Source organism: Vipera ursinii, assembly GCF_947247035.1.
Source record: "Vipera ursinii genome assembly, chromosome: 3".
NCBI lineage: Eukaryota > Metazoa > Chordata > Lepidosauria > Squamata > Viperidae > Vipera > Vipera ursinii.
Window position 1 is genome coordinate 52,434,010 of NC_139516.1, and position 72,089 is coordinate 52,506,098.

Consider the following 72,089-nt stretch of genomic DNA (forward strand, 5'->3'; position numbering starts at 1 on the left):
ATCTACCCTGTCAGACTTTTTTTTTTTTGGTGCCCTCAAGTCAGCTTAGTCTTGATTCCCAGTGACTGCCTGGAAAAATCCCTTTTCTTGGCAAGATTTGGGAAGTAGCTTACCATTGTGTGCTTTTTAGGGCTAAGAAAGAATGACTGGCCCAAAGCCATCCAGCTGAATTTGTGTCTAAGACAGGACTAGAACTCAGGGTCTGAGTTTCTGGCCGGTGTTTTAACCACCACTCCCAACCGGCTCTCACCAGAAGACTACTTACAGGTAGCTCTCGACTTACTACCACAATTGAGCCCAAAATTTCTGTTGCTAAGCGAGACAGTGAATTTTGCCCCATTTTATGACCTTTCTTCCCACAGTTGTTAAGTGAATTACTGCAGTTGTTAAGTTATTAACACGGTTGTGAAGTGAATCTGACTTCCCCATTGACTTTGCTTCTCAGGTCACAAAAGGGTATCACATGACCCCAGGACACTACAACTGTCATAAATGAGTCAGTTCCCAAGTATCTGAATTTTGATCACATGATCATGGGGATGCTGCAATGGTTATTAAGTGTGAAAAACAGTCATAAGTCACTTTTTTCAGTGCCGTTGTATCTTCAAACACTCACTATTAAGTCGAGGACTACTTGTATTATGTAATTTGTACCTAAAGGATTTAGAACAAAGATGAACAGCAAAAAACCTGGTGGATAGTTTAGGAGAATAAAAAAGGCATACCCAATTGGACTTTAAAGTATTTCTAAAAATTCTCTCCAGACTGGGTAAATGGGTAATAAGACGGTAAAAGAAATTCAGAATAATTAAGTGTAAAGCGTATATTTATAATGTGGTATATATTGATAAAATTGGAAATGATAATGACTAGATCTGAATGAAATCTTGGGTTGTGGTAGAATGCTGAATGCAACAACCGAACAAAATCACCTCTACAGTTGAAATGATTAGACAACGGATTTACAGTACAGTACAAGGTCTGTCTCTTATATCTGGTCTTGGAATACAGGGAACAGTCGCTGCATCTCAAAAAGGATTCCTTTATGCTAGAAAAAAAGGTGTCACACAGGACAATAAAAATGACCAGTAAATTGTCATGCTGTATCATGAGGAAAAGATGTACCATATGCTGACCTTGCTTTAGAGGAAAAAGATTGCATTGGTAATAAAATTATAGGAAAGGAAGGAGAGAGTAGTATTCTCTCTCCTTCATATTGTTTCAGTCTCGGATCAGGACAGACGACTGGGCGAAACGTGTTTTTTTCCGCCTGGAGATGGTTACTATCTCGCGATCCTAGCTGTCATAGACCTTAGATCCGAGTCTACTCGTGTGCTTATTTCTTAGAACAAGATTTCTACTGCACGCATGTCATAAACCTAGGAGCTTTTCTTCCCCAAAATGGGAACTGCTTAAAAACTATTGGTCGGGGTAGGGTTCTGGGGTGGACGGACAACCGTGGAAAGGATGAGCGAGCGTATCCCGAGCATATCCCTCTGGTTTCCATCGCTTTCCTTGGCATGCGCAGAGGAAAATCGCCACGAGCTCGGGGACTACATTTCCCGTGGTGCAAGGGGCAGGTTGCACATGCGCAAAATGCCGCCGCTGGCGGGGAGGGCTGCGCGTTCCCGTGCGGTGATGGCGGTGCGTGGACGCGCGGCGGTAGTAGCAGCGGTAGCAATGGCTGCTGTGGATCGGCGGCTGCCGAATCTCGATGACTTCGCGGGGCAGAGCTGGAGTGCTTGGGTGGAGAGAGTTGGGCCGCCTACTACCGAGACAGGTGAGCGCGCCTATCCCGCTCGTTAACCCTTAGGCAGCGAGGAGCGGCGGGGGGAAGTAGGGGACACTTCTCAGTCGCCGTTTCTGCCGCCGCCGCCGCCGACGAGCTTCCTCCCTCCCTCTCTCCCTCCCTCCCTTCGCCCGCCCTAAACAAAGGAGCCGCCGGGTCCTAGCGCCGTGGAAGTTCTTGCTTGATGGATGCTTCTTTTTTTTTTCAAAACCAGGTTTCCCAAGATCTCCCGAATTCCTAGAATGGATTCCTCTGTCGAGCCTGATGTAAATAGGAGAACATACTGTAATCATCTTGGTGTCGATCAGAATCTTTGTTCCCCGTAGTTTCCACACAGAATGTTAGGTGGTTCTGTCCTTTGCTTTGATTCCGTCTGAGATGAGGGTACTGTAGTTAGTTATGCCCTGTTCACACGATTCCCCCTGACTTTTGACCTTTACTGTTTTTGAGTCCACATTTATGTATGAAACAGTCTATGTAAATTCCCACTAGGGTCTTTGAGCCCTGCTTTAATTTTCCCCAGTTTATTTGAATATTCTTTCTTCTGATTCTTTTACAATCACTTTTTCTACTTTCTCCAGAATAGCATTCCATGCTTTGATATGCTCTCGTGGCACTTACAAGCCAAAAAATACCTTGCTGATCTTGAATTCTCTCCTGGATCACTCTAGACATGCTGCTTTTTCTTTCTCTAAATGTTCACATTTGCCCTTTCAATTCAGCCAGCTAATATTTTCCATTGATTTTATTCTTTAAATCCCCTTATAGCCTATTCTCAACCAGCTTTTCTAAAGTGTTTTCAGAAATCTGTGTTGGCTTTACCTCCAGCTGTGCTGCTTCTCTGGATTTCCTTCTCCTCAAGTTATTCCATTTTATTCAGATCTTTGCCTTGGCTGAAACTGGTCCCCGCCCATCCATCTGTTTCACATTCCTTGCACCTTCCTTCTGTCTTCTGGAGCAAGCTTCTTTTGCTCTGTTGACTTGGCCACTAAATTATTACCCACTAAAATTTCCTTGCCTTTGCTTTCCTCTCTTACCAACCTGATCCCTGACATCCTGATTCAGTGTCTCCATGCTCCTCCTCCTTCATTCTGTTGTGTCCTTTGCTCTGTTTGCCCTCCCTTGTGAGAGAGGCAGGTTGAAAGTATATCAACATGGTGGGGGGATGTCTTGGCCTCTGATGATTTTTGTCCTTGGAATCATTTGGGAGCACTGCCTTTAGCCTCTTTGACTTTTTCAAGTGCAACCTGACAGCAGACTCCAGAAGGGGCGGGAGAGTCTGAGGAGCTGTCCCTGGTGATGCTTTTTATATTGTTGAGCTTCCCTCTCCATTATCTTGAGAGAGTTAGTGCCTTCATATAATATCTGATGTACTTCCAGATCCAGCAGAGTTTGTGTAATGGCTCCTGTATTTTCAGGGATTTAGAAGCAAGTTATAAATTTTCCTTGCTCACAGCTCTCTATCAGAGTGTTTTATTTACTTATTTATCATCCATCTTTTGCCCTAATCCTGTGATTTTTTAAAAAATAAATAAATAACTATTTTGAATTTCCTTCTTCTGTTTGATGTTGATGCAATTGATGCATTTTAATAAATACTTTTTACCTTTGTGAATGCAGCAAGTGGTGTGAAATGTATTAGATACAGAGCATTATGCCTTAGTAAATATCAGGAGTCTGGTCCTGATGACCATCTCTGTGACACATTCACACTGTTAATTTGAAGTCACATCACTGAATTTGACCTGCATTGCTAAACACTTGTGGGCATTTCATTACTGTCTCTATAGTGCAAAGAGATTCCCAGGTGGGAAATAGTAGAAGAAAGAGTAGTTCTAAATTCATTTATTTGATTCCTCATGTACATGTGGGGACTGGATAGGAGATCACATACTAGTACAACTACATGCACAGAGTGGTAAGATAATGTTTCCATTGTAATGAAAGCAGAATATTCTGGTTTACAGCATGACACCACTGTAATCCAACATCAGCAAAATTTTGATTCCATGGGCTAAAATCCAGCAACATTTATTTGCCTTGAAATTTGGGAATTCCATTTTGAAGTCCATCTTAAGGCATCTATTTTTGAAGCTTGGTTTGACTGCTAGGAGAATAGAGAGCCTTGGTGGAGCAGTGGGCTAATGCCTCCTTAAGTAACACCAGCTGCCTGCAATTAGCGCAGGTTCGAGTCCCACCAGGCTCAAGGTTGACTCAGCCTTCCATCCTTCCGAGGTAGGTAAAATGAGGACCCAGATTGTTGGGGGCAATTAAGCTGACTTTGTAATAATGCCGCTTGGGGGGTGTATGAAAGCCCTAATAAGCAGGCATATACATAGAATGAAGGCTACTGCTAAGCTTGTAAGCCGCCCTGAGTCTTCGGAGAAGGGCGGGATATAAATGGAATTAAAATAAAAAATAAAAATAAATAAAAATACTTATCCTAAAAAGTGCATAGATTATATACACATACTATTGTTTCATGTGATACAAGCATACCTCTTTCATATTCATATTCATTTTACATATGTGCTTGTTGAATACTGGTGGATGATGACTATTTGAAATGAAAAAGAAAAGAATTTTCAAATGAAGCCTTACCACAGGAGTTGATCAAATCATGTTCTTCCCCTGTGGCCACAATGTTATAATTTGCAAAGCCTTCATGGGTGGAGCTGTATGCTTGTCACTGTCTTCCACACACCTCTTGATTTATATAGATTGGCAGAGCAATTCTGCTGAAACAGCAGGCTGTGAAGTCTGAGATTCAGCAAGTCCACTGCTATAAGCTGGCGGAAGCTGAAGAACATCTGCTGTATTAGCAGAGCTGATTCTTGTGGACCCTTATTTTCTTGGCAACTTTAACAACTACTATGATTATTGCTGTTATTAAATTATCCTTATCTTTGATAAAGCTCAGCCTTACCTTTTGCATAGGGTTGTTACGAAGATAAAAATAAGACAACCTTTGCATAGTCCTCTGCTCAGGTCCATTTGGAGACAAGGTGGCATACAAATGTAATAATTCTCATCAAGAAATCAATTTCATATACTTTTGAAGGGGAGGAGGTTAATTAAAAAAAACTATTCAGTTGCAAATGTAATAGAGATATTGTGTTACCTGCTTGCAGATGGATCTCTTCAGTACAGTACTAGGACACAATGTAATTGCAGAGTGCTACATGACAAGTTTGAGAAGGTGTGATGTGTAAATGAGATGGAAGTTCCTTTTGCTACTTATTTGTCTTGAAATATGTTGTAAGCCTATTCAACCTACTGACATAGCCATACATATTCTATAAGCCTTACTATATATATAGTATGAAGTAATTCTATTTGAGCATTCTTTGAGTTGAACTTTAAGGGGTAGAAAGTGTCCATTCTAATGTATCAGAAAGCCATAGGTTCTTGTTAGCACTGACAGATAATATATCTTCAATAGGTTTAATTTTGGCTGATGGAAACATTTTTTTTAATTTGCCTAGTGTCTGATCTGGAAGAAAACAGTAGGAATGTGAGAAAGAAGATTGATGCAATGACCCTCATTAAAGAAGGTAAGAAGACATCAAAGTCTCTGGTGAAACATGTGCTGTAGACACCTTTGCTCCAAACTCCAAACTTGTGGATTTGTAAATGCTCTGCAAAAAAAAGGATGAATATAGCTATACTCCACTGTCTGGAATGGCAATTACTGCATTTTTACACAGCAGGTGATCCTTAATTTAGCCTATACAGTTTTTTTTCAATTCTGCAAACAGAACACTGTGGTTTTGCTTGCCCATGAAGCAGTAATATGTCCATAATGACTTTGAGTGAGGGCCACAATAGGGTTTGCTGCATTATGACAACCAACTCTTACTTTCTCTTTGTGGAGAAGGGAAGAGTTAGAATGCATAGAACAAATCCTGGGCAAATGCTTTGATACTGGCATTTTCTGCTTTGCTGCATCATGGATGGCAGCAGTGGTAAAAATGTCCTATTCCATGATTATATTCTTGTATTTCAGGGAGAGCTGATGTTCTACCTATTTTAAAAACGATGGATTTTTCCTAATTATGGCATGAGCCTTGCCATATCTTAGGATAAAAAGGAGGAATGCTCCTACAATTTATTAGGAAATCAATATAGGGGAAGCTTAGTCTTGAAGATATATCTTCCTTGATATCTAAATCGGTTTGTAGATTTTTGTCTTGAATCTTCCCATCTTGCCTCTATAGCTCTTCTATTGATGAAACAGTTAATATGACCTTTCCAGAGATTTGAGATAACCTAAACCAGACATGTCAAACTCGCGACATCACAGGACGTCGCGCAATGTATCAGAGCTTTTTCCCCATTGCTGGCAATGGGATGGGCGCAGTTTCCTGGTGACGTGGCAGTTTGACACCCCTGACCTAAACTATTCAGATTCTATAGCCATGCTTTGTTTAGTTTCAAAGTCTCTTTTGTTATGGTTCCATCTCTGTGGCTTCTAATAAGATGACGTTTCATGAGCCCCAAGCAAAAGCCACTGACTTCCCACCATATTTTGCCTAAAGATCATTTGTCCATAGTTTCCCTTATATTCATATTATACGATCTCAGCCGTTTCTTAAACTGAAGTTAAACAGACTTACAGAGACTCCAGATGACTCATACAAATGAGTCAAACCCACAGGGAAGGGCCCAATATGTTCTCAGACTGTTCTTTTGTGACGTCAAATATCAATCATACTCTGTCCATCAATTCAGTATTTTAACCAGTACATTAAAAAAAAACACACCCCGTCGTTAAATGAAAACTACGCTAGAACTCATGCTAGAAGAGATAAAATCAAATCTAGCTCATCCAAATCCAGTCTCTCTTAATATTAATAGTTGGAAAAGCATGCCCTGAGTCACCAAAGGCCTGTACTCTGCCAAGAGATCAGACAGCTTTCTTTTTCTATTTGGTGTGTGTGTGTGTGTACACATGTGTTTCTAAAGAATTTCTGTTCTTTATTAGAGTAGGGAAGGATACAGCTTCAGATTAAAGTCCTGCTAGAAGGTAAGAATGTTGACATCAGCAATGACATCAGCAACTGAAATCATTTTTTCCCGATGAGATTGCTCATACCCCAAACTCTTCATTCAGCCCCTTTTGCTTCTCTAGCAGACCTTTGGATATATGTGAATTATATTGGACAACCCAGCCAGAATGTTCAGATATGAACCTCTGCTGTGCTTTCGCCTGACTTTTGCAATCACTTTGAACCAGCCAAGCCCTTGGATAGTCTGCAATTAGTTGGGCCTTGTCCCTCCCTCCTCTTTGGCAGCTTTCCTCTCTTCCCTGCCCTGGTGCCCTAGGTCTTTTCACTGCTTTCTAGCTTGTCTGTGACTCTTTGTTTTCTATTTCTGCTGCCCCAGCTGTGCTAGGAGGTGGGGCTACTTGCTGCCAACGTTACAGAGCATAGGGCAGCAAGTGAGAACCCCCTTTGCCATATGATAGCCGTTTGTTTTGTTTTTTTAACATGTGTGCCCACATTAGCAAGGAGAGGCAATCTCTGGAATAGATATGGAGGCCACACCACTCAGTGGCAGTTTTCTAAATTGGAACAGCTGCCTGTGAAAATATCAGCCTAAATGTTAGTAGCATATAAAATAATTGCATACAGATTGGAATGCCTAGTTTGATGCTCAAGTATTAGATCTGCCTTTTTTCAACCCAGTATCCTCCACGTACATTTGCTTTCAAGTCCCACGATCATTGGTTGGTATTATCAGCATATCATAAGAATTGTAGTCAACACTGAGAGGTGATGAGTTGGGGAATGTCACTTTAAGTTACTGATCATATGGTCTCTCAACTAGGAATTAGTAAGAGTAAGGGACGCGGTGGCTCAGTGGGTTAGGACGCTGAGCTTGTCGATCAGAAGGTTGGCGTTTGGCGGGTCGAATCCCGAGTGCCGCGTAACAGAGTGAGCGCCTGTTACGCGTCCCAGCTTCTGCCAACCTAGCAGTTCGAAAGCACGTAAAAATGCAAGTAGAAAAATAGGGACCACTCCGGTGGGAAAGTAACAGCGTTCCGTGCGCCTTTGGCGTCTAGTCATGCCGGCCACATGACCACGGAGACATCCTCGGTCAAACGCTGGCTCTTCGGCTTTGAAACAGGGATGAGCACCGGCCCCTAGAGTCGGAAACGACTAGCACGCATGTGTGGGGAAACCTTTACCTTTTTAACAGAGTACAGTATGGGCTCTGCTATCCAGCTCTTGCAACTCCTGTTGTTGTGGGATGTTTAGCCGGTTACAGCCAAGACCATTTGGCTAGCTGGACCAGTGGCCTGACTTGATATAAACAACTACTGATTATAACTGAACAATGTACCTTGCAAGCGTTGGCTGTTCCATCTTGCACCCATACAAAGAATGCCAAGAAATGCTAGTGTATGAAACAAGTGTGACAAAAATACAATTTTTTCTTCTCAGCTCCATGTCTCACTCTCTGTTCTTTTAAGTCAAGAGCGGGGAGGGACTCTGTGGTTGTCCAGGTGTCGCTGAATTACCACTTCTTACAGTTTCCATCAAGGAGTTGAGTGGTGTGGGGTGTTAAATAGCTGTAGCTCAGCTGCATAGGGAGAGTCCCAGGTTCTCCTGACTTAAACCTGCGCTTTCAGGATAGGTTGAGCATCTCATTTTGCTCCTAAGTTTGCTCAAAATTAGGCTGCAAAATTGAGAGGGTGACATGGGCCTCTTCCCTGAGTGTGCTCTCATCGCTCGCATCTCTTGTCCTTTCAGACATGTCTATCTTTGGTCATTGCCCAGCTCATGATGAGTTCTACCTGGTGGTGTGTAACCACTGTGGCCAAGTGGTCAAACCTCAAGCCTTTCAGAAGCACTGCGGTAAGCTAGGCAGCCAACATGCCAATTGAATGTCTGTAGCCTCTCAAGGAGTGCTTGGGAGTAGTGCTGCAGCCTGGGGGTGGAGGTGGTGGTGCCTAGAGTGAAAGGCCCTCTTTTTTGTTTCCTCCCTGCAAATTAGGGAAGTTCCTCTTTCCTAGCATTGCTTCTCATTGAGCAAGGAGATAGTAGTCAGGAAACAAAGGATATGTTCTGCTCATATTAGGGTCATTCCCAAGATGATATTTTGCTACTTATGCCCCAAGGTTGGGAGGCAGCTAAAAAATGGCCAGACTTGCATGTCTTCATCACTTCTGCAATATATGTATGAAAGATATATGAATAATTATCTGCATCTAACAGAACCATCCTTAATGGTAAAAGACATTGTTTTCTAGAGTAGTACTTTACTTGAGTTGTACACCTGATTGACCCTTTTCTGTCTAATGCTTTGCAAGCGGCATTGCAGCTCCTCTCCTTCCCAGCTGGTATTGCTGCCTCCTACCAAATTCTAACTTTTAGAAATAAAATGATGTTTGGCCATTTTTTGGCTGTTTTTCCATTTGTAATCTCAAAATTCAGCCATGGAAATTAAATGTAAGAAATTTCCTTCACCTCAAATTTCTACCTTTATCCAAAGCTGGATTGTTGCCTGAAGGGAGATGAGGGGAAGTAATCATTTCATGAGGATTATCAAAATCTCTTTGCTCACTACCAAAATCTGTTCTGAGTTGGAACAAGCCTAGTGAAGGGTCTAAATTAGAAGCCCTCTGGCGACTTGGCAAGTTGTAATTTAGCCTGTTGGCAAATAAGAGGCAAATGGGGGAAGTGAATGACAGAGGTATCCAGAATGTGAGCAGAAGTCACATGATGGCAGTACCCTTTCGGAAGCAAGATAGGTTGGATCTGCTCAGTGTTTCAATGGACAACCACATATATCAGTTTGAATTACATGATGGAAGAAATATTTCTGTTATGTATTTATCCCCTAGCTATGCTGGCTCAGGAATTCTGGGAGTTGAAGTCCACGAGTCATAAAAGAGCCAAGGTTGCCTACCCCTGCCCTGGGTGAAAGTTCAAATTTAGTAACAACAGGTCTTTCTTAGGGCAGTATTGTATATATAAAATCAAGTTTGCAGGTGGGATGATGAGTAGATTAGAAAAGGAAAGATCCAGAATTTTGCAGTGGAAACTATCTAAATATATAAGTTTAATAAATATAAATATATAAATAATTTTTGATTGGCATGAAATACAGAATGGCATAAGCTCTCTCTGGCTTAGTTGGCCTGTTGTGATCCACAGATTTAGTTTTGACTGGGAAGTGGCTGATCAGGCTAAAGTTATCTATTATAATTTTTTTATGTTGTTTGCATTGTTTTTATCCCTGAGTAGCTTTGGGAGGAGAACTATTTTGTTAATGGCTGATAAAAGAGATTGGGAATCATAACATATTTATAGTAGAGTAACAGGAGTTAATTGTGGAAAACATGCTTTTTAAAGGCCCTGGGTTACTGTTGTACCTATCCCATTTCATACCCAAGGCAGACCTGCAATTTGCAGCCTGGTTGCTGCCTCACAGGCTCCTTCACTGGCTAGCCAAGCTTTCTGGCTAACAGCATTGTTATTCCCACATAGAGAGACGTCATGGACCTCTCAGCAAACTCTGTGGTCGGGTGCAGCCATCATCCAATTTGCAGAAGTGCCATGCAGTCAATGGGCGGTCCATTGTTAGTGGCAGTCATGGATCCACCAAATCATGGAGGGAAAAATCTCAGAGCTTCTTTAATCAAAAACAGCATATGCAAGAGAAGACAGACAAGATGCCGAAGGACAACCTATGGTAAGAGGGTCTGGCTGGGGTTCTTTGTGAGTAATAAATCCAACCATTCTCTTTGAGAAGATCTCAGCTCGGGCATACTTTGAAGAAAGCAGTCCTAGCTATGTGTTGGTTGGTTGAAGTGCAGTAAGAAAGAGCAAACAGTCCCCTTTAGGATAGCTATAGAAATTGAACTACTCAGCTATAGAAAGTGAATGAACAAATGAATATAGAATAAAACTTAAATATTTCATGAGGTAACACAGGACGTTTTCAAGCACTTCTAGGGTTTCATCTATATTGTTGTTCTGTAAGGTTATTTTTATTTTATTTTAATTCCATTTATATCCCGCCCTTCTCCGAAGACTCAGGGCAGCTTACAAGCTTAGCAATAGCCTTCATTCTATGTATATGCCTGCTTATTAGGGCTTTCGGGGGCCCCCCAAGCGGCATTATTACAAAGTCAGCTTATTGCCCCCAACAATCTGGGTTAATATTTCATGCAAATATAAGAGTAAGTTTTTTTCTTTGAAGATATTCTATTCTATTCTATTCTATTCTATTCTATTCTATTCTATTCTATTCTATTCTATTCTATTCTATTCTATTCTATTCTATTCTATTCTATTCTATTCTATTCTATTCTATTCTATTCTATTCTATTCTATTCTATTCCATTCCATTCCATTCCATTCCCTGGGAACTCTTTATGCTTTGAGTGTGAAACACTTCTGAAGTGCTCAAAACAGCTCATTTTACACTTGAGACAGAACTTTCACATGTGATTAGGATGTTCTGAGATTGAAGTAGATCAGACAAAACATTTTACACACTTAATTTTATACACATTTGCCACATATAGTTCCCCAAAAGATGATTTTTTAAACATCAACCTAGTGCAACTCCAAAGGAAATCAGAGCAGTAAATAAACCAATTATTAACGATGCAAAAAAGGAATACTCTGTACTCCCTTCATGCCATTTTGATACTTCTGTTACTTCTTTCTATTAACTAATTAATTTTATTTAACTACAAATGCTAATAGAAATGTAACATATGGAAAAGCTAGCACGCAGCAGTTAAAATGTACAGTCAAAACAATAATCAATCCGTTTTCTATGTTATAAATGGAAGGTTAATGATTACAGTTGAATTCCATTAGCAAGATAACAGTGTTTGGAATTTTTTTTTGAAGTCTAGTGAGAAAATATGATTGCTCCCTTGGGTTCAGATGACCCCATTTTGGTTTCAGAGTGTATTTACTGAAATGGAGCATATTTACTAACAGGTGAGGTGTGATGGCAAATGTTTATTTAGTGTATTTAAAATGGAGCATATTTACTAAAAGGAGAGGTATGATGACAAATGTTTTAAAGTGATTTTCTTGGCTTGGTCATTTGATGGCTGAAAGTGATCTAGAAGACTGTTGCTAGGTGCTGGAATCATGCATGAAGTTATTTTTTATTTTATTTTTTATTTTAATTCCATTTATATCCCCCCCTTCTCCGAAGACTCAGGGCGGCTTACAAGCTTAGCAGTATCAATGTTGGTTATCAATGTTGGTACTTCCCACTTTTCACAGATTCTTGTTTTACCCTCCCTGGAAGATGAGCTTTATTTTCGTGTCTTCGCTTCTTCTACTTTCTCCTGTATCCCTCATGCAGTGATTACATGCTTCTTTTTTATTCATAAATATAATACTAATAAACGAGGAAGGCAGCTTTGTGAATGAAGCTGCTGCAAGAGTCTGCTGTATAGAACATCAACCATCATGAGGGTCTTTACAAGGCCTCCAAATTACTTTCTTTGGGAATTTACATGAAATACAGTTCAGAAGATTGCCTATGACCTCAACCTCAAAACAATGTGTGCTGTTTTGTCCTCCAGCTTGTTCGTGCCTGTAGTAAATCTAGAGAAGATCTCCAGCCTTCCAAAGTCAGATGGAGACGGAATCAAGGCTCCCCCTCTGCTTTTTGACACTGCCATTCCCAAACAGTCTTTGGTTACCTCAAAAGAGGTTCTAGGCAAACCTTCCGTACTGACGTCACCAAAAGAACTTCTGACATCAGCCAAAGCTGGCAGCACCTCCATAATAACTGCTGACACTTTGAACAGGAAACTGGCGAATGCTTCTAGCCTGAGTGAGAAAGAATCGGGTGCTGTAAAATCTCTGAAGAAAATATCTCGTAAGTCTTGCCTTTCTAATTGTGTAATCTTCTGGCTGGAGGCAATGTAATAGATAGTTGAACCATCAGGAATGATTACATAATAGTGTCTTTTTAATGGTTGGCATTGTAAAACAAGAAACTTGGTTTGGTACGGTGGCTGTATTTCCTAAGCAAAACATTTCCCATAAATCCGTTCCTCATTTCATCTGTAAGGAAGAGTGGGTTGCTACCTAGGTCATAGGGCAAAGTTGAAAAAAAGTTCTTTGCAACTTTTTGCTTCCTTAGTAATCCTGAAGGGAGGGAATAAGGCTTCTAAGATGCCATCTTAGAAGCCTCTTTCCATGTATATTTATCACCTTTCTCACTTCATCCTTTGTCAAAAGAAAAAGGGTGTGTATCATAACCACTTTGGAATTTTTGCAAAACTAGTGTATCTACTGTGCAAAACCAGTTCGTCTGGTTTAATTCCATGATGTTGAGCATTTGTCCCAAAAGTACCTAAGTGGATGGGAAGGGAGGGAAATACTACATGTATCAGCTTACTTTTAAGCACTGGGATTATAGGATTAAGTGAAGGATATGTGATGTGAGCTACTTAGCAGCTAGAATAAGTGAGTTTGTGGAGGAAAGAGTATGGTCTTCCCCAACCCTCAAAGGATTTCTCTTTTCAGCTTATGCCATATGATCACAATTCTGGGCCAAGGTAAAAAGGATGTCACACCAATTGTGCCCAAAAGATATGACTCCATGTAGGCTGACCCATAAAATAAAACAAAGATCAGCGGGAAAATAAATATACAAAATACTGTACAAAATGAGACATGCCATTCATTTACATAAAGAATTGTATTTAATGCACCTCTGACAGCAAAAAGTGAACAATGGTTGTTTTGTTTTGTTTTGTTTTGGGAATACAGGTAGTCCTCGACTTACAACAGTTCGTTTAGTGACAATTCACAGTTGCAATGGCACTGAAAAAAGTGACTTACGACTGTTTTTCACACTTACGACTATTGCAGCATCCCCATGTCACGTGATCAAAATTCAGACACTTGGCAACTGACTCCTATTTGTGACGGTTGCAGTGTTCTTGGGGGGGTCATGTGATCAACTTTCGCGACCTCCTGCCAAGCAAAGTCAATGGAGAAGCTAAATTCACTTAACAAGCGTGTTTCTAACTTAACAACTGCAGTGATTCACTTAACAGCTGTGGCAAGAAAGGTCGTAAAATTGGTCAAAACTCACTTAACAACTTTCTCACTTAGCAACAGAAAGCTTGGGCTCAATTGTGGTCGTAAGTTGAGGACTTCTTGTACTGCATTTTCAATAAGGGGGCTGCCTTAACAAATCAAAGGGAAACGGGGTTATTGGGAGGGGAGACTTGTCACTGGACCAGCAGGAATGTGATTCTTTTGACTGCACTTTTGCTTTGGCATCTAACTCCCTATTTGTTCCCACAGGGAAAGAATGTGACTTGAACCGCCAATGTGGCGTGGTGAATCCTGAAACCAATAAAGTTTGTACTCGGTTACTGACCTGCAAGGTAAGACGCTGTGCAATGTAAGGCCTGCTTCCTGCAGGGGTTGGAGAGTTGAGTAGTGCAGTGCCGCAAGTTGCCTTTATGACTGCTGCTCTCATACTTTCTGGCAGGATAGGTTTCTTCTTTTCAAGAGGCTGTCCTCCTTTGTTTTTAATGGCAGTCTGGCCTGGGCATCTTTAGGTGTCTGCATCTCCATGCAGATAATTGCTTTATCTGCCCATTGGAACAGCAGAGATGTCTTATTGGAGTGCCAGCAGAGATGTTCATATGGGAAATAAAAAGAATCAAAATAATAGTCTCAACCATGGAATCAAAGCCCTTCCACTCTGTACGTGTATGCAGTGTTGATTCAGACATGCTTTGATTGTGTGTGGTCACAACCACCATTACTTTTTTAAGCATCTTCCCCTTCAGATATTGCTGGTTCCATCATGTCTAGAGGGCACAAAGGCCGTTTTTAACATAGCCAGTTCTCTACAAATGTGTCAATTTTGAATGACAGTGTTGTCTTGCAACCATATTCAAGTTCTTAGGCTGCCCAATTTTGTATTAAGACAGTTGGGTATAAGTTAGTTTTTGGATGAAAGAATATTCTTATTTGCAAGAAGATTTGGGTGTGCCAAAGTATGACAAAACTTTACAGCATTATCATTGAGTCAGAGGACACTAATGAAGGAAACACAGAGTTGAACTTAACTATTCCAACTCCATGTTGGGTGGAGTATCTAAGCGCAAGACATCCACAACTAACAGATGACAATCTAGTTTTTGTTTTGAAGATTTCCAGCAAAGGTGAGTTTTCAGTCGCTCCCCAGTAATTGGTTCCATTCTTGAACCACTCTTGCTTAAAAAGCTTCTCCCCAAATCTACCCGGCAATAGGCAAACAGCCTGCATTTTATTCATTCATTTATTTATGTATTACATCTACAACCTGTCTTTCCTCCAACAAGTGAATAGATAATGGAGCTCACTCCTGTTTTTATTGTCACGGCAATATGAGTTTGGTTGGGCTGGAAAAAAGGGGAACTGTGGTGGGAGTAGTTTTATTTAGTACTTGTATCCAAACAAGTGGTCCAAAGTCACTCAGTGATCGCCATGATCAAGTGGTAATGTTGATCCACTTCCATTTCCAGTTCAACACTCTACTGCACTAGTCTTCTCACTCTGTTGCATTCAGCAGTTAATAGATTCCAACATCCCCTTGCTCAATAACCACACATTGTGTGTCTATTCAGGGCTTATTAGCAAAGTCAGATTAAAAGAAAAGGAAAAAAGAAATAGTGTCTCTTCTTGACCAGAATTTAGAATTTACTTAATAAAGTACAGGAGGGGTAATATTTTAGTAAAAATGCTGCACACACCTTTATTGCAGTATAACCCTCATTCCATAAAAGCTAGAATCCCCTTCCTAGAACCAGTGCATTTCACTGAAATTCACTGAAGCAGTGTGCTGGCTGAGGAATTCTGGAAATTAAATTGCACGCTTCTTAAAGTTGCTGAAGTTGTGAAACTGATGCTAATTGAAACTCTTTACCTTATAGGGGGGCAATTGAAATGAGAAGAATGAGCAAGTATTGCCATAAGAGAGCCCATTTCTTCAAATGGTCCTTACTCTATAGGCTATGATCATGCAACAAGTAGAGTCCTGTGATATACATATGGCTCTGACAGGAGAAGAGTCTGTTACTATTAGTTCTAATAGCTGCATAGATCAGTTTTTCCACAGCCTAGTAATCTCCAGCTATGTTTACACAAAGTTCAGTGTCTCTGGAAAAAAATCCCTGTGATCTGCCCCTTCTCAAGAAATCTTTGCTGGTATGTGTAAAAGACCTTGGGAGACTGGGCAAAGATGGACTGCCAAGGGAATGGTAGATAAGAAACAGCATAGCCTGTGGCTGGATAGTGGGCAGGGCAAGAGGCTCAGAAGGGATTGTCCCTAATTTCTAAGTTTGTAAAGGAGATGGGAGGAGAAATGTACTTTGAGACTTGAAAGATTCTGTCAATGTAGCTTTACAATAAAGTAGAATTAAGTCATCTAGTTATGATTTTTATCTGATTTATCTCATGAGGAGGCCGACAGATCTTTACAACCTGTAGTTAATTTAGAATCTCTCCAACCTGGTCCTAAAAGATGGCAATATTTACTGTCTGTCACCCACATATTGATGACACCTCAACCCAAATCAATGGATAACTTTCCTTAGCAGTTTCATGTAAAGGTTAAATAATTTAAAGGGAAAAATTAAGGCCTAGAACAGGGGTCGGCAACCTAAAAAAGAAAAAGAGCCACTGGGAACCGGTTCCATCACAAATTAAAAAAAGAGGGAGCCGCGTGCGTGTGTCCATGCACGCGCATGCGCAAAAAGGTTTTTTGCGCATGCGCGGACGCACGCGGCTGCCATTTTTTTTAAAAATGAGATGGAACCGGTTCCCGGTTGCCCGACGGCGACGGCCCGTCTGCAAAGCCCGTGGCAGCTTCCTGAAAGAGCGGCGCCCCTGCCCATTCCGAGAGGTGCGCGCGCACCTCTCCGAACGACCGGAGGTGCGCGCGTACCTCCGCGCGAATGGGCAGCGGTGCCGCTCTTTGAGGAAGCTGCCGCGGCCCGTCTTGTGAAGCTGCCGAAAGCGGCAGCTTCCTGAAAGAGCGGCACCGCTGCCCGTTCGCGCGGAGGTACGCACGCACCTCCCCAAAGGTTTGGGGAGGTGCGCGCGCAACTCCGGTCGTTCGGAGAGGTGCGCGCGCACCTCTCGGAATGGGCAGGGGCGCCGCTCTTTCAGGAAGCTCCGCGGCCCGTCTGCTAAGCTGCCGCTTTCGGCAGCTTCACAAGACGGGCCGCGGCAGCTTCCTGAAAGAGCGGCACCGCTGCCCGTTCGCGCGGAGGTACGCGCGCACCTCCCCAAAGGTTTGGGGAGGTGCGCGCGCAACTCCGGTCGTTCGGAGAGGTGCGCGCGCACCTCTCGGAATGGGCAGGGGCGCCGCTCTTTCAGGAAGCTCCGCGGCCCGTCTGCTAAGCTGCCGCTTTCGGCAGCTTCACAAGACGGGCCGCGGCAGCTTCCTGAAAGAGCGGCACCGCTGCCCGTTCGCGCGGAGGTACGCGCGCACCTCCCCAAAGGTTTGGGGAGGTGCGCGCGCAACTCCGGTCGTTCGGAGAGGTGCGCGCGCACCTCTCGGAATGGGCAGGGGCGCCGCTCTTTCAGGAAGCTGCCGCGGCCCGTCTGCTAAGCTGCCGCTTTCGGCAGCTTCACAAGACGGGCCGCGGCAGCTTCCTGAAAGAGCGGCACCGCTGCCCATTCGCGCGGAGGTACGCGCGCACCTCCCCAAAGGTTTGGGGAGGTGCGCGCGCAACTCCGGTCGTTCGGAGAGGTGCGCGCGCACCTCTCGGAATGGGCAGGGGCGCCGCTCTTTCAGGAAGCTGCCGCGGCCCGTCTGCTAAGCTGCCGCTTTCGGCAGCTTCACAGACGGGCCGCGGCAGCTTCCTGAAAGAGCGGCACCGCTGCCCATTCGCGCGGAGGTACGCGCGCACCTCTCCAAAGGTTTGGGGAGGTGCGCGCGCACCTCCGCCCATTCGGGGAGGTGCGCGTGCACCTCTCCAAACGGGCGGTGCCACTCTCCATTTGGAGAGGTGCGCGCGCACCACTGCCCGTTGGAAGAGGTGCGCGCGCACCGGGCGGCTGGGAGCCGCAAGAGACGGCTCAAAGAGCCGCATGCGGCTCCGGAGCCGCAGGTTGCCGACCTGTGGCCTAGAAAATATATTGGAGTTCTCTAGGGATCAATTGTTATTGCCCTGACTACCAACTAGAACTACCTAGTCAAGGAGAAGTAGAAACACTGAATGATAGTGCCCTCAACTCACAACCATTGCAAGTTGTCAAGGAGGATACAGTGGCTAATAGTCCTGAACACCATCAAGAGGGAGAAGAGAAAGAGTAATGTCCTTCTCCGTCTTGATCTACATGTAGCTTTTCTACCAGAGTAGCCAGTACTGTTTCTGTCCCCTGACTAGACCTGACTCTAAACCAAAAATGGTCCAGGTTATCCATTTTCTTTAGGATCTTCAGTAACAAATTCTCAAACACTTTCTCAACAACCTTCCCCAGAAAGAGGAAGGTTGGAGACTGGGTAGAAGTTATCAAACTAGGTTGGATCTGAGGAGGGCTTCTTCAGGAAAGGGTACACCACTGTTTCCTACAAGGGTAGTAGCACCATACCCTTCTTCTGGGAAATATTGACAGTCTCACTCCATCACTCATGGTCCTGCCTACCATTCCAAAGGAATCAAGGAAGATGTGGTCAGCCTACAAGTAGTGATATTGAGACTTCATTTACTGATTTAGAAAAAATACATGATAAATGTATTGAATGATGACATGCATTGTGAAAACATAGAGCAGAAGATTAATTACTGATGGTGATAAGAGAGTAAGATAGAAACAAAGCACATGTTCAAATAAATATGCTTGGAGAATGATTCGACATTAAGTGGAGGTAAGACAAGGATACAGGACATCTCTAGGTTGCTAGATGTATTTATGGATAAATGTATAAGGAATGCTTGCAATGATGTTGGACGAGTGTTGGTTTGGGCACATGAATATACATGTACTCTTATATGCTGTGTTAACCGAGAATGAAATAATTTGCAGAGAAAATGTTAGAGTGTATGATGCAGGGAGCAGTGTGAGTGGGGCAATTATGTTTGACAAGGAAATGGAGTGAATGATTTTAACTTATACATAAATGGGGAAAAAAACTAGAACAAGTAGATGGGTTTGTGACCTTGGTAGGATGTTTATTAAAGATGGGGAAATGGATTGAGAGATTTTAGGATGTGTAAATACTGATAGAAACATAGTGGGCACTGTGTATTTTGTGGGAGGAATGAACGCTTGTTGGAAGAAGTGAAAATGGCTAGGAATAAATGCATGCTTCTACCTGAATGGTTATATGGAATTGAGTGTTAGATATTTCAGGAGAAAAATATAAAAAAGTTGAATGGGGTGTTTAAGAAGGGCATAGGGTGAAAAAAGAACATAACGGAGTTGAGAATGAATGCACGCTGAGTTTGAAATAAATATGCAAGTCAGTAACTGGTCCAAAAAATATGCTCTTTGGTGGCTTGATCAGATAGAATGAAGGAGGATTGAATTGCAAGTAATACATGAAGGAAGAGCAAATAGATTAAGACAAAGGCAAAAACTAAGAAAGTTCTGGGTGGAAAAGAGCCTCAAACAGAAAAAGGTGAGAAAGTTAAAAGACCAAAATAGTGTATAGATGGTATATGGATATGGTGGAAGCAAGGAAGGATAGTTTGCAAGGATAGAAAGACAGGAAGATGCATTGTGAATGTTGTTGGTATAAACTAGATATGTGTATGAGGGATCCTTGATGCTCTCTGAGCTTGCTTGTTTTCTTGCAGACATTGGGATAATGTCACCAATCCAAGTCCAGAAATGCCAGGGAATTTCTAGAAGCTTGTCACTCTGACAAATCAGTCATCGATAAAGATAAAAGACATTAACAACATCAATAGACTGTGCAAAAGAGACTATCACCCAGCCCAAAAAGGAACAAAAAGACTGCAGCACGCTCCACCAGCAATCAGCACCCAGATCAGCATAGATTAACTCCAAGGTTAACATCAGACTAACAATCAAGTAAAGCCAACAGCAAACAGCCACACTAAGAGAATCTCTAAGACCACCCCCATGAACGTGACAGGGCAAGCCACCAGAATATAAACTGACAGCAAATGACACTCTTTACTAGCACTGATGATGTTACCTAGTTTTGGTAATAAAATGTCTGCAAGAAAACAAGCAAGCTCAAAGAGACTCCTCATGTCAACCCTGAGCTACAAATATTCTCTTTTATTAGATATGTGAATGTTTAGTTATATTTTTCTTAGTTCACACCTTCTTTGTCTTACTGTTGCTTATTCCTAACATAACAACATAAGAAAGCATAACATAACACATAACATAACATAACATAACATAACATAACATAACATAACATAACATAACATAACATAACATACAACAAATATGTAAGAGGTGCAATGGACATATCTCTTTAACATAGGTAAAGGTAAAGGTTCCCCCGCACAAGCGTGCTAGTCGTTTCCGACTCTAGGGGCCGGTGCTCATCTCCGTTTCAAAGCCGAAGAGCCAGTACTTGTCCAAGGACGTCTCCGTTGGTCTTGTGGCCAGCATGACTAGACACCAAAGGCGCACGGAACGCTGTTACCTTCCCACCGTAGTGGTCCCTATTTTTCTACTTGCATTTTTATGTGCTTTCGAACTGCTAGGTTGGCAGAAGCTGGGACAGGTAACAGGCGCTCACTCTGTTACACGGCACTCGGGATTTGACCCGCCAAACTGCCGACCATCTGATCAACAAGCTCAGCCTCCTAACTCACTGAGCCATCTTTGTGAATAATACTACAGTATGTGTAACAGTATATAATTTTTGGACGTGGTGGCTCAGTGGGTTAGGATGCTGAGCTTGTTGATCAGAAGGTCAGCAGTTTGACGGGTCGAATCCCAAGTGCTGCGTAACAGAGTGAGCACCTGTTACTCGTCCCAGCTTCTGCCAACCTAGCAGTTCGAAAGCATGTAAAAAAATAGGGACTACTACGGTGGGAAGGTAACAGTGCTCCGTGCGCCTTTGCCGTCTAGTCATGCTGGCCATATGACTATGGAGACGTCCTCGGACAAGCGCTGGCTCTTCGGCTTTGAAATGGAGATGAGCACCGGCCCCTAGAGTTGGAAACGACTAGCACGCATGTGCGGGGGAACCTTTACATTACCTGTATAATTTTTCTCTGCTTTGTAACAAGCAGAAGGTCAGAAGCCACATGCATTCCCAGCAAGTCTTGGATTCGGGTTAAGAACTCTTCCAAAATTTGCTACTGAACTAATATGACAGAAATGGAAAATTATTAAACATAGGGTGCAGTTGATGTATTAATTGAATCACATTAAATTTGGCTTTGTCTTCGTTTTTATTCCAGTTTCAGCCAATCCCTGGAGTATGGCCTCCTGGGAGCCCATTAAAGGATCAAATGTGGTCATTACCCCAAGAAAAGTTTGTCTACTCCTATATAAATAGTGATTTTCTAACCATAACCTCTGCTTCAGTGCTAGTCTCTCAGAGATGTGTTAAAATGTTCCCCAGACAAATGTCACACGCTTTTTTCTTAAGATTGTACCACTCATGGGTTTTGTGTGGGATGTTATTTATTTGAAAATGGCCTGTCATCACATCCTCTCTCTGAGCTTGCTTTTCCACCAGCCAGCTGATAAATCTAACATCTCTCTCTTGCTTGTGCTCTAGATCCATTCTGTACATCAGCGTCGAGAGGTGCAAGGCCGCACAAAGGACTTTGATGTGTTAGTGGCCGAACTGAAGGCCAGCACCAAGAAAGGCGAATCTCCCAAAGACAAGAGCCCAGTGAGGAAAGACATAACTACTGAACGGCTGTTGCAGGACTTCTCTTCCATGTCACAGACTTCCTTGGTTCTGACCAATGTTTCTACTTCTTGTCGAACGAAGCAACCATATTCCCACTGTGCACTTTCCAGGTATCACACAGTTGAGATGAGGGAGCATATGATGATATCTGCCATACCTTCTGGATATTCTGTTCTCAGAAAGCTCAGCTCTTATCCTCTCTCTGCTGCTTGCAGGTCTGGGGTTTCCTCAGAGAGTGACCCTGAGGACGTGCCTACGTCTTCTAGTGAAATTGACAACCGTCTCTACCGTTTCTCAGCATCAAAGAGCACGGGGCGGGTGACAAGTGAGGAGAGTGAGGATGATGCCACAGATGATTCCCGCAAGTTAGATTGCCATTATGCAACACGACGACCCCATCCCCAGGCAGTAAGTGACAGACCGAGGCCCAGCCTGCTCTTTTTCTTTGTGCTGTGTGGCTTTGATGAGAGATTGTCGAGTATTTGTCAGTGTTAAAAGTGGAGCTATTGGGAATGGAATGTCATACCTGTGAAGCTGTGATATGGGCTTCCAGTGCCTGGGTTCACATATCACTGTCAGTCATAATGTGATGTGTTTGTTTTGTTTGTGTTTTGATCTCTAAATCCAGACATTATACTAGTTCAATAATGCTTAGCACAACTGTGTAAATTAAATCAATGTGTCAAGCCTTTAGTCTATCTAGGCTAAGTGTTTTGAAGGGCAGGAAGTAACTCTCCAAACAAAAGGAACTCCTCTTGGCTTTGCGATTAATAGTTCCTTTAATTCAGTCAACCAGAGCTTGAATATTGGTGTTAACAAATGCAAAGCTTCTGTGCTATACTAATGAAATGTGGGTTGAATCCACACAAAGTTCGTCATTCTTGGAAATTAAGATGATAGACTTAGTCTCTCTTTCTCATTAGCTGAACAAATAGAGGATAGAATAGAGCAGGGGTGTCAAACTCAATTTCATTGAGGGCCGCATCAGCATTGCGGTTGCCCTCAGGGGGCCGGGTGGGCGTGGCCTGGGTGGGCATGGCCTAATGGGTGGGCGTGGCTAAAGTGCGTATGGCCTACTGGGTGGGCGTGGCCAGCTCTACATCGTTCGCATCAAGGGTGCCTATGGGGGCCTGGGCAGGAGTGGGACAGATCTGAGGGTCTCTCGTAGAAGGAGGGTCTCTGGGCCAGGGCCAAGGCAGTGGGGGCCGTTCCCTCACTGTTTCCAGGATGGCTTCATGGGCCACATGAAACCACTTCGCGGGCCAGATCTGGCCCCCGGGCCTTGTGTTTGACATGTCTGGAATAGAGGATAGAATGAATAACTTTCTTCTATATAAACTGGGTCTCCTACTTGTCACTAGAATTTGGGAGTGTGCTCTTTGCATGATTTTGAGTTTCTGACACTTTCATCCTTCCATTAATCCTCCCCCACCACAACAGTTCTGCACTTTTGGAAGCAGATTGGTGAGCCCAGGGTGTTATGTGTTCAGTCGACGGCTGGATCGGTTCTGCTCTGCACTCAGTTCCATGCTGGAGAGACATCTTAGCTCACACATGTGGAAGTAAGTTACCCTAGGACAATGCCAAACAAATTGGGGAAATAATTGGAATGTGCTTCTGCCGTTGTGCAGTCATATACATGAATTTGGGCATGCAGTGGAAGAGAATTGTGATGTCTCATATGTCAGTCCTAAATCTTGCATATTTCCTAAAAGCAGTCCTGATTTATTTATTTACATAGTTTGTATCTCACCTAACAAACTCTGAGGGCTGATATAAAATTGTATTACTAAATTTGTACTCTTAAACAAGATTCCAGCAAGCACAAGAAATGTTTAGAGGTAATGCACAAGAAGAAGAAAAAATGGGAAAACTGCAAAAACAGCACAGACCCTCCTTATTCCTGAAAATTCAATTATATTTATCTGTTCATTTCTTTTTAAAACTACTAAGTTTTCTGTGTAGTTATGGCTCAAAGACATATAATAGTTACAATGAAACAGGTCGGTAAAAAACAGAATAAAAAATCACTAACGATATGTAACAAATGATTTTTTAAAAAAATAATATAGCAATGGTAAAATGTTACAAAGATTAAAAGGCATCCAAAACGGTTGTCAGAAAACTGAGAAATTGCATTTACCTAATGCTATCAAAAAAAGCCCAAGCAGCAACAGAAGCTTGGTGGATTTTCATATAGAATATTGTTCCACAAGCCATTCATCATTCATCCAGGCTGAGAGTTTTACACTCTGTCATCATTGTGAAAACTTGAGAGAAGGTGTCAATTTTGAAGAGAGTTTTACGTTCTTACAGTGGCGTAGCGTGGGGGGTGCAGGGGGCCCCCCGCACCGGGCACAACATCTGGGGGGGCACTCGCACTCGCAGCTCTCTGCCCCTGCCTGGCTCACTCACTCTCACTGCAGTGCTGGTTGTGCGAATCCGATCCGAGCCGCCGGGTCGCCGCCCACTGTGCAGGGGGGGTGCCAGGCGTGCGGTGCGGTGCGGAGAGAGAGCGAGGGACTATCTGGGGGAGGGACAGTGCAGCGGCTGCCCAGCGCAGCGCTGAGCGCGGGAGAGAACCACACCAGACTCAAGTGCTAAAATCCACGGGTTAGGGGGCGCAAATTACTTGCCTTGCCCCGGGTGCTGACAACCCACGCTATGCCACTGCGTTCTTATCCCAAGCAACACTGAAATTGTTGGTTTTTTTTTACAGTTTTGTATCTCTTTGACAGAAATGGCCTCTGAAAATAAAAAGGATACCTGGCTCCTTGGAAACAAATAGGGATCAGTTAAATATTTATTGTTTTCTAGTAGGTAGGCTTACTTTTCCACGTCGTAGATGTGTTTGATGGGAGATAGTCATGTGTTTTTAGCTTTTATTTCTCTGCTTCGTCATCAATCGCTCTAAGTCAGTGCCCGTGATCTCTGCTGTTTGGGAGGGGGGGAGGGGGGATTCTCCAGTAGATGGCACTGGATTACCAGGTTTGAGGATATATCCTGCACAGACAGAAAACCTATCTGAAGAATGAGTGAGCCTAGCAGGGGAAGAGGCTGAGTGACGATGGAGAAGATACATGTATTTGCAGGCATCTGTCCTTGTGAAGACCTTTAGAATTTGAAAGCAAATAGATGGGGGGGGGAAGGTTTTGAATCTGAAGGAGAACAGAGATCCGGTATAATTTGGAAATACTATATGAAAAAACAGAGTATAATGGGGAAAAAAGAAAAAAAGAGAAGGAAGGAAGGAAAAAAGGCAACAAAGAAATTAATAAAGATGTTTTGTTCATCTAGTATAGAATGAAGGTACCTTCCCTGAGTAGGGGATTGGACTAGATGACCACCAAGGTCCCTTCCAGCCAAGCTTTGCTTCTTATCTCTTGTTTTCTTGCTTTGACCCATCTAGAAGGATTCCTCCAGCTGCTGATCATCCAGTTTCCACATCATCTCCAATGGTTTTGGGCTTCTCCACATCCAATACAACCCCAAATTACAATTCTTCCCTGGTTTGCAGCCTTCCCCACAGTATCCCAAGCAGGACCTCTGTATCCTGGGCAACTTCAGTGACAATGGCATCCAGGGACAACCGTAACCACCATAGTGTGAACTATGCAGTTGGTTCGCCCCATGCTGCAGCTGCCTGTAGCCAGTCAGACTGCATGGGTGGAAGCCAATCCATCACGTCCCCACTCCCAGCCAATACCCCATCACCATCATTCAGCAAGTTGCCTTCGAACAAGGCCAGCAAGTCCTCCAAAGCCAAGGAGATGGCTGGTAATGTGGAGCCAGAAGCCTTAGCTCGGAAGCGCAAACTAACTCCCAGTGTCCCTGCTAGTCCACCTTATAAACAAACGTGTTTCCTTGATCTGGGCAAGAACAAAACAGTTGGCTGCCAGGTGTCCCATCCATCTGCCAAGGCCAAGACATCTGTGGTGGCTTCCTCCAACCTTTCCCTGAATGGGACAGTCTCTTCCGGGGCCAGGGTCAAGAGAGTCAACCATCTGGATTGCAGGGCACCTAGCCACATGCCAGTCAAAGCCTCATCACTGGAGAACCAGGGCTCCTCATTGAACGGTCCAAAAACACTGCTGACCAATTGCATCTCAGATGAAGAGGCCAAGAGACGCAAGAATTCAGCCACCTATTGTAAGCCAGCGAAGACCAAGCATTTGCCCTCATCCATGCCTTCTTGTTCCTCATCTGATTTGGGTGGCTCAATCAGAAGGAAGAAGCCAGTTGTCTCCTTTGAGGAAAAGCAGAACACAATGAAGGTAAGCTCCTGTCTTAGACACTGTAGGTGTGTGGCTTAATTTTCTTCCACCTTGGGAGAGCTGTACTGGCTTTCTTTTTGCCTTCATCAACTTTGTTTGCAAAGTCTGCATTCTGCCATTACAAGGCTGACTACTTCATAAATGTAAACAGCTATAACACCCTAAAACAAAATCAATATTGGAATGGATAGATACAATTTAGGTTCTGCTATAGTGCTATTTAAAGTATTCAAATGTGGTATTTTCTCTGATGTGTTTGCACATATTTATTTGTATGCCACCTATCTTCTTGATAGAATGATTCCTGCATTGTTACATATTTGAAAAATAATACACTAAAACTGAACACCAATGGTCACCATTTCAATTCTGTATTTTTTATTAGTATAGTAAGCCTTATTTGGTAAATTAGCCAACTGAACCATGAAAAGATCAATATTTTTGAAAAATAAGGACATGAGGCAGATAAGTGTATGCTTATTTTCTCATGGTAACAATAGGATTTTTAAGCAATGTTATTTTTTTTGGTTATATTTTTTAAATTTCTGTACCACTCAATAGCAAATATTTTTGAATGGCTGTGCTTTTTTAAAATTAAAAAGAAATTCAGCAACATTGTTAGAGTAAGTCAGCTTACAATTACTGAAAACTCAAATGATCATGGAAACTAATTTTATTACTGGGGAAATCTACTTATTAAATTCCCAGAAGCACTATTTATTTTAAAGAATAAATTTATTATTTTATTTCTGCACAACTTTGAAGGAGACATAATGGCTGAAATCACAAATCATATTAAGTTTTAGTGTGCTTTAGTTCTGGTCCGTCCTTGGTTATTTGTAAAACAGTTTATGGCTTGTTGTTGCTCCCACCTTTCTTATTCTGCTGTTCAGTTTTATGCAGACTTTAGCATGTGCTAAAGATCCAGTTCTGTTTCCTAACAGGATTGCTTGACCATAAGAGCTGTATAAGAAACAGCAGTTCACAAACACATTTTTTTCATCATCTGAAATAGAAAAGCAGTTTTTTTCTGCTGAATGTTCTTCCACTTAGTTGCTGCTGTCACGCTGAGGAATGGGTGGAAGCAAAATGGCAGCTAAGAGGTCTTGGAAGGGACAGGAATATATATTTAGTCAAATATACCGGAATAGTTAGGTTTTGAAAAGGACATCAGATTATACATTTTCCTGGAAACATAATTGAAGAAAAGAGACTGCTCAAAACATTAGAAATGAAACTTTAATTTATAGACTACATTTCCGTCTCCAGTATAATTTATATCTCATAACAACTTGTTGAAATCAAACCTCTGGACACACGGATAGATTAGTGCAGTGTTGCAAATTGTTACATTTATCATAAAATGAGCCGAATGGAATGGGGAGTGAAACTCCAGCTGATGAACAGAAGCCCTTTTGATGTTTCTGTTTCTGCCGGGCACACCTCTCTTTTCTGAAACTCAGAGTTGTTAAGTTTCCTTTGGCAAGAAAGCTGAGAATTCAAGACCTCTGAATTAAGCTAGTATTGGTGGTTTTATGGCAGGGTGCAAGCAAAATTGTGTGAACAATTTATGAACAAAAAAAAAATCTGCTTCTAAAACTTTTTATGAAAGGCCAAACAGATATAGGTATTTTGAAATGATACTTGGATTAATCTTACCTTAACTGATTTTAGGAAATGCTGGTATAGTATTGACTTTAAAAGTAAGAAGGATCTGCATATTCCTTATTGCTGAAGTCAGAAATTTGAGGATCATGTAATCCAGCTCTCTGCTTGGTACTCACCAGCCAAATGCTGAATTATGTATTTATTAAAGTATTTATTTATTTAATTCGATTTTTATACCGCCCTTTTCCCGAAGGACTCAGGGCGGTTTACAGGGCAGATTAAAACAATACAATATATACAAGTTAAAATAAAAATTAAATTAGATATCCCAAAAAAATTAAAAATAAAACCTTAAAAACCCTCAGTCCAGGCCGGCAAGCTTGAATAGCCAAGTCTTTAGGTCCCAGCGAAATGACCAAAGGTCGGGGGCCATCCGGAGTTCCACCGGCAGCTGATTCCAAAGGGCAGGTGCGCCCACCGAGAATGCTCTCCCCCTGGGGGCCGCCAGCCAGCACTCCCTGACCAGCGGCACCCTGAGGAGACCCTCCCTGTGGGAGTGCACAGGACGATGGGAAATTGATGCTGGCTGCAGGAGCTCCCAAAGATATAATAATAATAATAATAATGTTGGAAGGGACCTTGGAGGTCATCTAGTCCAACCCCCTGCTAAGGCAGGAAACCCTATACCATTTCAGACAAATGGCTGTCCAGTCTCTTCTTAAAAACTTCCAGTGTTGGAGCATTCACCACTTCTGGAGGCAAGTTGTTCCACTGGTTAGTTGTTCTAACTGTCAGGAAGTTTCTCCTTAGTTCTAGGTTGTTTCTCTCCTTGATTAGTTTCCATCCATTGCTTCTTGTCCTGCTTTCAGGTGCTTTGGAGAATAGCTTGGCTCCCTCTTCTTTGTGGCAGCCCCTGAGATAGTCCAGACCCGTGCAATTTAGGGCTGTATAGGTCATTACCAGCACCTTGAATCTCACCCGGAGGGCAACCGGAAGCCAATGCAGCTCGCAGAGAAGAGGTGTTACATGGGAGTATCGAGAAACCCCATCACAACTCGAGCGGACGCATTCTGCACCAGCTGAAGCCTCCGAGTGGTCCTCAAGGGCAGCCCCATGTAGAGAGCATTGCAGTAGTCTATCCGGGAGGTCACAAGCGCATTCCCAAATATTTGAACTTTTTGACTATTTGTAATTCTATTTTTTCTGATAATTGCTTTTTTGTTTATCTGTAAAAATTTTAACTATCACTTTAGTTTTTTCTCTATTTATCTTTAATCCTGCTATCTCTCCAAATTGTTCTATCTTTTCCAATAGCTTAGGCATCGTCTCTAAAGGTTCCTCTAGAATGAATACCAAATCACCTGCAAATGCTTGCAGTTTGTAGGTTTCACCTTTTATTTTCAATCCTTTAATTTCTGGATCTTGCCTAATGTTTCTATTTAAAACTTCCAAAGTTAAGATAAATAGTAATGGGGATAATGGACATCCCTGTCTTGTGCCTTTTCGTATATCAAATTTCTCAGTATGTTATGCCACTAACTGTAGTTATATTGTGCTATGTTAAAATGGTTCCCAGCCGCCAGCTCAAGAAGAGATAGGGTTTCTTTCCGCTTTGAGTTACTTTATTTCATTTGTCAGGAAAATATAAATTAAATCCAGTAGAGATTTCATTTTAAAACTTTGTCCCTGAAAAATTAAGCTGCAGTTGCTGTGATAGCTCCTGATGTTCTCTGAGTGGGATTCCAGCCACTAGTGACTTGGAGGTTCAGTATATACAAGTCAGAAAAACATCTGCCCAGCTACCCAGACTCACTCCTTTTTGTATTAGTTAAACACATCCCCCTACACTCAGAATTTCATATACTGTATGTTCAACATTTCCTTCCCATTCAGTTTAAGTCTGCTTGGTTAAGCAAGTGGCCAGGAAAAATGTATCATTGTGTGATTCCATCTTTCAAATGTTTTTGCAGTCACATGGAGGATCTATGTGGAAATAACTGGTTGCTTTGCTGGAGTATGATGTGAAGTTTTTGTGTCATTGGATTACTGTGAACCTCTAATGATGGGCAGTAAGGGAGCATTTCCTTATTATACTATAGTCCAATTTATGCACTTGCTGCACAGGGTTTAATGGGGATCATGTTTATTTGAAACCTGATCCAACTTTTTTTAAGCTAGAGATCCTTGTTTACATGGTGGGCTGACAACATATGCAAAGTCCATTACACTTTTATGAAAGGTTATTAATTAATAAATATAGCAGCATGTCCTTTGGTCATTTCAAAGGAGCTCTGGCTACACACTAGCCACAATAGATACATTTTCTTTGGTTGGTATGACATGAACTGCCATATTCTTCATTGACACACTCTTCTTTCTTCTCTTGACAGTCAAAAGCACATTAACAGCAAGTGCCTGCGTACTGCAGAAGCCAGCAGTCTGAGAACTCTGTCCATGGATCCAATTTGAAGCCTCTTTGCTTTTTATAACTTTATAGTATTTTTTTAAAGAAAAAAAACCCCTCTAAAATACCTGAAGACTATGATTGTTCTTTTTTGGTGTTGTGGTGATTTTGGATGGATGGATGGATGATGGATGGATGGATGGATGGATGGATGGATGGATGGATGGATGGATAGACAGAAAGACAGACAGACAGACAGACAGACAACAAAGTAAGTGAAAAGAGAAAAACAAAGAAAAACAAAAACTGGATCAAAGGATACTGACAAAAGTGCAGATTTCCCTTCCCAACCATATAATGACAGGAGGGGTACAGAAGCAGGGACCCCATACAAAAAATAGAATTACAGGCTTTGGCAGGGGATAATAATATTTTGGCATCTTCCTGCATGTGCCAAGAGGTTATTAGTACAACTTGGCTCAGGATTTCTGGGAGTTGAAGTCCACAAGTCATAAAAGAGCCAAGGTTCCCCACCACTGCTCTAGAGTAATGCACATTATTTGCTAAAGGAAAATCAATACTTCTTCTCTTTAGCTTAGCAACAAGAGGGCTGGGCCAAAACATTACAGGAATTTTCCTGTGACAATGGCTTAGCCCAGCAATGAGAGATTTTTCACTCTACAGTACGTCCAATTCTTGAGCTACAGAAAACAGAATTTGAGGAATCGATATCTTATTGAACCTTAACTAATCAGGGGTTTGTGCCTGAGAAACCCAGGGTAAAAGAGCATTCCTTTGCTGCTTAAAGTTCTAGATCCTGAAGACAGCTTAAATGTCAGCAAACATCTGATTAAGAGATGAAGTAACTGGCATTTGTAGAGAAAGATGGGTGAACAGAGATGCTAAATTTCAAAAGCAAGAAATACCTCAGTTTTCCAAAGTTGTGGAAGGTACCAGTTAGTATTGGAAATGTAATTGAAGGAGAACCCAGAAATGCTGGGTATACACACTTACAATGCAGTAGTATATACAACTAGCCATTTAACTGGTAATGTGGCTTCTGTCTTGTTTCACTGAATTTTGGAGTAAAAAGTTAGGTATGTCTCACTTGGTCATTTGTAATGGCGGAACTGATTTTTTCAGACAAATCTATACCCCCGTTTCACTGTTTCTCAGGCACAGAAAAGTGACCTAGTGCAGAGGTCCCCAAACCTTTGGGCACCAGGGACCAGTTCCATGGAGAGAGGTTTTTCCGCAGACTGGAGGGTGTGTGGTTTTGTGTGCTGCCTGCATCCCACAGATGGGGCTTTGCTTGTTTGTGCAGCCTGGTTGCTGGCATGCCACGGCCCAGTATCGGTCCACGGACTGGGGGTTGTGGACAGCACAAAACAGCAGGAAGAATACAGATGGTTGCTTTCCATGTAGCTTTATTCATATCATGAAGTTGAGGGAAGATGTATATGCTCCCTGCTGGTGTGCAAGAAAATATAGGTATACATCTGGAGGTACCCAGGGTAGTTTGACCTCATACCCTGGAAAATTATGAAACTGACATTTAGAAGTATCAGGTAAGAAAATTCCAGAATAATCCCAATTCTTGGAATCTGCAACATCTTCCTTAAACAGTGTATCTTGAAGAGAGGAGGTGTTATAGATTAGATTGGTCACCCTAACTCCAAGCCACGGTAGGTTGGGTTCATGGAATGTCATTGTCCTCTATGGTCTCATCTGATTGACACATTGCCCTCTTCAATGTATTTTACACATCGGGTGTAACCCAAACCAACTCATTCCATTTTAGCCCATGACATGTAATGTGAGAATACCGACCTCAGGAATTACGCTTAACTATGGGCAAGTGGGTCCCGAGAATGTGGGTTGGGCGAGGCGGTAGCAGGCGTTGCGTTCAAACTCCCTCATCGTTGATCCATTTCTCCACGCGTTACGGCCGGAAGATTACTGAGGCCTGGCGATTTCCACGTGAAACTTTTAAAAAGGCTGTCAGAATCCATTTATATCATATTCATAAATGGAATGTTTCAAACATTATTCCATGGATTCTGCCATCTCCCGAAGAGAAGAGAATAGATGTGTATTGAACCGGTATTAGGCATTTCAAAGGAAAGGAGAAGCCTTTTGAACTGGGGAAACAAAAGGAGGGGCTAACATCTGGCTTTTGTCACGGAAGAGAGCAATAAACATGAAGGGTCCTAAGTTCCTTTTTCCCATGAGAGGGATGATACGAGATAAAGGATGGGGGACTGACCAAATGGGGTTAAGGGGGGAGGTTAAACCGGGAACTCTTTATAAGGGTTTACTTCGTGGAATAATATTAAGTCCTGTCTCGCTTCCTACAACCAAGCATGTCATAGTAAAGATTCTTTTTGGAATAGATTTGACTCCAAGAATTTGGTCTTCCTAAGACGTGGTTTGGGGTGGGTCCCGACAAAGGCGGCCAGAAGCCGTGTCGGCCTTCACGTAAGAAGAGACTGGAAGCGGGACGAACGAAAGCCGCCCAGCAGCGTCGCCCACGCCCCGGGTAGCCCTCCTCGCCTTTTCTCCCGGGCTACGTCCCTCCCAACAGGTGCTTTGGGAGTGGCAGCCGGCGGCAAACCACACCCAGCCTTTCCCTTCCTTAGAATAAACGCCGGAGGAGAAGGCGGCGGGGGGCGGTGGGGGGGCGGGAAAGGAAGGTCTCGTCATGTCGGACGCCCCCGCGGGCTGCCGGGTGCTTCTCTGGCTGCGGCGCGGCTGCGGGGCCCTGGCCCACTTGGCGGCTTGGGGGATGGCCGTCTTCCTGCTGCTGCTCTCCAGGCCTGGCACTAGTGAGTGACCCCTCTGCTTCCGGTTACTCCCAGCACAGGGTAATCTCGCCGGGGGGGGGGACTCTTTCCCTGAAGCGGCAGGTCGTCCCTTTCCCCCACAAAGGCTCTCTCTTCTTTCATAGCAAGCCTCTGGCTTGCCCTGGGGTAGTCTCGCCGTGCTCGGGTCCGCTCCTGGGGCAGTGGGTTCAGAAGCTTACCGTAGGGCAGCGGGAGAGCCCGCCTACTTATCGCGGCCGAATGACTTTTATTGATGCACGCGTGAGCTGAAGAATTGCGTTAAGCAGCAAATATCGGGCTGTCCGATCGCCTCCCGACGGTGGCACCGAGCCAGAAATCGGGGGGCGGGGGGGGGGCGGCGGGGAAATGTCCCCAAAGCAGTGGGGGAAGAATTACACGCTAAGCGGGAGAGTTACAAAGGGTAAAGCGTTTGTTATGGTATCTAGGAAGCTTCTAACAATGGAGAAAAGCTGTGAAAAGCTGTCAACGGTCCCCTAACCCAGGGGTAGGCAACCTCGGCTCTTTTAGGACTCGTGGACTTCAACTCCCAGAATTCCTGAGTCAGCATAGCTGACTCAGGAATTCTGGGAGTTGAAGTCCACGAGTCCTAAAAGAGCCGAGGTTGCCTACCCCTGCGTTTGCTGACTCAGGAATTCTGGGAGTTGAAGTCCATGAGTCCTAAAAGAGCCGAGGTTGCCTACCCCTGCCCTAACCCAAGGATCTCCAACCTTGTCAACTTTACAACTTGGGGACTTCAACTCCCAGAATTCCTCGGCCAGCATGCCTGGCTGAGGAATTCTGGGAGTTGAAGTCCACAACCTGTAAAGTTGACAAGGTTGGAGACCCCTGCCCTAACCGAAGCAAGAAGCTTTTTTTTTTGCGAAACATCGCTGCATGTTCACGATTCTTCTTCTTCTTCTTCTTCTTCTTCTTCTTCTTCTTCTTCTTCTTCTTCTTCTTCTTCTTCTTCTTCTTCTTCTTCTTCTTCTTCTTCTTCTTCTTCTTCTTCTTCTTCTTCTTCTTCTTCTTCTTCTTCTCCAGGTCTTGGCTTTTGGTTTTTAGTTCATCTATTATTATTTTTTGCTTTATGCTTTGGTGAGAAAGAGTGGAATATGTTACACTACAGTGTGCAAAAATAGCTGATGAGCAGAGAGAGACTTCTCTATCGCTTAACTTATGAAAATTGGCTTCTCTTGCCCCACTGTATACACAGAGGTGGTGAAGGAAGCCTTTTTAAACATTTGTAGGATGTTGGTATTTTAACATAAAGATAAGAGAAAGGGTAATGAAACAATCTTGGACACGTGCAAACAAGGTAAAAAAAATCTGATTACTCTACAGTTCCACAATATGTATTATTTAGGGGGAAATACTGGTTAAATATACTTTCATTTTTTTAGTTAGTTACCGAGAAGTATGGTACTGTACAGCATTTTTTCAACTACAGGTTAACACTGTTGCTTTGAAGTGTCTTGGACTCTGAACTAGGAAAATAGAGAAGTGAGACTCTTCCTATGACTGGTAGATACTGTTACAATTAGCTAAGTATTATGACATGGAAGGAAAGTGTTGCAGGACAACAGTTCCAATTAAATGATTTTTGATTGCCTACTTGTCTTATAGTAATGAAATCATATGGTGCTTTGGTGACAGCTAGATGATGTTTGGGAATTATGAGCTTTGAAAGACAAGATAGAATCAGGTTGAATTTAATGGATGGTTGACCATTTAGATTACTTACTATTCCAAGAGAGTGAGAGGGAGCACACACACACAAAAGGATCATTTCAGAAGTTCATCCAAAACAAGAAAGCAAAGAACAAAGATGTTAATATGTTAATGATACTGTACAAGTTACTGGTTTATAATTTAGTGTCTTGTGTGGCTGCAACTCTCATTTGTGGCAATTTATCCAAAACAAAGGTATAAATGTTCCAAGTGTTGCATAATTACATCATCTGAACCAAACTTTTAACTTTCTCCAGATTGGAACCATACATTTTTGTGCTGTATAAGTGATTTAAAGAACTGTTAAACCTGTATTTGGAATATGCAATATGAGAATAGATATGTACATCAAAGTTACCTAATGACAGCTTGGACTACTTGAAATGTCATAACTTCCTAGGTGAAAAGCTCCAGGTAAAGTGCAAACTACATTGATTTGCCCATGTGATGTGCCATGTGTCTTTCATGACAAGCTAGATACATGTGCTAAGAAATAAAATATAGAGCCTAAATGAATGTTGTATGCGGGAATTATGTGTAAACTGACTTATGAGGCCATATAATGCTTGTTCCCTTGTGGCCAGCTTATTATAGGTGGTACCACTTAGTCAAGTTTGGCTGATTTTGAAAAACAGGGTTGGATGACTGCCAGGATAATAAGTTAGAGCCATAAGTAAAACTGGAAAGGGACAAAAAGTCTTAAAGGTGACAATCTTAAACTATATACTATTGCTAAGAAAATAAATATCGACTTACCTGTGTAAGTTACTAGTTGCCCAGATCCATGACTAAAGCTTAGTGGCTATTCTTAGTTTCAAAAGCAAACTAAGATAGTTTTTAGACAGGATGAGATGAGCAGTACTTGATTTGTGTTGAGAGTCTGTTTATTATATTACAAAACTGAACTTTGAAACCTAATAAATAACTGGTTTAAGCACATATCTATCAATTTTATTTTGTTTCTGTCTACAATTAGATAATCAAGAAGTAGGCTTTATATTTGTTTTTTAAGTGTGCCAGGCACAGGCTGCGCTCATAATTTTGTATAATGTGCACTATAAATATGTGTCCTTATCTGCAGATCCTTAGAGATTGCTTTTTATGAGTCAAGCTATTCTCCAAAGCGCCTGAAGGCAGGACAAGAAGCAATGGATGGAAACTAGTCAAGGAGAGAAGCAACCTAGAACTAAGGAGAAACTTCCTGACAGTTAGAACAATTAACCAGTGGAACAACCTGCCTCCAGAGGTGGTGAATGCTCCAACACTGGAGGTTTTTAAGAAGAGACTGGACAGCCATTTGCCTGAAATGGTATAGGGTTTCCTGCCTGAGCAGGGGGTTGGACTAAATGACCTCCAAGGTCCCTTCCAACTTCTTCTTCTTCTTCTTCTTCTTCTTCTTCTTCTTCTTCTTCTTCTTCTTCTTCTTCTTCTTCTTCTTCTTCTTCTTCTTCTTCTTCCTCTTCCTCTTCCTCTTCCTCTTCCTCTTCCTCTTCTTCTTCTTCTTCTTCTTCTTCTTCTTATTATTATTATTATTGTTGTTGTTATTATTATTATTGTTATTATTATTGTTATTATTATTGTTATTATTATTGTTATTATTATTATTATTATGAGGTATTCTTAGGTTCTTTCAGTTTAGAATGGTGTTTACCTGTTGAAACAACCGCTGGAGAAAAGTTTTAGTTTAAAACTTGTCAGCTCTCTGGCATGTAAGAGATGTTTCAGAATCCAACAGCACCAGTGAATTTCATACAGTGCTGGATTGTTTCTGTTTCTTTTATGTGTAGAGCCATTGGTGTATGAAAGCTATCTTATATTTGCAGTAACTAGGCGTGATGCAGCAGAGTTGAGCACTTTTAAATGGAACAGATTTGGACCATTGGGTCTAACCTGCTTAATGTATTTCTGCCGAAATCAACAGGGCTGGTGTGCTCATTGTATTTCAGAGCCAGTTTAAGATTTGGGGGTGGGAGGGGGAAGAGGCGATATAGAAGTAGCACAGCAGAGTGTTTCTTTTTGCGAAATCCCATTAAAGGCAGCAGCCTAATAAAAGCAAAGGCATGGGAAATCTCAGAATGCTACCATAGGATTTTGCTATTCTAATTTTGTTGAATGAAAAATATTGATTCATTTGACTATTTCAAATACTGAACCATATGGTGGCAAAGCTCAATTGTTTCCATGCCTCTGTACATAGCTCTGTCATGCAGTCTATGAATTTCTACTAAGTTTAATTTCTAATTATTTTTTTGGAATATTCCTTTGTGCATTTCAATATGCCTGTACAAAAGAACTAAAACTTGCTTCAGAGATTTGGCTAGCAGTTGAGTTAGTACATTGTATTTGCTGAGGAGCAAATGATGCAGTATTTCAATATGCAGAGTTCCCCTCTGTATTTCTGAATTGCTGTATCTTCCTTCTACACTGATTCAGTTCTCCTAAATCTGATTTTTGTTAAAGTGCTCATAATAAATTGTTTTGTTGTTATGGAGCGATCCATATGACAATGCTACATAGTCCAAAATCTCTTTTTTCCCCCAGCTGACAGATTCATGGCCGTCTCCAGTGGTTGTTGCAACTTAACGCCTGTAATTTAACTACCAAAATTTGATATGATTTAACTACCACTTTAAGAGTGGAAACACAGTGGCATGAGCTTTGAAATGTAGTTAATGCAGTACATTTATACTTTATTAAGTACATTAAGTATAAATGTACTGCCTTAAGTGCCGTTCAAGGCTCTCACAGGCTTTTCTCTCCCTACTACAAAAGAAGAAGAAAAATCTTGGATTGAACAAGATGTGTGAAAGAAACAGACAGATTCCTCTGATTCGTTGTTCTGCCTCTTGCGGTCTTCTAATCCCTCCTCCTTCAGCCACTGGAATCAAAAATTGCTGAGCATTGTTGTATAGTCTAGAAATTTTAGTAGACTTAGAAGGGTTACCCCCCTCAAAAAAGAAAATTTGAAGAATCACTGCTTCATAGAAAACCCATTAAGCAGTGCTTTTTTTGTAAAAGAAAAAGGTGCCGGAACTCACACATGTCATACAACCCGCCTTGCCTACCCTACAAGGTTCCATCCAAAAAAGGTGCCGGAACTCCGTTCTGAGCGTTCTATGAGGAAAAAAAAAGCCCTGCCATTAAGACTAAATGTGTCCAGTAGCTCTGTAATGTATTCATTGGAAGTCAGGAACCTGGGACAGGCATTCAGTAAAAATGCCCCCAGCCTTGAATCTAGGCATTGTATTTTCTCTGCAATTTTGTGTTTTGTCTGAAAAGTACTGCTTTTTCAGTTGGTAGAGGATTTGGCACAGAGCTGTAGTCCCTTAACTTCCTTCCCTCCCCACCCCCCACCCCCCACCCCCCACCCCCCGGCCGGCAATTCCCTGCACAAATTGAAAATATTCTGTTGTTATGAAAGGGGCATTTTGGTAAAGGTAACATCTGAAGATTTTTTTCAATTTCTGAAATTCTTAGCCCTACTAAAAGAAATATCCCCAAATCCTGCAGCTGCTGTGATCTTGACCCAAGATAGTGGATTCTAGATGATGTTTCAGTGAGAGGTAGATTGACTTAAAAAGGCTAAAAACAAGGTTGGTGTAGTGATTAAGGCACCAGTTTAGAAACCTGGAGACTGTGAGTTCCAGGCCCATCTTAGGCACAAAGCCAGCTTGATGACCTTGATGACTAGTAATTCCATCTCAGCCCTAGGAAGTAGGCAGTCGCTAACCCTTTCTGAAGTCTTGTCAAGAAACCTGCTGGGACTTGTCCAGGCAGTAGCCAGGAGTCAGTACTGACTTGAAGGTGTGGCTGTGGACACACCTAAATGATGAATGGAGATGGATTAAACCAGCTTGACAAGGAGAGGGGACTTTGAGGTCTGCACATTTCCCCCCCGCCGCTTATTCCCATACTCTGCTTTCCCTGGCATGAAGAATAACTAAGTATATGTTAAAGAACATTGAATGCCTGACATTAACTTGTCCCTGGCTATTGTGAAGGCAGTCAAACTCCTCTTTCCTTAAAAAGGTAAAGGTAAAGGTTCCCCCGCACATGTGTGCTAGTTGTTTCCGACTCTAGGGGCCGGTGCTCATCTCCGTTTCAAAGCCGAAGAGCCAGCGCTTGTCCGAGGACGTCTCCGTGGTCATGTGGCCGGCATGACTGGACGCCAGAGGCACATGGAACGCTGTTACCTTCCCACTGTAGTGGTCCCTATTTTTCTACTTGCATTTTTTACGTGCTTTCGAACTGCTAGGTTGGCAGAAGCTGGGACGAGTAACAGGCGCTCACTCTGCTATGCGGCACTCGGGATTTGACCCGCCAAACTGCTGACCTTCTGATCGACAAGCTCAGCGTCCTAACCCACTATCTCACGGTTATTGATCTTTGCCAGACAAATTGGGGTGAGCGGTGAATCGTTTTGAAGCAAGGTCTGGGGCTTGCCCTACTACAGTTGGGCACTAGAACCCAATGAAGGAATACGTGTCCTATCATCCTAGGCCACTGACTTTTAAAGTCATTCATTGGTAGCAAGAATTCAGTGTTATTCAACTCTGTCTAAAATTCTCTCATACTTTAGTTGCCCACCTGTGTATGATGGAGATAAAGAGAGAAGGAGAAGTAAATTTGAAGGCTGCCTAAAGAGCTGCTTTCTCTACTTTCCTTTTCCAGGTGAAGCCTGCTGAATAGGTGTCAAGAACTTCCTGCCTTTTGGCTCAAAAGTATCAAATATGTTCAGTAGTCGTCAAGGCTGAAGTGTCATATGGCAGATGTACCACGGGAGGCACATCAGACCTGTGCAGCATGGCTTCAGAAGCTGGGGCAACCATATTTCTAGAGGGCTTCAAGAAGACCAGTAGAAGCGTGCATAAGTGTTATGGGCTGTAAGAGTAAACTTGAAAACCCGGAGGAAGAGCCACAACCAAGACATCAGTCAGACAAAATAAACTTGAATCTGAAGCAGAAATGCAGTTTGAGAAAGCATCTCAGGCGTGACCCTCCCTAGTTGTTTTGCAGATAAAGGGAAGGAGAGAGAGGCACATTTGATTTACAAGATTCTGTTAGTGTAAACTTATAAAAGATGTATTAACATTCATAGCTTGGGTTTCCTAGTCTGGTTTACCTTGAAGGGTGGACAATAAATCACCCCTCCCGTAGCACCCAAGCACAGGGAGGCTGTCTCACATGTAAAAGAGGAGTGGGGCTTTGATCACATAGTCACAGTTGCTATCTTGATGTTTTGGCCCTCCCCCTCCCCCTCCACCCATGGATGCCCCAGGCTGATTTGGGTAACAAGACTACTTTACAATTCTGCTTGCTTGCTATGCTTTGAGCTATAATAAGGCTTTTAAATGATGAAGAGAGGGTGTCAAGAGTCTTATATGTGACAAAAAGATGAAGAAAGTCCCTGTGTGGGGGTAAATTTCCTCTCTTGTACCTAAACATGGTACAAAATACCATGGCAAAATTATTTGGGGGGAGGTGGGGGGAGAAATTGACCTGATTCCATGCCATTGCTTTCATTTCATCCCTAATCCTTGAGTGAGACAATAGGGTTTCCCTCAGAGGTTGACAGCATCAGTAACAATCGGTAACATCTGCACAGTAATGCTTTGCTATTACATTGAAGGCAAAACCATGTCAGTAGCAAGTAGGGTTAGTGGCATTTGAGATGAGCAGGCCCTTTCTTCTATATTATGCTGGCTGCGGAATTCGGGGAACTGAAGTCCACATATCTTTAAGTTGCCAAGCTTGAGAAATACTGTGCTTTACCAAAGACAGCTATTTTATTGTTACCATCCTAAAAGGCAGTGCTAGAGAGCTGTCAGAACCATGCAGTAACTCTAGACAGCTCAATCAATAGTACTGTAAATCAGAGCTTTTCAACCGGTGGTACGTGTACCACTGGTGGTACGCGAGCACTGGGCTGGTGGTACGCGGTGTCAGCTTCCTTCCCCGCCCCCTGCTCTGCTCCTTTCCAGCTCATTTGGTTGCAGAAAAAATGCTGCTTGGCAACAGCCTGTAGAAACCCTAGGCTGCATGAAGAGTGCAGGTGCAGAGCAAGGCCCCGCCCTCCCCAGGGCCAGCCATATGGAGTCGCCAGCTGATCGGCGCATACGGCCGGCCCCGACCTCCACCGACGGGCTCCAGTCCACAGAGAGCTCATGGCGGGTTGATGGCTTTCCGGCGGCAGCCCCGGTGGTGAGGAGGCTGGGAGGGAAGTGGTGGCCTGGCGCTGGGGCTGCCAGGGCTCAAGCGCCGGGATCAGTGCCGCTTGCAGCTGATCAGTTCTTCTTTGGGGCTGCCAGGGCTGGAGCTCAGCGCTGATCCTGGTGCTTCTGCTGAGCCCCAAATAAGCACCAATCACCTGGAAAGCAGCACTGATTCCGGCGCGTCTTCTGAGCCCCGAAGAAGCACTTATCACCTGGAAAGCAGTATTGATCCCTGCTCACACACACACACAAACATGTGCGAGCAGTTACAGCTGAAGGCGTTTCAACCTTCAACTTCGGCTCCCAGTGCTTGCCCTCGGCTGCTCCCCTCCCCTACATGCCTCCAAACTGATCCCCAGGCCAGCGTGTCTGACTGAGGAATTCTGGGAGTTGAAGTCTAGACGCGGCTTGTAATTGGGTGATGCCGTTAAACTCTTGTGCTGAGTGGGAGGGCGTGCCGCCGTGGCTCTTGCTCTCCGATAGGTTGTGGGGGCCACTGTGGAAGGGAGGGTTATTTTGCGAGAGAGACAGGAGAGGCGGTTATGGCGGGAGAGACAAAAATGCTTCCGAGTGGCCTCATCATGGCTGCTGCCTCCTGTTATGGGTTGTGGTTCTTTTGATCCTGGCGCGCAGCTCCAGTAAGCGGGCAGGTGAGCACGAGATAGTTCAGGGCATCCCCAGCTGCCCCTTTTCCTCTTGAGCCTCTTTCCAGTAACGGAGGCCTTCTCCGCAAGCAAGTGAACTGGGCAGGGGCCCAGGCGACACTGGTTTCTTGTGGCAGTGCAGACCCGAGGGCTGCTTCGTTCCCGCTTGGCCTCTCACAAAAGAGTGAGGGAAGGAAGGAAGGAAGGAAGGAAGGAAGGAAGAAAGGAAGGGACAATTGGAAGGAAGGAAAGGAAGGGACAAAGAGGGAAGAAAGGAAGGAAAGGGAAGGGAGGCCAAGCAGATTACGGGCACTGGCAGCGGCACCGGCACGGAGGGCGAACACACATGCGAGCGGGACAGATGCGCATGGCAGAGGCGCTGCTCAGGGCCGGAGGATAATCGCACGTGTGAGCGCCCTCCACGCTGGCACCGCTGCCAGAGCCTACAATCTGCCCGGCCTCCTTTCCGGCCCTGAACAGCATCTCTGCTGTGTGTGGCTGTCCTGCTTGTGTGTGCAATCGTCCTCTGGCCGCGAGCAGCGCCTCTGCTGTGCGCATTCCCGGCAGCCAGTCAGGAGGATTCCTGGCCAGAAAGAGCAGGCAGGGGAGACAGCTGGCACCGTGCCCAGTAAGAGGGACCTTGAGTTGGCTCGGCTACCTCTCCAGCGTCTCCCAGAGGCATCTCCAGCGTCTTTCCTTCCAAAGTTGAAGAGCAGCTGCAGTCTATCCTGACTTGAAAGGCAGGTGGGGAACGTAGCAGCCTGACCAGCTCCTTAGCCCTAAGGACGCATCTGATTCGGGAACGGGGCAGGCGGGCGGGCAGGCTCAAAAACCTGGAGCGGATCTCCCATTTGGTCTGGGCAGGGAAAGCGGGACCAATTGGAGGAGAAGCTGCAGCTGGAGGCAGAGTCTGTGATTTTTTTCCAGGCTGGGGTCTGGGCGGCATAGCGCTGGACAATGGAAGGGAGGGAGGGAGGGAAGGAAGGAAGGAAGGAAGGAAGGAAGGAAGGAAGGAAGGAAGGAAGGAAGGAAGGAAGGGACAATGGGAGAGAGGGAGGAAGGAGGGCACCCACCCCAGTCCCACCCCCCTCCACCAGAGACCCATGGATTCCCACACACACACAGGCACCCTGCAACCATGAGTGATGAGCTCCCCGCCGCCCATTGACTTTGCTTGTCAAAAGTTGCAAAAGGTGATCACATGACCCTGTGACCGTCATAAGTATGAATCAGTTGCCAAGCATCCGAATGTAAATCACATGACCCTGGGGACAGTCATAAGTGTGAAAAATGATCATAAGTCACTTTTTTCAGTGCTGTCATAACTTCGAACAGTCACTAAGCGAATTGTTGTAAGTCAAGGACTACTTGTACTTTATCATTTTTTTTTCCTTTTTTTTTTTGGTCAAGTTTTTGACACCTTGTTGGGCGACTGGTGGTACTCGGACATTGCCTTATCCTAAAAGTGGTACAATGGGTGAAAAGGTTGAAAAGCCCTGCTGTAAATGCTTTGATTCTGTTACTAGTTTAGCACAAGGCTGAAATACTGAAGTAAGGATGCCCCCGTGTTAAATGGAAAATGCTTTGGCCACTTTTTGCTCTTTTCTTGTGCTGTGCTTTGCTCACATTCCTTCATATTTCTTAGTTATAGACAACAATGTTATAGACAACACTTTGGCCTGGTTGGCCCAACAGCAAAAGGATAATGATGGGCAACTGGACAGCACTTGCCTGGATTCACATATCTGATGTGTAGTATAATTTAGTGTACTAAGGGTTTTTTCGTCTAATGTATATTAACCCTTAGGGTGTGACTGCAGTATTATTATTTATCCCTTTTATTACTTTTTACTTCTCCCTTTTATTGGTTGTACACTTTAGTATTATTATATTCAGTGGTGTTTCAAGTACACCTAGTGCAGGGGTGTCAAACTCAATTTCATGGAGGGCCGCATCAGCATTGCGGCTGCCCTCAGGGGGCCGGGTGGGTGTGGCCAGGGTGGGAGTGGCCTACTCAGTGGGCGTGGCTAGAGTCCGTATGGCCTACTGGGTGGGCGTGGCCAGCTCTACATCGTTGGCATCAAGGGTGCCTATGGGGGCCTGGGCAGGAGTGGGACAGATCTGGGGGTCTCTGGCAGAAGGATGGTCTTTGGGCCAGGGCCAAGGCAGTGGGGGCCGTTCCCTCACTGTTCCCAGGATGGCTTCACGGGCCACATGAAACCACTTCGCGGGCCGGATCTGGCCCCCGGGCCTTGTGTTTGACATGTCTGACCTAGTGCTTTTGTACCCAGACAGAAATTATTTGTGTGTCTAACCACACTTGCCAAGTAAATAAAATAAAAGTAAAAGTTCAGAACAGAGATCCCCAACATTTTGGGCATCAGGGACCGGTTCCGTGAACAGAAGTTTTTTCACGGACTGGAGGGTGTGTGGTTTTGTGTGCTACCTGCATCTTGCGGATGGAGCTTTGCTTGTTTGTGCAGCCCAGTTGCTGGCATGCCGTGGGCTGGTACTGGGTTGGGGATCCCTGGTTTAGAACAACTGGCTGACTGCATAATCCGAGGCAGTGTTGGAAATTCAGAAAAGGGGGACTCTCTGGGTCCCAAATACATCCAGTACTTTCTTCCCCAAGTATAAAAATAGTACATAACATGTAACTAATGCTAGACATAGTAAAATGGTCTTACAGCTTTAGCAAAATATGAGGCCTGGGGATCGTGATAACCAATAGTACTTGCAGGTATCTATATTTGGAAAAATGTACCAGGTGTGCCACTTGTACATCGGCATGCATAAAATAAGGGTTGCATTTGCAAATTATTGTCAGAACCAATTGTTGTCTAGTTTAGAATTGGGTGTAAGTGGGGGTAGGGTGGGATGGTCAAGAAACAATATAGAGTTGACATACATAATCCTACTGCTCTATTTATCCTATTGCAGTTTCTTGATTGGCAGATGTTTTTGCCCCCAGCTATTGACGTGCAAAAGAGGGAGGATAGCAAAGCTAGAAGATTGAAGTAATTGCTTTGCATACCATGCACTGAGCATGCAAAATCAGGAGAGCTCATTTGGGAGACACAATAGAGGCAGGGATAGGGATTGGCAATGAGGGTGGAACATTTCTTGCTGGTTTTCCGTTGCTTAAAGAATGGGTGAATAGCACTTTAACTTAGCAGTAGGAAAAGGGTCTGGGTGAAGACTTAATAAATTTAGAGAATCTGCAGAAATTGTGGGGAAAACATTAAAACTGCAATAAAACCTGAAAACAGTCACCTCTTCTCTAGATAAAGGAATCATATTTTTTCTCTTGTTTCAGAGGAACAGTGTCAAATACTCTGTGTGCAGATGTTGAATATGAGGATGTATATACTAAAGGCTGCTGCATCTAAGAGATTTGTATGAAAGAAAAACAAGGATTTGAGGGCTAACAGCTCCATGCTAAGTGAAAATATGGTTTCATTTTTAGCTCTAGTGCTCCAAATTCTGTTCTCTTTATTAAAAATAAATATATAAAATATTTGTGGAGCAAATCTTTTAGCAGGGTTTGCTAAAAGGCTAAAAAAGGAGTATTTAGAGAGGAATGGATTATCTTTTTAGGCAGTGGAAATGCTGCATTATCCTTGGGTTCTTTGATTCTCCCCAAGCATTTTAGATCCTGCAATGTAATTTACCATGCTCTCTGTCCTTGCTAAAATGTTTGAAACACTGCAAGACAATGTTGTAAATGTTATAACTGGGGAAAATTACACTTCCTGAAAAATTACACTTCGGAAAGCATATAGTTTTACCTATAGAACATTTTGAGAAAGCCAGAGAAATCAGGCTGAGAATTGTAACTAAACCATGGCATATTTCCTTGCATCATTTTAGCACTGGCAACTGTTGGCTGCAGAAGCATAGGCTGTTCTCCAGAATCTTCCATAGCTAAGATACAAAGATGTCTCTCACTTGTTTGACCGCAGTCACAACTTTATAATACGTTTATTTATTTGATTTGATTTTATATCTGCCCCACTCAGCACATGATTGAGAGAGGCAAACATAGATAAATGGTAAAAACCAGATAACAAAACCAAGTATAAAAACATCAGAAACAGCAACTGCACAGCATAAGACATTGTGGGCTGTCCCCTGACACCACTGGATGACCTCGCCAGGGCTCGTTGCCTTGGAAGAGTGAGGAAGATTCTCAGGGATGACTCACACCCTGGACGGTATCTCTTTACTCTCCTACCATCCGGTAGGAGATATAGGAATATAGCCAGCCGTACCAACAGGCTGAAAAATAGCTTTTATCCGTGGGTTGTTAGGCTTTTAAATGGGACATAATCTTATGCAGAATTGACTTGGGAGGCCGGTGTGTGGTGTTGTTGGTTCACATAGTGTGGTGGGATGGAGGGTTTGTTGTCACTGTGTGTTGGGGGGAGAGAGCACGGGGGGGGGGAGGCTCAGCTAATCTCAATGTACACATGTTGTACTTTGACAATAAAGGTTTATTATTATTATACAAACGCATAAGACTAGATTTCCTCTGTTACGGTTTCCAGGGATCAAATTGGCTGGTTGTAGTCGGGTTTATTTTTAGATTGGTTTGCCAAAGCTGAATAGTCTTCCTTTTTCTCTCTTCCTTCCAGGTCTATTTTCCTGGCACCCAGTATTCATGTCGATTGCAGTAAGTTGTTCTCTTCTTATTCAGTATATCCCAGGGTTGCTCATTTTTCCTAGGCTTTATTTGTGAGAAAATAAGCATAAATAATAAGGCTGTATACAGGTTGCCTTTTAGAGAGGCAGAAAAAGTCCTTTTGCCCTTCTTTTGCAGATGACAGTACACATTCAACACGTACACCTCTCTAGACATGTGTGTGTGTGTTTTCATTTGGGCAAGTACTGTATCCTAGGCACCTGCTGAATAATATTTGAACCATCCAACAAGAACAGTACAGTCATAATGGGTGTGGTTTGTCTGAAGAATCCTAAAAACATTTTCTGTCCTATAAAAACTGAACATTTAGCTGCCGAAGCACAATGGTAATTTTTTTTAAAAAAAGAAAGCTTTGCTGTTTCTTTTTATCACTTCAAACCCTTTCTCTTTAAAATACAGCATTTTAAATTAGGTATGTCCTCTTCCTAGATTATATTCCCGCCCCCCCCATTAAACATATGGGGAATATTTGTGTTAATTCTAAGTAGTTAAAATTAAATCAAATATAGTTAGTAGTGTTCCTGGCTCTGCCTGTGTTCTGTACCAGCCTCCTACCGGCCCTGTAGAAAAGGCAACCCCTTTATAAACGGCAAGAGGCTGGAATGACGTCTGCCAAATTTATTACTACAAAAAACAAACAAGACACGAACCAAGATACAGGAGCTTTGAAACACTATCTGAGCGGTTGCTTTCAGCAAACCAGCCCTCCCCAAACATTCCTTTTATAAAGAGTTCAGGGCGTGGCCTCTCTCTGCCTCCTTCCGAGAAGCCCCACAGCCTTCCTCTGTTTACTCCTACTTGACTGCCTCCTGCGTCGGGCGTCCTTGAACAGGGCCAGCTGTGGGTCATCTTCATCCACACTGTCAGGCTCACACAGCTGGGTCTCCATGGTGACCAAGTGGGAGGGGCCTGCCTGAGGGCTATCATCAGCAAGATCTTCAACACCCCCCTCCTCCTCTGATTCGTCCGACCCAACTGCCGAACCCACAGGCTGACCCTGAATCACAACAGCCTGGCTTTTACCCAGCACTCTTTTCAAAGCCCAAATGTTACCTTTGGAGTCCAAAATACAGGTAGTCCTTCATTTACAACCACAACTGAGCCCAACGTTTCTGTTGCTAAGTGCGACAGTTTTGCCCCATTTTATGACCTTTCTTGCCAGAGTTGTTAAGTGAACCACTGCAGTTGTTCAGTTAGTAACACGGTTGTTAAGTGAACCGGGTTTCCCCATTTACTTTGCTTGTCAGAAGGTCACAAAAGGTGATCACGTGACACACACCCCAAAGACACCACAAGTGTCATAAGTATGAACCAGCTGCCAAGCATCCGAATTTTGATCGTGTGACCGTGGGGATGCTGAAATGGTTGTAACTGTGAAAAACGGTCGTAAGTCACTTTTCCCAGTGCTGTTGTATCTTGTAATGGTCACTATACAAACTGTTGTAAGTCGACGACTACCTGTACATTGCATGTCTGATTAAGGTGCAAACCGCAGATCCCCTGGGGAGAAAGACAAAGGGGAGTTGATATTCCCGCTTTTTCTTGCTTCTGCTTGCGTGCTGGGAAGGCTTCCCAAGGGGCAGCGACAGCATAGCACAACAGAGAAGGAATCCTTCCAAGATCAGCCTTTATTCCATCCTCTCCAGTTTTTGTAGATGCTCACTAATGAAACTTAAGTGAGTTTGCTCAGTACCACCCCCAGTCCTTGTCTGACAATAAGCAAGGATAGACCTGGTTAGCGCTTGTATAAGAGATGACCAGGAAATCCCAGCACTGTAAACTAGGTTAGGGAGTTTTTTTTTAAGAAATAAGAAAAAAAAAGTTTGGCATGATAGTACCAAGCTAGAAACCAGGAAACTGAGTTCTCATCTTGCCTTAGACTGGGTGACTTTGGGCCAGTCACTGTCTCTCAGTCTAACTCACCTCACGGAGTTGTGGATGTAAGGAAAATAGGAGGAGGAAGGAGTATTCGTATGTTTCCCACCTTGAATTATTTATAAAATCAGTATAAACAAGATTTTAAAAAAAGAATCTTTTTAAAAAGCAAACCATTGGATATAAGTGCCCAGAAAACTGCTTAACCATGTCTATGAAATCACCAAGAGTTGAGCTTGACTTGAGGGAAACTCACCCTTATTCTTCACGTGAATAGTACTTTTTCTCTCTCATGTCACTTCAGGTTAGTTGACTGCTTTTTAACTGCTTTTCTATTATAGACCACCTTATCATTCACTCCATATTGAAAACCTGCACCAGGAAAGGTTAGGCTGAACGTGTGACATGTCCATTATCTGTGTGTGGGGAGCGTACCACTTTATATATATATGCTTGTTAACTATTTAAATTACCTTGCTAGGCCCCAAACATGGGACAAATCTTTATTTCCTGTTTCGGCCTAATCGAAGGCCATTGACAGGCAGTAGTCACAACAGTGACAACTTTTAAGTAGGAATAGCCTTGTTATTAATGGGTTCCTGTGTTCTCAGTTCTGCCTCTGTCTGACGGAAGCCAACCTGATCTTTGCTCCAGAGGGCTCTCTCTTCTTCTGCTCGCACAAAGTAAAAGTCCAGCTGCATTGGATTGCGCAAATGCTGGCTCTCGTGGCTGCCACCTTGGGCTTGGTCTTCATTATCTCCAGCAAGAACCGGAGTGAACTCCCACACTTCATCTCCTGGCACAGCATCCTGGGTCTTCTGACAATATTGGCCGGCTATGGGCAAGTCCTTTGTGGATTGTGCCTACTCTTTCCACAGCTCCTAAGGATTTCATTAGTAGCTCAGCTCCGGAGGTACTATGTTGTGTACGGACTGATAGTTTACTTGCTGGCCACTTTCACTGTAGTGCTGGGCATTTGTTCTGACTGGTTTCAGGCCCAGGTCAAAGGCCTGGCTTGGTATTTATGCTTGGGATTGATCTTCTGTCCAGTGCTGGTAATTGTGAACCAGACTTCTAGAACTTGTTTGTCGAAGAAGAGACAATATGTTTGAGATGTGATCTCAGGAGGACACCTGGGAATCAACATTTCAATGCTATTACTTGTGTGTTCTCTTTTTATTATGATCTTTATTACCATTCACATTTGATTTTCTATGCATTCTGCTTCTTTTGCTCTATCGGTTGGGTGGGTATGGACATGCTAGAGGGAATGAAAGAAGTTGCAATTCCGCAGACCTACAGAACATCAGGCAAGGGGTTATAATGCAGTTATACTGGAAATGTTACCAGTATAAAAAAACGTTTTTAAAAAAGATTTTTTTAAAAAAAAATGTTTTATTAAAGTTTATTATAAGATAGAAATATAAAAAGAAACAAAGTTAGAGAAAGAAAGAATGACTTCAGACTTTGTTCAGTACAGGAAAAAAAACAATTTTTTTTTACCATAACCTTTTGCATTACATTTCTAAACATCTCAAGCCATTTCTATAACAAAGTCATTCTAATAATCAAATTCTAAAATCAAAGTTTGTTCAGTTTTGAGCGAAAAGTCCAGAAACAGTTTCCAAATAGAAACAAATCTAAATAGGTTCTTCTTCTTTTTAATTAAAACCAGGGCTTTTTTTTCCTCATAGAACGCTCAGAACGGAGTTCCGGCACCTTTTTTGGATGGAACCTTGTAGGGTAGGCAAGGCGGGTTGTATGACACGTGTAAGTTCTGCCACCTTTTTCTTTCACAAAAAAGCACTGATTAAAACATCCACAATGGTGTTCTCTCTGAAGCACAGGGTGACCATAGTTGCCAATTTGCTTTCTTCTTCAATAGTGATAAAGAAGTACTAGAGCTTACAGTAGTATCTATTACTTTCACTACATAGTAGGCCCTTCACTAAGTAGATCAGGGACCAATCTGCAGTAGTTATTTTTCCCTTCAGCCCACTCTGTAGGCTTATCTACTAACAGACATCCCAGTCTATTATCCTGAAGGTATACAATTTTCCCAGACTTCTAAGGTAAAGGTAAAGGTAAAGGTTCCCCCGCACATGCGTGCTAGTCGTTTCCGACTCTAGGGGCCGGTGCTCATCTCCATTTCAAAGCCGAAGAGCCAGTGCTTGTCCGAGGACGTCTCTGTGGTCATGTGGCCGTCATGACTAGATGCCAAAGGCGCACAGAACGCTGTTACCTTCCCACTGTAGTGGTCCCTATTTTTCTACTTGCATTTTTACATGTTTTCGAACTGCTAGGTTGGCAGAAGCTGGGACGAGTAACAGGCGCTCACTCTGTTATGCGGCACTCAGGATTCGACCCGCCAAACTGCCGACCTTCTGATCGACAAGCTCAGCGTCCTAACCCACTGAGCCACCGCGTCCCTTTTTCCAGACTTATAGGTATCTGTAAACTAAGGTTTCTACCCACTTAAATTCTATACTTCTGATCTGGTGAAATTATAATATTACTGAGAGTACCTTCAAAGCTGCTACAGAATACGTTGTGAAGATTTTTCACCGCCATCTATGTCCTTCCCTGTAAAATATTTGGACAAGAAATATATGGTTTCTTCTTGGTTGCGAAGATTGGGGGGGGACATTTTAGCCTGATTTCCAACTATGTAGCCCTACAAACCCATTAAAAAAAAGAAGCATGACCACACCTGGTTCATTTAAAAACAAAAGAGAAAGAGAAACTGAAGTGGCTCACAGCCTTCTACCCGTTCAGTTATAGAGCTGTACTTGTATCGCTTTCTCCTGCCACAAACATGAAGCGTTTATGGCCTTTTAAACTCATTAGGCAATTACAGTATTATTAATAAGTAACTACAGGGCAATGATTTCATGGGGGTGGGTGTGGAGTTCCCGCACAGCAGTACCTCAGAATCAAAGAGGGCTGCAATATGCAATTTACTCAGTATCTACCCTCAAACTGAAAATATTTTTGGTATATTTATATTTTACATTTCTAAGATGCTCAGTTCCGACAAATACATGGCTTATCACAGGGGTCTCCAACTCCTGGCCCACGGCCCACTAGTGGGCCATGAGCTGCTTGCAACCAGGCTGCAGAAGCGGCTTAGCATTTAAATCAATAAAAAATATATATATTGCACCATCTGGAGGAGAACGATAGCCAATTCTCTCTTCTATTCAGAAATAAAAACAGACAAGAGGGTCCACAATCACCTAACACTAGGCTTTTTCCATGTGAATCTTAGAAGTGGGGGAACACTATTTCAGAGGTATGTGCTGCAAATGAGAAGGCTCATCTCCTGGGCTAGATGACATTACTTAATTGATAGGACCAGGAAGAGACCCAAGCCTTACAGGACCAGCAGAAACTAAGGACAGATGCTTCCTTAAATTACAAGGCGCTGTGTCATATAGGGCTTTAAAGATGAAAAGTAGCACACTGAATTGCAGCCAGGACCAACTAGTAACCAATGAAAGTCTTAGAACCTGGATGATACATGGGATCGCTTACCAATCACTCCTTCTTCTGTAAAAAGTATAGCTTTTGAATGGTTTTCAAGGTTTCCCTAGGTAGACAGCATTGCAAATGTTCAACCAAATTGTGACTGCGGCATTAGTGACAATCAGAAAACTCTCTTGGTTCAAGAAAATGCACAATTGACATACAAGGTGAACCTGTGCAAAAAGGCCTCCTGGCCATGCTACCATTTGTTCTTCAAGCAGGAGCTGTGAGTCCAGGAGACATCTAGCTGGCATATTAGACCCAAACAGGACAGGACAGGTAGCAGAAACCCATCTGAGCTTGTACTTCCACATCCAAATCTTCACAACCTCTAGGCACTAAAACATGACTTCAACATAGGGGATCATAATATAGGTATCATTAACATACTGAAGATAATACCTGACTTCAAATGGATAGATGTCCAGACTCAGAAGCCTCATGTAGGTATAAAATAAGAAGGGTCAGAGCATCAAGCATTGTGGTACCTCACCATCAGGTCATTGGGTTTGACTGAATGGCTTCTCCATGGCTCCCTATACTTCTTACCAGCATTAACTGAAACCAACCATGGAGAAAGGAGAATTATTGCACCCTAATATCCTGTCTCCTTCTACTCCCCAGTCAGTCCAGAAGGATACCAAGACCTATAGCAGTGATGGCGAACCTTTTAGAGACTGAGTGCCCAAACTGCAATCCAAAACCCACTTACGTATCATCGCATAATGGGTGGGCGTGGCCCATTGGGTGGGTGTGGCCCACTGGGTGGACATGGCTGTAGTGGGAACAGCAGACTGTGTGGGACTAAAAAGTTCAATCAATCAATTCCAAGTTTGCGAGATCTTTTTTTTCCCCCTGCGAGAAGTTGAAATTGATTGAACCTTTTTTTTTTTTGCACGGCACCGGAGGCCTAAAGCGAAAAGGTTTTATAAAACCCAGCTGAAGGCCTAGGACTGGGGTGATGGTGTGTGTGCCCACAAAGAGGGCTCTGCGTGCCACCTGTGGCACACGTTCCATAGGTTTGCCACCTATAGTATTAAAAACTGCTAAGAGATCAGGAAAAACCATTCTTTTTGTGCCCCCCCTCCATCCCAGCTCTGTCACAGGTCATCCACAATGTATGATCAGTGCATCACTGAAGTATGCATCCAACTGTCCTGGGATTGCTGCTGCCTCAGTACTATGGCTCCTGTACTTTTTCATTGTTTTATATTGCCAGTTTTTTTCATACTATCCTCTGCCTCAACTATCGTTTTTTCCTTGTCATTTGATTTCATTACAGTATCAGGCTAGGATAAGTATCACCTTTCCACCCGTTAGAATGTAAAGTATGATCCCCACAGAGTGCCATGTTTCTCTGAACATGTCTTTGTTAAGTAGGTACCTACAATGCTTATAGGTAAGTCATAAAGAGTACATTTTGCAACTGTGGTCTTGCATCTTGTGTTCCCCACTCACTACTTGCAGCTGTGATTGTCATGCAGATTTTTCTAAAGCAGTTACTTAAGAGCAATGAATCAGAAACAGAAGATCTGAAGAAAATTCAAAGTCATGCAGAAGATGTTTTTGTGTTCTCATGTTTTTCATGTAATATAGCAATACTTTGACAGTAAAATTTTGTTGAATATTTTGCTTTGAGGAAATCACATAATTTTATGTTTTGTTCTTATTGCATGACTAGCATACCGTATGTTTCTACTGCAGCCTTCCCAAATTGTTTGTCTTCTAAATCTGATGGGACTGTAGCACTCAGAATTATAGGGGATTGTTCAGTATGATAGGAATATCTGGAAGGCACCAATTGCAGGGGTGTCAAACTGCCGGTCTGCAGGGCGGTTTCATCATACCAAAGCCACACCCACCACATTGCCGGCAATGCAAAAAGAGTCGCAATATGACGCACCACGTCACATGACGTGGCGAGTTTGACACCCGTGAATTAGGGAAAGTCTATTGTCCTCGCTTGCAACTGCAGTATAGTTTGATGTTCTGAGTTACGGTAGCTTGCAGAAATTGCAGCAGCACAATCTGATTTGCTGTACAATTGGCCTGGCAGCACTCTGGAATGGAAAATGGAAACTAGCTGCAAAAAAGTCTGGAAGGGTAGGTTATGGTACAGATAGCCCTGGACTTACAGCAGAGTGTTCAGTGACCATTCAAAGTTACAAAAATGTTGACATGACATATGGCTGTTTTTCACACTTGCAACCGTTGCAGTATCCCCCATGGTCATCAAAATTTAAATGCTTGGCAGCTGGCTCATAATTATGATGGTTGCAGTGTCCTGGGGTCATGTGATCACCTTCTGTGACCTTCTGACAAGCAAAGTCAACGGGGAAAGCCAGATTCACTTAACAACCATGTTACTAATTTAAAAACTTCAGTGATTCACTTAACAACTGGGGCAAGAAAAGTTGTACAATGGAGCAAATTACTTGACAAATGTCTTGCTTAGAAACAAAAATGTTGGACTCAATTGCAGTCGTACGTTGAGGACTACCTGTACTTTAAAAGCATAGCAAGTGAAAATTACAAATGAACTGCATTAGGGAGAGCTTACTTCCTAGGTGTTTTTTCTCCTGGAAGTTTTAAATCACAGTATTTAATACTTCTATATTGTGTATTAATGTTCAGTGGGTCTTTTCCTAGCTGTCTTGTTCTGAATTTTTGGTTTTCTTGTTTCACACATTCACTTGTTTAGTTTGCTGATTAACCTCAAGGAAATATCTCTGTAACCGAGTCTTCATATATTGACAATGTAAATCTATATAATACCAACTCTGTTGTCCCATTTATTTGCTGGGCACATAGATGGCATGTGAGTGGGTGTGCACATGTGTAGATGCATGTAATTGAATGATTTTCTCTGTAGGAAGGAGGCTTAGAATTTGAAGTACCAAACCCATACGCAATCTTGTTTCTGAACATGTCAAGCCATTAGTCTGGAATGCAGAGTCCCCACTGATGTTTATCACCGAATACTCTAGAGCTATTCCAGTACACCCTCCTGGATTGCTTTTGACTGGGTGGCTATATAAATAGATTAAATAAACACTATAATTTCCTTCTTGGTGAATTTTTGGTGATTGGAAAAATGACAGAAATAACATCAGGAAAACATGAGACCTCAGCAGGAAGACGGTGCCTGGATCCCTTCTCTACAATAGACCCCAACAGTAAAAGCTTCCCATGTATAAATTAAAGTGTTTGCTGCTTTTAGACACATTCTATCTTACCAAAGGCTAAAATTCAAGTTTGCCTTAACCTGTATTTGTACTGCCATTTCATAGAAAGAAGATTTGATTTTATAGTATTCTCTCTTTCTTCCTTTTTTTGCTGCAATCAATTAATAAATTACCATCTTTAGAAGTCGCTAACACAGTGCAGTGACATCAGCTTCATAATTTTGTGTGGTAGAGAAATTCCCTCCTATCACCAGTTTCACTTTTTTTCTTATTAATACTGGTGATAGGGTAATCCTTTTACTTCGAAAGGCCAGGGTCAGAATTGCAATTCCCCCATAAATTTTCAGAATTAGTAGTTTTGCATTTACAGTAACATATCTCTTGGTCTGTTTATCTGCATTTCCCATCACACGTTCACCTTTCCCAGAAAATAAAACTATCTACTTGTATAGATTCAGCTTGATCATTGCTATTAAATTGTTTATTGTTGCTAATGAATGATGTGTTGAAGGGAATACACATTTCTGTAGCAGATGATACAAAATTAGACAGAATCATTAATAGCTCAAAAGACAGAAACAAAGCTTAAGATGGTCTTGGTAAAGTACTGTAGAAAGTAAGGCTAAATGTAATATAATTAAATTTGCTTTATAAATGGCAAATCATTCACTTGGGAATCAAAGGATTCCTGACCTGCAAACAGTATGTGTGAAAAAGATTTTGAAGTAATAGTTGGTTGCATGCTGCATGAGATCCAGCAGAATGAAGTGGCTGCAAAGCACAAATTACAGCTGCAAGAAAAAGTATGTGAACCCTTTGGGATTATGTGGAGTTTTGCATGAATTAGCCATAAAATGCGCTCTAAACGTCATGTAAGTCACAACAATAGAAAAACACAGTCTGCTTAAAATAATACTGCACAAACATTAGCTGTTGTCATGTTTTAATTGAACACGACCACGCCTAGGGAGAGTAGCAACAGTGCTAAACTTTATCCATTTGCAGACAATCTGTCTTACCGTGGACACATGAACATCAAGGCTTTTGGAGATACTTTTGTAACCCTTTCCAGCTTCATGCAAGTCAACAATTCTTGATCGTAGGTCTTCTGAGAGCTCTTTTCTGCGAGGCATGGTTCACAGCAGACAGTGCTTCTTGAGACCAGTAAACCCAAAACAGGTATGTGTTTTTAAAGGGCAGGACAGCTGTCAGCAACACATCCAATATCATCACACTGATTGGAGTCAAGATTGGCTCACTGCTGGCTCCAATTAGCTCTTGGAGAAGTCATTAGGCTAGGGGTTCACATACTTTTTCCACCCTGCACTGTGAATGTTTCCATCTTATGTTCAATTAAAACATGACAACAGCTAATGTTTGTGTAGTATTATTTTAAGCAGACTGTGTTTTTCTATTGTTGTGACTTACATGACGTTTAGAGCGCATTTTATGGCCAATTCATGCAAAACTCCACATAATCCCAAAGGGTTCACATACTTTTTCTTGCAACTGTAGCCTGCATCAACTGAAGCATCATTTCCCAGTTCTAGTCTGCTCTACATTGGCCAGATACCACTTGAATATTGTGCCAGTTTTGAGAATCATATGTTAATAATTCAGGCAAAAATGCAAGTTTTGGGTTTGACTTGTCTAGAAAAAAAAGAAGAAATAGGGGTGACATGATAGCCGTATTCCAGTATTTGAGGGGCTGCCACAAAGAAGAGGGAGTCAACTTATTTTATTTATTTTATTTTAATTCCATTTATATCCCACCCTTCTCCGAAGACTCAGGGCGGCTTACAAGCTTAGCAGTAGCCTTCATTCTATGTATATGCCTGCTTATTAGGGCTTTCACACACACACCCAAGCGGCATTATTACAAAGTCAGCTTAATTGCCCCCAACAATCTGGGTCCCCATTTTACCTACCTCGGAAGGATGGAAGGCTGAGTCAACCTTGAGCCTGGTGGGATGCGAACCTGCACTAATTGCAGGCAGCTGGTGTTACTTAAGGAGGCATTAGCCCACTGCTCCACCAAGGCTCAGTCCAAAGCACCAGAGGGCAGGACAAGAAACAATGGATGGAAACTAATCAAGAGCAACCTAGAATTAAGGAGAAACTTCCTAACAGTGAGAACAATTAACCAGTGGGACAGCTTGTCTTCAGAAATTCTGGTTGCTTCATCACTGGAGGCTTTTAAGAAGAGGCTGGACAGCCACTTGTCTGAAATGGTATAGGGCAGGGGTAGGCAACCTCGGCTCTTTTATGACTCATGGACTTCAACTCCCAGAATTCCTGAGCCAGCTTGGCTGGCTCAGGGATTCTGGGAGTTGAAGTCCATGAGTCATAAAAGAGCCGAGGTATAGGGTTTCCTGCTTGATCAGGGGACTGGATTGGAAGACCTCCAAGTTCCCTTCCAGCTCTATTCTATTCTAGTTTCTAATTTCTAAAAAACAAAACAAGTGTGAAGATGGGCAGGGAGGATAAATAGAGACCTGGAAGCTAAGTTTAATAAAAAGATTGAAATCATTAGAAGAATGATTTTGAGGAGAACATTGGTAAGAATGATGAGGAATGGATATTTATGTTTGGTTGCAAAATCAGCCAGATGTTTAGACTGGATTTAGCATTTTTATTCACCTGTCAAGTCCTTTCTAAGGACCTGGGTTAGGCAGAGGTTGTTTGATGCTATAAAAGGTATTGTCGCAGGATGTAAGCTGTTCCAAATAAAACTATTTTTTGCAACTGACTGATGGTGATTTTGTCAGTGCTGATGGTGTTCAAGTGGCGCTCCAGATACTTTGGGACTGCTTCTGAGGAGTCCATTGGTCCAGTATTGGTACTATCTTTGCTTTCTTTTGTAATGGTCAGTTCCACAGTCAGCCAGATGTTTAGACTGGATTTGGCATTTTTAATCCACCTATTGTTTGTTTGCTTGTTTCCTACCTTTATTATTTAGCTAAAGTTCTTCAAGCTCTTGAAGAGAAAACAGACAAAAGAGGCCAAGGGATGGCTGTGACATAATAGGTTTAAGTTATAGGAAAACAGTCAAAGACCACTGAATGATAGGGAAAGTTTCCTTGCAGAAGGAGTCATTCAACAATGGAACCTAATTCTTGGAACAGAGGTTGCCTCCTGTTCATCTGATGGGCTCAAGTAGAGACTAGACAAGGGGTCTCCAACCTTGGCAACTTTAAGACTTGTGGACTTCAACTCCCAGAATTAAAGTTGCCAAGGTTGAGGATCCCTGGATTAGACAGCACCTTAATCTGAATTCCAATCTGGAATGCATGTTGCACATGCATTAGATCAGACATGTCAAACACAAGGCCTGGGGGCCGGATCCGGCCCACGAAGTGGTTTCATGTGGCCGGAGAAGCCATCCTGGAAACAGTGAGGCAACGGCCCCCACTGCCTTGGCCCTGGCCCAGAGACCCTCCTTCTGCCAGAGACCCTCAGATCTGTCCCACTCCTGCCCAGGCCCCCATAGGCCCCCTTGATGCGAACGATGTAGAGCTGGCCATGCCCACCCAGTAGGCCATACGCACTCTAGCCACGCCCACCTAGTAGGCCACACCCACCCAGGCCACACCCACCCGGCCCCTTGAGGGCAACCGCAATGCTGATGCGGCCCTCAGTGAAATTGAGTTTGACAGTCCCTTCCAGTTTTATGCTTTTATCATTAGATTTTATTTGCGTATATAATCTACCAGCATGTTTTCTTGTTTAAAAATCAGTTTGATGAAGCAGTAATGAATCCTTAATAGATGAGGTTTTTTTCCCCTAGAAAGCAATGATTCAATTTCTTTATATGTTGTCCTTCCTGAGCTGACCTCATGAAATGCATTATTGATTACTTCCTTGCAAATGGTGGTTTGCTTCATTGTTACAGAGCACAAGAATACCAATGTTATAAATGAGTAAGGAAGAACTGAAAGTAAAGACAGTTTGAGGTTAGTAGATGGGCATAGTTGTCATTAATGTGAATAGATGCATTAGTTTCTTAAAACATATTACAAAAAAAGTGGGCTCTTTTGCAATTCTGGAATAAACACTAGAAAAGCAATTATACTGTAATATAAAACCAAAACCAAAAAAACTCTATCTAGTAGCAGCCTGCCAGAACTTTGAGCATAAGTATAAAAATTATTGTTTGAGTTTGAATGATTTATTTTAAGTGATGTTTATTTGAAATGCTAGGATAAAACATATTAAGTTGATGACCGTTTGCCTCACAAACCTTCTCTTGTTAACTGTTTACTCTGAAACAAAGATGTGTTATTACAATATGGAAATAAATATCACTAAAGCCTATATTATTGACTGATTATTTGATGTTAACTGTGGAACAAGATGAACAGAAAAACCACGTGTATCATTAGTCTATCAATTATGGCCAGTTTACAAAATGTGGGAGTTCTGGCAATGCCCAAATCCACTCTCTGTGATCTATTTCCTTCCAGCTGTGTTGGGATTCAGCTCTCATAATGACATTTAACTGGCAATTGTGGAGAACAAAACCAAACTATCTAGAACTGGGGTGTCAAACTCAATTTCATTGAGGGCCGCATCAGCATTACGGTTGCCCTCAAGGGGCCAGGTGGGCGTGGCCTACTGGGTGGGCATGGCCTACTGGGTGGGCGTGGCTAGAGTGCATATGGCCTACTGGGTGGGCGTGGCCAGCTCTACATCGTTCGCATCAAGGGAGCCTATGGGGGCCTGGGCAGGAGTGGGACAGATCTGAGGGACTCTGGCAGAAGGAGGGTCTCTGGGCCAGGGCCAAGGCAGTGGGGGCCGTTCCCTCACTGTTTCCAGGATGGCTTCGTGGGCCGCATGAAACCACTTCGCAGGCCGGATCCGGCCCCCGGGCCTTGTGTTTGACATGTCTGATCTAGAAAGTACCAAATTGGTCCTCCTGCTTTTTTTAACTGAGAGACTGTGTGAGTGTTGCCCCCCACACATTGTTATGGTCTGGTTCCTAACGTGGGAGACTCATGCTTTAAAAATTGCTAGCAAAAGCTGCCTGCATGTGAAATGTTCTCCAATCAGTTTTACTGAAGCAGCTTTGGGGAAAACGGCATTTTTCTCCCACCAATGACAGGCTATTCTGTGCCCAAGGGATCCAGAGTATATGGCAGTTTCTCCACTTCACTAAAATTGTGAGCCAAAAATATAGCACTGATTCTGTGATATGAATGTTTGGATAAGGGATAGTCACGTCACTAAATGGATTACTGTAGTCTTTTTAATTTCTCAGTTCAAGACATCAGAAGTACCAACTAGTGTTTTATTTGAGGATTAATAATCCACAAGGGGGAGCCATTTGCAAATCTTCCTCTAAAGATAGTGCTATTCTTTATTACTGGGGAGGGCCAGGTAAAAATAATTTAGGCCAAAGAAAGTAGCTATTCTGTTGGCTCTACATCCTAATGCAATTACAGTGAGGTATTGCTTAACTTGTGTTAAGTCTTACGTATATCTACAAACAGTGTATTCTGTTTAATTTATAATTTACAACAAACTTCCTGAACCTAGCACTGTTCAGATAACTTGGAATATAATTCTCATTGCAACAGGAGTGAAAGACATCTAAAAGGTCCAAATTTGGAAAAAGTAGCTGATGATAAATTCACAACTGCCAGTTCCAATCACTATTATTGTTTGTATTCCAAGTAAATGATTTTTATTTTGACTAATAAACTTGCCCCAGCAGTGTTCACTATCAGCATGTTCATATAATACAGTAAGTGAGTCTCATGAATGCCTCACCAGAGAACAGGATGAATTGTGGCTGGTATGCCAATCACTTTCCATTTAGGCTTGTTATTCCAGCAGGTCAATTTAGGATGGTTGTCTGGGATAATGGCTGATGTTAACATGAATAAAGAAATATCAGAAACACACACACCACCCCTGCCTACCTTTGATTATATATTTTAAATGGTAGCCTAATCAAGCTCAAGGCCACCGAAGCCAAAGTTGGAGAAGATTAAGACTCGTTCCAGTTATTTCACCTCTACCACCACATGCTCAGCCAGGTTAATAAAAAAAAACTTGATAGTGGTGAAAATGCAGCAACTCCATTCTGTGCTGGTTCCTGTCTTCTCTTTCCGTTACTTGGAGGCCAAAAGGGGAAATTAATTTAATGTAACCCTTTTCTAAATCAGGCAACATAATGGAGTTATACTTCAATTAAGTAAACCTAGAAACCATGAGTACAATTTTCATCACTCATGTACACCTCAAGGAAATGCTCTACTGGAAAAGTTGGGAGGAAAGGGAAGAGCAGGACAACCAGTTAGGGACAGATCATCCTGGAGAAAACCTAAGTAGTTTGTTGTTGTTAGTTGCGAAGTCGTGTCCGACCCATCGCGACCCCATGGACAGCGTTCCTCCAGGCCTTTCTGACCTCTACCATCTTCTGGAGTCCATCTAGGCTCACGCCTACTGCTTCAGTGACTCCATCCAGCCACCTCATTCTCTGTCGTCCCCTTCTTCTATTGCCCTCGATCTTTCCCAGCATTAGGCTCTTCTCCAGTGAGTCCTTCCTTCTCATTAGGTGGCCAAAATATTTGAGTTTTAGCTTCAGGATCTAGCCTTCTAAAAAGCAGTCAGGGTTGATCTCCTCTAGGACTGACCGGTTTGATTGCCTTGCAGTCCAAGGGACTCGCAGGAGTCTTCTCCAGCACCATAGTTCAAAAGCTTCAATTCTTTGGCGCTCAGCCTTTCTTATGGTCCAGCTTTCACTGCCATACATTGCAACTGGGAAGACCATAGCCTTGACTATACGCACTTTTGTTGACAGGGTGTTGTCTCTGCTTTTTAGTGTGCTGTCTAGATTTGCCATGGCTTTCCTCCCAAGGAACAAGTGTCTTTTAATTTCTTGGCTACAGTCCCCATCTGCAGTGATCTTGGAGCCCAGGAAAATAAAATCTGTCACTACCTCCATTTCTTCCCCATCTATTTGCCAGGAATTGAGAGGGCCAGATGCCATGATCTTGGTTTTCTTAATGTTTAGTTTCAACCCAAGTTTTGCACTCTCCTTCTTCACCTGCAACAAGAGGCTCTTTAGTTCTTCTTCACTTTCTGCCATTAGAGTGGTATCATCTGCGTATCTTAGGTTGTTGATATTTCTTCCGGCAATCTTAATTCCAACTTTTGATTCATCTAGCCCTGCCTTTCTCATGATGTGCTTTGCATATAAGTTAAATAGGCAGGGCGACAGTATACAGCCTTGCTGGACTCCTTTCCCAATTTTGAACCAATCAGTGGTTCCGTGTCCAGTTCTCACTGTTGCTTCTTGGCCTGCATATAGATTTCTCAAGAGACAAATAAGATGGTCTGGTATGCCCATCTCTTTAAGGACTTGCCAGAGTTTGTTATGATCCACACAATCAAAGGCTTTAGCATAGTCAATGAAGCAGAAGAAGGGGAATCAAAAATGACTTGATGGCATATAATAAATCCATATATCCTCTATGTACCAAAGAACAAAAAAGATGACACAGAGAGAAACACCTTTAGCTCTAGCTTTATTGGAGTCAAACATTTTATGTGACCATGTAGCTTATTTTCAAAATGATAACTGGAGATGTAACTTTTAGAAAAGTAACTTAGAAGAATCCTTCAGCCTAACTCATATTCAATAATACATGTTCAAAGCTAGTTCCAAGAAAATTATGCTCAATCTAGAAGCTTTAGACCCTTCCTTCAGGTTGGATTGAAACTAAGAAAGTATTTTACAGAAATCTTGCCATGTTATCCCTTGTCGTTATTCCTACATTGCAGCTTGAACTAACATAGGTTTATACATCAACTCTGCACTATAGTTCATTGTAACAGACCCTTTACTTCAGATGAATGGAAAAGAGTAGTTAAGTACATAGCAATGTACACCACTGTTTATACTTACAGGCCAGAAGTAGGCTCTTTAAAGTGTCTTCTCAGATATCCTCCAAAATCCAATTAAGCATTTAATTGCATGGAGAAGCTTCATGCTCCGTTGATCTGCAGATCTTTATTTTTTTTCCTTAACAAAAGAATGTAATAGGAATCCAAGGTAGAACTGATTCATTTCTTCAAGCCAATGTTTTTTCCAGTCTATTCAGCTTCCAGGAATACCTGCATACGTAAAATGATTTTGCTATGGTTTTCTCTTGTAGGATTCCTTAAAATCCTAGATAGATTCCAATTGCAAAGGATAATGTTTATAAATTCCAAGTCTCCAATTCCTATAATGTTGTGAAAAGTAATTTAGATTCCAGACATCAGAAATTGATTGATGTATCTTTAGTTTGGCTTACACAAGAAAAAGTTTGAGCTTTCAAAGCTGTTAAGCAGAACTCTTTGATAGCAATGTAATTTGGTGAATAGTGAATCAAACACATTTTAATTCATAATTTATGCACAGTAAAATTCAGTTGCAAAAATTGCCCAAAGCAGCCAAGCAAGTAGTGAAATATGTGAATATGAGAAAGAAGGACCATGGTAAATATTGTTTTATTACTATGTAGTGGATGGAAGAATTATTCTGTAAGGGGTTTTTATTTTATTTTTTTGGTGATAAGACACAAATTCCTCCTGAGCACAGCACAATTCCTTATGTCTGTGTGGACACATCCTTGTTGATTTCTTGAAAACAGCATGAATATGATTTGCTCCTTTGTTCTTCCAAGATGATTTTCCAGAATAACCTACAGCCCTGAGAATTTTTAGGGGTCATCCATCCAAATACCCATTAATAAACTGTGCAAGGATAAGTCTAAACTATAATCTGTGGAGTAAAAATGCACATCATCTAAAAACTTAAAGAACCTGTATATTAAATCTGAAATGGTCAATAAAACAGAATGGGTTATTCCTGAGATCAGTTTTGCCTTATTTTCATGGTGGCAACACAGAATTTGGCTACTGAACAAGCAATGAAGGATTTCAAATCTTCTAGAATCTGATTCACACATAGAAAGTGTTTGGCTTTCATGGGGATTTACATATTAGGGGAACATTATAAGTTAACCTAGTATTCCTACAATTTACACTGTAATGATACATGATAAATGGATGCAATTTCCTTGTCACTGCATGGGCAAGTGCAACATATTGCCTTTGCCGCTATAGATCAAGTTGATTGGTAAGATCTTCTGGGGAAGTTTTCCCTCTAGTGCCCAAAGCCACAGAAAACCAGTTCAGTCCTTCATTCTGGAATACTATATTTTCAGAAATTCATTTGGCACTTACAAGAAATGATTAAGATCTTTCCTCAATAACTGTTACATTTTGACTTTGATCTTGTTTCACATCTCCCCTTTTCCTTTCATTTTAAATTATTTTCATCTCCCCTTTTCCTTTCATTTTAAATTGAAAGTATGCTGTTTTGATTGATTGATTGTGGTTTATATTTTAATTATAAATTACTTTGAATTTTATAAAATTGGGAATAGGCATGCAAATATATTGAATGAATTATATTAAAAAAAACTCAAGGCAGAAAAGTATTATTTTTGTTACCCCACAATTAACAGGAATGTTGTTAATCACAGAAGCAATAGCAATAATTCTTGGGTAATATTTAATAAAGAGTGGGCTATTTTTTAAAATATTTTTCTATAAAGTTTATGCTTAGCAAAAATGTTAACAGCTGACACTAAAAGAAATATTCATTTATTAGAATAACTAAAATAATATAAATATAAAATCATTTTCACATATTTCATATTAAATATACAACTATAAATGTACACACCCTAATACACCAACCAACTGTGGAGGCAGTAATGATTTAATTGGCCCTTTTTGCATATTAAAACTATATCATAAAGCTATGTCACATTAATCGGTTGAAAACTGGAAAGAAAATTCCATGTTCTTTTCTCTTACTATGTATTCATTTAAAAGGTTACTCTGAATTTTCTGTCATTCACTGTTTTAAGTCTATTAAAACAGCATTTTGTCTGTTGGTTAAAGATCTTGCATTCATACAGATGACCTAGAAGAGATCTTATGAGGAGTAAATGCTACCTAAAATGTTGATCGCAAAATCCATTTAGTATCACTAGGTCAAATCCACACTTCTCTAATAAAAATTAGGTCATCATAATGACTGGATCCATTATCTAACAATCCACTAAAGTTTTACCAACCACAGACAAAACGCAGAGAATTTCAAAACACATTTCTGCCTTTTTTTTTAGTGGTTAATAAGGTTAACAGAAGGTCGCTCCTATTCACCTTTCTTTGCCCTTAAGTGCAATTAAAATGCACGTTCATGACATATTCCAGTTGCTATTAGGCCTGCCAGAAGACAGACTTTCTGGCAAAGGAAATCACTTTTCCAGGCCCCTTCCCTATCTCTAGCCTTTCTATCGGCCTTGAGAAACAGTCAGGCTACCATTAGGTTCAACCCTCCAAAAAAAAATAAATGCTCCCAGAACATTGTTTCAAAGAGTTTTCTGTGGAGAAAAGAATGGGTGGCTTTTTATTGGTGGGAACTCCGGGCTCATCTCCTGTCTCTACCTGGTTTACTTTCTTCCTCTCACTTAGTCTTCAGCAGTGCTTTTTTTGTAAAAGAAAAAGGTGCCGGAACTCACACATGTCATACAACTTGCCTTGCCTATCCTACAAGGTTCCATCCAAAAAAGGTGCCGGAACTCCGTTCTGAGCGTTCTATGACAAAAAAAAGCCCTGGTCTTCAGAACCGCTTGGGATGGCTTTGAAGCTCTTCCAGTTTGGGTCACTGTTTTCTTCATTGCAAAAGAAAAAGCTGCAAGGAGGACAGGAGCAAAGCACCGGTTAGAACATCAGTTTTCCTGTACCTCCGCCAGCCAGTTTGATGGCCATTCTTCCTTAATCTTCCTGGTCTATTGAAGGGCCAGAGAACATCCCAAAAGATATTGACTCAGGAGTGTGAAAGTCCAGCAAAGAGGCAAGGCTGGTGATTGTGTGGAACTACAATCTACTCCTCTATGAGAATGGCCTTATAGAGAGAACCCACTGCAGAGCCACTAAATAGTCTGGTGTGAAAATGCTCTGTGGACTCGGCTCTTTGACCTATTTATATTTCTTCTTGAAGCTGTTTGTTCTAAATAACAAAAGCCCTTTGTTTTTCACAGACTTAGAAGTTGGGTACCAGTTGCTAAAGGGAGGGTGCTTCTGGATGCTGCTAGCCCCGTTGAATTCTGTAGCTCTTATTCCTGGATTAGAATGTACGTATAAGGTTGCAGCCTTAAGGTTCGTTATACAATCCTCTTTCACAAGCACCCAGAAAGGTCTCTTCCTCTGCATCCCCACTGCCACTCCTCTTCCCCAACAAAGAACAAGCTGCTATTCTCCCTCTCTCAGTATCCATGGAATCAGACTGCCTCGCAGCTGCCTAGCATAGCGAGATGTCAGCTGGGATTTAAAACTGAGCCGGCTGGCAAGTTATCCGGAGTGGATGCAGTGACAGATGGCTAGACAATGGCAGTAAAAAGGGCCTTTCCCATCAACGACTGGGGCTTGCCCATTAGCTTCCTTTCAGCCGTTTAGCTTTGTGTTAAAGCTGTGAGATGGGGGAGGCCTCTGTGATTCTGATCTTTCACTCTGCCTTGCCTGAGCTGGCTGCCTTTCATCAGCCTGGGAGACTCCCTGAATAGCACTTGAAGGAATTTGTTTTGTTTTGTTTTGTTTTTTAATTGCAAAGAAGTCCTGTTTTGCTTTCATTCCTGCACAGATGGAAAGAAGTGGGGGGAGGGGCGGAGAGCAAAGCAGCACTTGGTCTCTGCGTTGCTTTGCCTTTCTTTCAAAGCCAGCGGCAGACACTGCCCTCCTGTTTCCTGGCGGGACCTTTTGCCTTGCCTTCTGTCCCAATCAGATCAAGTCCTCTTTTTGCAATGTTACATTATTTTAATCTTGCATAAAGCTTAAACGAGATGGCTTTTTTTCTGGTGCTGCCTCCCAACGTTTGGCTCATGCCTTTGAGAGGCACAAAACACAGGATTGCATTTCAGAGAACCAATCACCACACACACTTTTGGAATACCTGTATTCAAGTCCCGCTCAAGTCAAGGATTAGTTTAACCTCTGGCCAATCGCTCCTTTAGTAGGAATAAGTTACTTGTACAGTGTGTAATACAATACATAGGAAACAAAGCATATTTTAAATGGTAATGCAATCAATAAGAATAGAGCTAGAAAGGACCTTAGAGGTCATCTAGTCCAACCCCCTGCTCAAGCAGGGAACCCACCTATACCATTTCCGACAAGTGGCTGTCCAGTCTCTTCTTAAAAACCTCCCATGATGAAGCACCCAAAATGTCTGAAGGCAAGCTGTTCCACTAGTTAATTGTCCTCACAGCTAGGAAGTTTGTCCTTAGTTCTAGGTTGCTTCTCTCCTTGATTAATTTCCATCCATTGTTTCTTGTCTTGCCTTCTGGTGCTATGGAAAATAAGTTGAACTCCCTCAACTTGTTGGCAGTTGGCAGCCCCTCAGATACTAGAATACTACTGTCATGTCTCCAAAGCCTTGGATGAAAGACATATTTTAGCTGTATTTAAAAGTCAAAGTGAACACATCTTATTAAAAAAAAGCCATAGTTTCTGAACTTAAATTGTACAAGGATTCTGCTGAATGCCATCTATTTCACCAGTGGAAAGCAATGATTCTCTCTGAATCTGTGAGAGAAACTAAGCAGATTCAGGGTGTTTTGAGTGTGCACATACCCTAATTTACATGGTGCATTAACAGAAAAGTTTGTGCACATAAGTGTCCTGCTCTGCATTTATCATTTTATTGAATTCCCCCAAAACACCATTTTAGGTCTAGAGTTTATTTGTTGTTGTTGTTGTTAGTTGCAAAGTTGTGTCCAACCCATCACAACCACATGGACAATGTTCCTCCAGGCCTTCCTGTCCTCTACCATCTTCTGGAGTCCATTTAAGCTCACGCCTAACTGCTTCAGTGACTCCATCCAACCACCTCATTCTCTGTCGTCCCCTTCTTCTATTGCCCTCAATCTTTTCCAGCATTAGGCTCTTCTCCAGTGAGTCCTTCCTTCTCATTAGGTGGCCAAAGTATTTGAGTTTCAACTTCAGGATCTGGCCTTCTAAAGAGCAGTCAGGGTTGATCTCCTCTAGGACTGACTGGTTCAAATGCCTTGCAGTCCAAGGGACTCACAGGAGTCTTCTCCAGCACCATAGTTCAAAGGCCTCAATTCTTTGGTGCTCAGCCTTTCTTATGGTCCAACTTTCACAGACATACATTGCAACTGGAAAAACCATGGCCTTGACTATACGCACTTTTGTTGGCAGGGTGATGTTTCTGCTTTTTAGTATGCTGTCTAGATTTGCCATGGCTTTCCTCCCCAGGAGCAAGCGTCTTTTAATTTCTTGGCTGCAGTCCCCATCTGTGGTGACCTTGGAGCCCAGAAAAATAAAATCTTTCACTACCTCCATTTCTTCCCCATCTATTTGCCAGGAATTGAGAGGGCCAGATCCCATGATCTTGGTTTTCTTAATGTTGAGTTTCAACTAGAGTTTATAGTCTACCTAAAATAGGAGTAAATTGATGACATATGCACATTCATGTGCCAAACATTTATGCTTGATATGTCAAATGAATAAACGTACATATGCAACATAAATTTCTGTTCTTTGGAAGCATATATCCAGAATTATTTTTTAAAAGTCAGAATACTGTGTCTACTAATGGAGAGTATTCCTTCTAAATAAGTCAGCCTCTGTTCTAAGCGACTTTATGAGGAACAGCAAAAAGCTTCTGTTCTTTGCCTTTTACCGGTAATTTACTATTTACACTATTAATGCAAGATATCTTAAGCAGAGGCTAGGCCAGGGGTCGGCAACCTCGGCTCTTTTATGACTCGTGGACTTCAACTCCCAGAATTCCTGAGCCAGCATAGCTGGCTCAGGAATTCTGGGAGTTGAAGTCCACGAGTCATAAAAGAGCCGAGGTTGCCGACCCCTGGGCTAGGCAGAATATGCATGAAAAGGAACAATATGTCTTAATGCATACTTCATCAGCATCTGTATATGTTCTTTAAGGAGAATAAATTAATTGGCTCTTGTCAATTGCAGTACTTTGCTTGGATATTTGACAGTAAAAATCAAAGGCAATTCCCCTCCATTCCCAAAAAAGCATGACTGAAATGATAGCAGTGGGATTCTATGGATTACTAAAGCAATTGTTTTCTGGCATAAAAATGATGGATGATGATGATGACGACGACGACGATTTTTAAGGCAAAGCTTCCTCAAGGCAGTTTACTCAAAAAAAAATGAGAAGTAAAATGTATAATTATAAATTTCAAATGCTTAATGAAATGCAATTTTTTCACTTGTTTTTGCTTGTTACAATGGTATTTTTCTAGATCCCCCATTTGTAATCTTTCAAAGTAACTGTTTCTTACTGCTCCTTTGGGAACAAATGTGATGAACATGCTAAGCAGTTCTATTTGCCGTCTTAAGAACTTGATTTTTTTTATCATTTGCCTCTTAATGTGTTTCATTTGAAAGAATTCAGTGGAGTTAGGGTTTTGCTGTTGTTGTTTTGTTGTTGACAGACCATATATAGGAGCTTCTTGTTCAGTATTTTTTGCCAGCTGATCAACAGCCACACTGCTTATAGGTGGGGATTTTGGAGCACTAGTGCCACCCAAGGGGAGACAAAATTAGTGTCAAGCTCTGAAGTAACATTTCCCCCACATGTGAATCAACTCATTTTGCCACTACAGCAAGAGATAATTCACTTTCCTTATTTTATTACAGTGTATCACCTCAGTTTATCTCTGCAATATGTTACCAGACAGACTTTTGCTTGTGATGTGTAGTTTTTGTGATTCTGAGTGAGATGTTAACTAAATTGAACATCATATTTGGGTAATACTTTTACTAGGATCAATGCACAAAAAGAACAGGTAAGGTTTTGAGTTCTCCGGAATTCCTTATCAGGCAACATCATGACAAAACAAATTGTTTTATTTCCCATGGATTATCTATATTAGTCTTTTGCAGAAAAAAACAGCAGATATCTGTGGTACCTAAATTACTATTTTTTATTGCATAAGCTATCATGGATAGAAAGGATGGAGGGAAGAAGCTAAACTGTCACACTTTGATTTCCTGGAAGTGGGGAAATCCCAGAAACCTAGGGTGAAACAGGGGACCCTGTCAACTGAATGCTATCCCATCCCAGATTGCTAGAGGAATCACTGCAAAAGCATTGTCAGTGGGTTTTGTTTTATTCAGTTTGCATAGACTCTTGGTTTGGCTTTCCAGAATGGAGGAAAATGTCACGATACCATAGGAACATAGATAGGCCACAACCATCTCAGTTTGACACATTCCTTGGGTGTGGAAGGACAGTGTCCCTCTAGAGGCATTGGACATTGATGATCTGTCCAATGGTTAAAGTTGTTTTTCCTTCTACAATCTGCTTATATACCTGTAAATAAATGCAAATAGTATACACTGCCAGTAATGCTCCAATGGGCTCCTATCAAGAAATCTAATCCTGCATTTGTGTTGCCTCCCTGAAACTGTATGGAGAAATAGGGTGTATGTAGCACATAGGCTGGGTTTATACAATATGGGCTAAAATGTGCTGGGTAGCTTAGAATTCTTAGTTGTAGGAACTAGCCATTGTAGTTAAGTTACGATACAGATAATTTGGGCATAATAAACCATATGAGCAAAGAATTCTGTCAATCCAGCACTAGTGTGACCGCAACTTATACTTGTATTCTGGACAACCTATAGTGGTATTCTGGAGGAATAATAACCAAAGTTAAAACTAAAAAATATACAGATGCAGAGTTCTCCTGTTTTGCATAAATATTTTTTTTCCACATTTTAGTATTTCAGGGATTAGTCTGACCTTGGAGGTGTTAAGACTGTCCATATTACTCAAAAGCCACTGATGGGATTAAAAAATTATTACTAATGGAAAGGATTGTTGCTAATGTAATAGCTTTGTGACAACTGAGCTGGATCTCTCTGAATTACAAGATTATAAACCTACTGCTAGCAGGTTTTTAGATGCAACATGATCCTGATGTGTACTCTCCAAAGGCAAGCACTTATTTTATTGTTGAGGTAAAAGGTTTGGGTATTAATCTTTGCAAGGCTTTACTATTCGGCCTTCAGGCAGAACGGATAAATGAGTTTTAAATGTATTAATTGAAATATGTTATTCCATTCATTTAGAGATGGCTCTAAAGCTCTTTTAATGCCTGCATCTGTGCTGGGAGGATTTCCATAATGGACACAATAAGAGAGCTGGTCTGACCCTTGGAATGCTTTTGCTGGCTGGAAGCTACTATTGTCAACTTTTGAGTAATAAGAGGGGAGTAAATGCTGCCGTCTTTCCCACAAATAGAGGCATTCTTGTCTTCTAGGAATTTTGGGGTGTTGGGGGTGGAATCAATCTGAATAAGGCAAGTACAAACTATGATGCATACCAAGTATCCACAATTGTTGAGAATTTAATGCAGGGTTCTTCCAACTTGGCCCTTTTATGACTTGTGGACTTCAACTCCCAGAATTCCTCAGCTGGCTGGCTGAGGAATTCTGGGAGTTGAAGTCCACAAGTCATAAAAGGGCCAAGTTGGAAGAACCCTGATTTAATGGAATCACATTACTGGCCATCTTGCAATACTTTTTAAACATACTTTAATCAAGGCTTTTTTTAAAAAAATCAATTCTCCTTTTTCTTTACTCTCAGAAGTAAAGAAACAATCAAGAAAATACGCCATAGAGTAGTGACTGAAAGCTTTGGAAAAGACATTCAGATGCCACAATGTGTCTTGAGCTACAAAGACCAGAATCACTGAGGCAGCAGTTTTCCTTGTGATGCTATACAGAAGCCAAAGTTGGACTTTGAAGAAACAGGATATAGTGGGTAGTAATGTTTTTGAACTGTGGCATTGGAGAAGACTCCTGAGAATATCAAGATAGCAAAGAAAATCAGTACCCGTAAATTCTAGAACAATCAACCCAGAGTTCTCATTTGGACAACAAATAAGTAATCCCAACAGTTCATACTATGGATATGTTATGCAAAGAGTTTGCTCTTTTGAAAAGCCCGCAATGCTGAGAAAGGTGGAAGAGAAGGAAAGGATTACCAGCAGCAAGGATGGACTAAAGTACAGCAGCAATTGGTGCTGTACGGACCAGGTTGGGGGCAGGCCATCCTGGAGAAATATCTATCTACTTGGTTGCTAAGAGTAGACTCTGACTAAGTGGCATATAATCATCAGTCAACTCCTGAACCAAATGCTGGAATAAAAAATGTTACAAGCTAGCAAAACATAATTGTAGAAGTTCCAAATCACCGTTATCATCATCACCAAGTTTGTGCAATGATATATGATATATACGTTTGTTGGAACTGTTCCTGAAACACTCTGTTGAACAGTAGATTTATTGAAGACACTTACTGTGACTGTGTTCACACAACAGGGAGTTCCTAGAT

General features: G+C 42.3%; 2 protein-coding genes across 2 annotated transcripts; both read left to right on the forward strand.

Annotated features, from left to right (window-relative positions):
• The first annotated feature begins 1,623 nt into the window (after positions 1-1,623).
• Positions 1,624-30,062, forward strand: ATXN7L2 (ataxin 7 like 2). The gene is made up of 11 exons (XM_083358591.1): positions 1,624-1,780; positions 5,275-5,343; positions 8,545-8,649; positions 10,285-10,489; positions 12,354-12,652; positions 14,095-14,177; positions 21,512-21,759; positions 21,865-22,057; positions 23,090-23,211; positions 25,059-25,923; positions 29,922-30,062. The coding sequence occupies exons 1-11, from the start codon at positions 1,639-1,641 to the stop codon at positions 29,934-29,936; spliced, it is 2,346 nt and encodes a 781-aa protein (XP_083214717.1). The 5' UTR covers positions 1,624-1,638; the 3' UTR covers positions 29,937-30,062.
• Positions 30,063-32,590: 2,528 nt separating this feature from the next.
• On the forward strand, positions 32,591-49,998 carry CYB561D1 (cytochrome b561 family member D1). Its single transcript, XM_083357664.1, has 3 exons — positions 32,591-32,760; positions 45,976-46,013; positions 48,530-49,998. Exons 1-3 carry the CDS (start codon positions 32,637-32,639, stop codon positions 49,028-49,030), a joined length of 663 nt encoding a protein of 220 aa, XP_083213790.1. The 5' UTR covers positions 32,591-32,636; the 3' UTR covers positions 49,031-49,998.
• Positions 49,999-72,089: the final 22,091 nt, after the last annotated feature.

Coding starts and splice junctions, on each gene's coding strand:
- ATXN7L2 (XM_083358591.1), top strand. CDS start 1,639: ATGGCGGTGCGTGGACGCGCGGCGGTAGTAGCAGCGGTAGCAATGGCT. Junction 5,344..8,544: donor AATGACCCTCATTAAAGAAG/GTAAGAAGACAT, acceptor TTGTCCTTTCAG/ACATGTCTATCTTTGGTCAT. Junction 23,212..25,058: donor CTTAGCTCACACATGTGGAA/GTAAGTTACCCT, acceptor TGACCCATCTAG/AAGGATTCCTCCAGCTGCTG.
- CYB561D1 (XM_083357664.1), top strand. CDS start 32,637: ATGTCGGACGCCCCCGCGGGCTGCCGGGTGCTTCTCTGGCTGCGGCGC. Junction 32,761..45,975: donor GCTCTCCAGGCCTGGCACTA/GTGAGTGACCCC, acceptor TCTTCCTTCCAG/GTCTATTTTCCTGGCACCCA. Junction 46,014..48,529: donor CAGTATTCATGTCGATTGCA/GTAAGTTGTTCT, acceptor CTGTGTTCTCAG/TTCTGCCTCTGTCTGACGGA.